At 43.1% G+C, this 60948-nt stretch overlaps 4 protein-coding genes across 4 annotated transcripts; all 4 read right to left on the reverse strand.

Annotated features, from left to right (window-relative positions):
• Positions 1-19769: 19769 nt before the first annotated feature.
• Positions 19770-20474, reverse strand: LOC4342738 (alpha-amylase/trypsin inhibitor). Its single transcript, XM_015790669.3, has one exon. The coding sequence runs from the start codon at positions 20377-20379 to the stop codon at positions 19933-19935; it is 447 nt and encodes a 148-aa protein (XP_015646155.1). The 5' UTR covers positions 20380-20474; the 3' UTR covers positions 19770-19932.
• A 2140-nt stretch (positions 20475-22614) lies between these two features.
• On the reverse strand, positions 22615-27970 carry LOC4342740 (uncharacterized). Its single transcript, XM_015790941.3, has 2 exons — positions 26200-27970; positions 22615-23608 (listed from the first exon to the last, which is right to left on the reverse strand). Exons 1-2 carry the CDS (start codon positions 27937-27939, stop codon positions 22925-22927), a joined length of 2424 nt encoding a protein of 807 aa, XP_015646427.1. The 5' UTR covers positions 27940-27970; the 3' UTR covers positions 22615-22924.
• A 9901-nt stretch (positions 27971-37871) lies between these two features.
• On the reverse strand, positions 37872-41510 carry LOC4342741 (eukaryotic translation initiation factor 3 subunit E). Its single transcript, XM_015791283.3, has 7 exons — positions 41084-41510; positions 40408-40635; positions 40178-40299; positions 39479-39698; positions 38881-39023; positions 38355-38492; positions 37872-38219 (listed from the first exon to the last, which is right to left on the reverse strand). Exons 1-7 carry the CDS (start codon positions 41444-41446, stop codon positions 38114-38116), a joined length of 1320 nt encoding a protein of 439 aa, XP_015646769.1. The 5' UTR covers positions 41447-41510; the 3' UTR covers positions 37872-38113.
• A 12105-nt stretch (positions 41511-53615) lies between these two features.
• On the reverse strand, positions 53616-55761 carry LOC107281580 (transcription factor MYB119). Its single transcript, XM_015790417.3, has 3 exons — positions 55412-55761; positions 55176-55302; positions 53616-54455 (listed from the first exon to the last, which is right to left on the reverse strand). Exons 1-3 carry the CDS (start codon positions 55759-55761, stop codon positions 53616-53618), a joined length of 1317 nt encoding a protein of 438 aa, XP_015645903.1.
• Positions 55762-60948: the final 5187 nt, after the last annotated feature.

Consider the following 60948-nt stretch of genomic DNA (forward strand, 5'->3'; position numbering starts at 1 on the left):
CAGTTTTTTTAGAACCACATCATTTTTTTAAAAAAAAATACCGACACCTATTTAAAGAACCTACTGGACCGAACCGACCAACCTATCTACTCGTCATCCCTATCCTCCACCTCACTCCCGCCCCTCCTTCTCTGCCTCTTACTCTAGCCCCCTCCGGGCCTCCGTCTCCTCCCTGCTCTCTCCCCCTCCACACTGCCGCCTCACTCCCACCCCCTCCTTCTCCTTCCTCCTCTCTCCTCCTCCACACCACCGTCCCATCCGCCCCCACCGCCCTCCCCCCACCTGCCTCCACAGCACACGCCTCCTCTCCCCCACTCTCACTCTCTTGCCCAGGGGATCCAGGCAACGACAACATGGGCACAACGACACGACGAAGACTATGGCTACGCGACGGCAACACTGCCCTCCACTCCGCTAGATCCGGCGGGAGGGGAGGTGGCGGCGCGCTCCACACCGCTCGAGCCGGCGGGAGGGGAGGCAGCGAGTTCCCCACCCGACGACGGCACCCTCCCCTTCATTAGATCCGGTGGAAGGGAAGGCGGCGGGCTCCCCAAGCCGTCCGCCTCATCCCCTCCATCCTCATCGTCGACAGCCGCATCATCCCCGTCACATCTTCATCATCCTCTCGCCCGCCCTCCCCGGTTCGAGCTCGGGGGGCGTTGGATCTGGTTCCCCAATGCTCAGCGCTGACCTCTCCTCAGCAACAACAGTGGCATCCTCATCGGTGAGAGCATCCGGTTGTTGATTATGCAGGTCCATGATCCGGTTGGGAATGGAATCAAAGAGGACAAGAAGGCAAGAACTGTGAATTTTTTAGTGATTGAGATTGTGATTTAGCAAATTTTTTTGGTCGATTTTGATTCCTGAATATGTTTGGATGGTGAATCTTTCTCTTAGTGATTGTGATTTAATGAACTTTTGATGGATTAGTGATGCGAATCTGCTCTGGTCAGCTTCATTCACTCCTACGTGTTGGTTTTCGCTAAAACCGGCACCTATATATTATTATAGGTATCGGTACTACAACCAGCACCGATGACCAAAATCATCAGTGCCACCTGTTGGGCGTCAGTTGGGAAATCCGGCACCTATGGTTGGTTCCCAACCGGCACCAATGTACATTTCTGGTACAGTGTTAGCCTGCCGAACCATGCAATTTTTTCACGTTGGAGTTGCAGTTCATGTCGAGAAAAATATATATAGCACTTACACTTGCAAGCCATATAACCTATCAAACATGCCAGAAAGGACTGGTACTACATTAATTCAACGTAACATGACTGCACATCTCAAATACAGAACTTCAACATCTCCAACCAACAAGCCAAGAAAATCGGAGAACATTAAGCACTGTAGAGTACGTTCTTTTTTACGGCCACCACCAGCAATGGCTTTACGGGGACATCTTGGCATGTACTCATATGCATGGCAGCTAGTCGGTCAGGAGATAGGATTCAGAGGCATCAGGAATAATATAGCTCCAACAATACAAGCTTTGATGTTCGTCTAATGAATTGGTGTATTTTTACTGGCTCCTTCCACCCGTTGAAACTGATGATGTATTGGGCAACATGGTGGGGGTAGTTCTAATGGGCGATCGATCGCCATACCGATCTGGTAGTGATCGGTAGCCCCCCCCTCCTCCCCCTCCCTCCCTTTACCTGGTTTCCTTTTTTGGCACTGTATTACTTTCGTATTTTAGTAAATTTATGCACCTAAAGTTTATATACCTCAAATTTACACATCTAAAGTTTAGAGACCAAAAGTTTATAAGTCAAAAGCGATTCAAATTTGAATTTGAATTCAAATATTTTTTTATATATAGTATTTCTATACATCTAAAATTTATACACCTAAAGTTTATATATCTAAAGTTTATAGACCTAAAGTTTGTAAGTCAAAAGTTTATATATCTGATTCAAATTTGAATTTGAATTCAAATATCCCATTCAAATTTGAATTTGAATTCAAATATTTTTCATATATAGTATTTCTATACATCTAAAGTTTATAGACCTAAAGTTTATATACCCGATTCAAATTTAAATTTGAATTATATTTGATTCAAATTTGAATTTGAATTCAAATATTTTCTATATATAGTATTTCTATACATCTAAAGTTTATAGACCTAAAGTTTATAGACCCAAAGTTTATAAGTCAAAAGTTTACATACCCGATTTAAATTTGAATTTGAATTCAAATTTTTTATATATAGTATTTCTATACATAAATTTTTCTAACTTTTTGTTTTTTTAAAAAAAATTGTGGTGTACTGTTGGAAGAGAAGAAGGGAGGAGAAAGGGGGAGAGGAGGGAGGAGTGTATCTGGGTATAAGGGAGGGGCAGGGGGGTGATCGCTGGGCGGACGGGGGAGCGATCACCCGCCCATTAGGATTTCTGACATGGTGGTACTTTTGTAAAGATGGGAATGGGAAGATTTACCAGGAGAAAGAGAGCAACTGGAGGAATTAGTTTGCACTCAAATGGTGCCGCACTGCCTTCCAATGCACTGAGACGTCTCGGCCACTTCCATCAGCTTGGGGAGCCCAAGAAAACTTACGGATAAGCTTGTTGCAGTCCATATTTTTTTATCTTTGTTACAATCTGTTGTTTCGAGTGCTTCATCCTCTGTTTTAGTACTAGGATATTGCACATGATGCGCATTGTATTTTCTTATATATTGCACATACAGAAGTTGCAATCAGTTTTTTTCAATATTGTATCTAGTTGGAACAATTTTTAATTGCCATGGTGGAACAATATTTTTTTAAAAAAATATTATTCACCGCACAATGAAACATTGGAAACATATTTTTACGTGTGGTGAAACAATAGTGACATTGGCGTCCATTTTTTTTCAACTTTATTAACACATGGTTGTTCTTAAATGAACCGTACAACATTGTGCAATGCCTATAGCAGAAAAAAACTACAAGGCTATAGAAAGTAATGAACAACACGCCGCACGTCTACGACACATTGCCTAATGCTAAGAGACAGACAAGAACATGGCATCCCACTACACTCAAAACAGTCCATGCTATTAGGAGAGTGAGTGCGCCAGAGAGAAGGATGGATCTACTCTCCACTGCGTAGTCCCGCTGTGGTAGACAGAAGCACCGCCATAGGATGACAAACTGTATAGAGAATAGATTGGTCCTTCAAACAACGCCTCCAACGAGGTTGCGATCTCGTAGGCGCCGCCACTGCCTACCCTAGGAATCAGCAAAGAGTTTTCACCCAAAGGTTTCCTCGGGAGGGAAGAGAACACCGCGGCACCACCTCCAATCAGGTATAGCGGCCCTTGAAAGTATTGATGTTGCCAACCATAAAATAGGTTAGGCTTTGGCTTGGAGAAACTCTTGCCATCCCATGCCACATCCCCATTGCTCCCACCAGCCACCACCATCCAAAACCCCTTTAGCGCCCCGACCGCCAGCCAGCCACCATGTATGAGGTCCCTAGGGAAGGGCCAAAGTCCTGCATATAATCACTCTGTACCAACACCGCAATCTCCCTCCACCGCCTGCACCATAGCCTTCGCCACGGAGATAGAGGAGAGTTGCTACCGTCAACACCACACCAGTGAGCACCGTGGCCTCTCATGCCCACAGTATCGCCGCCGTCAACAAAGATAGAGGTGGTGCGACGCGAAGGGAGGACTATCACCTTGCCGCCACACCTGGTCGGCGCACACCCCACCCCTCACCACTGCTAGCGCCCATCATCATCGAGAACCGCCTCGTAGGGGAACGCTGGATCCGGGCAGCCACCCTCCCGTAGGTCACTCATGACAGTGTCACGTCGCCGGTCATCACGCAACCCCAGTGTCATCAATCCCGCTACCTCTCCACCACATTGAGCGTCACGCAAGCTTGCCACACTAGCCTACCACCGACTATAGATGGCCAAAAGGCCCGAGGCCTGACGGCCCGGCCCAAGCACGGCACGGCCCGTCAGGGGTCGGGCCCGTGCCGGCCCGGCCCGACCACCGGGCCGTGCCTGGGCCTCTCCACCGGCACGTTGGGCCGGCCCGGCACAGCCGGGCCGGCACGGCACGATGGGCCACAAGCCAGGCCTGATACATAAACAGTAGGGAGTAAAAATAGACATATTATATACCACGGTCGAAAAAATAGGGACGTAAAATAGACTTATTTTAGCTATATATATGTCAGCCTAAAGAGGAGGAACGAAAAATAGACTTATTTTCACTATATATATGTCACAGCCTAGAGAGGAGGGACGAAAAATAGACTTATTTTCGCTATATATATATATATATATATATATATATATATATATATATATATATATATATATATATATATATATATATATATATATATATATATATATATATATATATATATATATATATATATATATATATATATATATATATATATATATATATATATATATGTCACAGCCTAAAGATGAGGGACTGAAAATAGACTTATTTTAAAAAGGCACGATGGGCCACCTGCGCCTTCGGGCCGGCCCGGCACGGCCCGACGGCTGGTGGGCCGTGCCTGGGCGGGAGGCGCAGCCCATGGGCCGGCACGGCCCGAGCCGTGCCGGCCCGATGGCTGATGGGCCGTGCCTGGGCCGGGCGGGCCTTTTGGCCATCTATACCACCGACGTCGCCACCCATGAACACGTCGTCCTCCCACTCCACCTCGTGCCCTGTCATCTGCTACCGACCGCCTTCACCATCCGCACGGGCCGCACTGTGACATCCTAGCCTAATTAAGAAGAGGCATGCATGTCCCATTTGGGCTGTGTGCGCATGTTTAGTACCACCTTGGTAGTTTAGCACGGATGGAACCAACTTATAAGGCCTCTTCCTTCCACCCATATCACTCCCGTGTTAACCCTTTTACACAAAGCGAAGACGAAAGTGCAAGTGGGATGGTATGTGTAATTGAACCTGCCCGTCGGATGGGCTGGCTACGCGGTTTTGGAGGGTGGGCTATTACACGCACGCTTCTGTCGACCCCGACACGTCAGTGGCACGACCCTAGCCGGATCCAACACGGAGGCACCTGATCTAGCTGCGAGTGCACTGCATTCCGACCCTAGGAGGGTACACGTCAGTGGCATGACCCTAGCTGGATCCAACATGAAGGCACCTAATCTAGCTACGAGTGCAGATTCCAACCCTAGGAGGGTGGGCTGTTACACGCACGCTCCTGCTGTCGACCTCGACACGTCGCACGACCCTAGCCAACCGCGAGTGCACTGGATTCCGGCCCTAGCCGGATCCGACACGGAGGCACCTGATCTGGCCTCGACCCTGACACGTCAGTGGCATGGCCCTAGCCAGATCCAACATGGAGGCACCTGATCTAGCCGCGAATGCACTGGATTCCGACCCTAGTCGGATCCAATATGAAGGCAACTGATTTGGCCTCGACCCCGACACGTCAGTGGCACGACCCTAGCTGGATCCAACATGGAGGCACCTGATCTAGTTGTGAGTGCATTGGATTCCGACCCTAGGAGGGTGGGCTGTTACACGAACACTTCTGTCGACCTCGACACGTCAGTGGCATGACCCAGTGTAATTCCCTTAGAGATAAATATTTGCAAAAGTCTGCCGCAAACACTTATGATATTTTAGAGTTTGTTGGAGATAAGAGTCATGTCCGATATGGACATATCTTGTAATTCTCGAGTATAAATAGACCCCGAGCCCTATGTAATTATTAACACACATGTTCAATACAATTTCGGCGCATCGCCACCCTTTTGCTTTAGTTTTATTTCGACGAGTGCTTGCTTTCGGGTTGAGCTGCATCGGTTTCGATCTTCAACAAGAGGTAAAACTCTAATCTTTATGATACTCTAATCTTGTCTATGTAAATCGTCGAGTTATCATATATCTTATATAATCTCTGGCAATATCATCATCTAACCTATAATCAGCTAACATCTGCTAACAGATGGCAGCCGATTGGGTTAAATAACGATGTTGGCTTAGATTATATAAGATATCTACCACTCTATGTCACATCCAGCGGCTTGATTGTCTTAATATTTTTCTTCTTTTCATACTTAATGCTGCATCAATTGAGTTTGATCTATTAAGTCGTGCTTAGAATCTCAATCTCTAGCCTACCTTCTGGTTGCCGATTAGGGTAGTATCGGAGTTTCAGCCGATCTTATCTGATTTAACTACTTCTTTTCTATACGCTTGATTAACATGTTAAATCTGCCCTTTATGTTAAGATCTTGTCGCATATAAGTATATTAGGCTTTTGTTTAGTATATTTTACTTGTTTTGATATCTTAATATAGAATTGTATCGGAGTATTAGCTGATACATGCTAGATCTATCTAATCGGCTATGCTATGAATATATATAGTCTTGTTGTTAACATATATTTCGATCTAAGTGATTTATACTGTCTCGGCATGGCGCCCGATCTATCCCAGTCACTTGATTTAATTATATATCGACATAAGGATTATATATTGTTAATGTCTACAGCCGATCTAGTAGATTTAGTTCCTTTGAAATTCATTTATAACTGCCGATCGATGTATATATGACATCGGCCTAGAGGTAAATGATATGTCATCGGCACCTAGCCGATCGGCTATCATTTATGGATTTAACCACGGTTTCTTTGTCTTTATTCTTGTTGATTGCAGGATCAAATCAACTGGCACGCTCATACATCCGAAGGCAAGTTTTGGACCTGCACTGGAGTTAAGCAGATCTCCCAGGCCTCGTGTTTTCCATCAACACGCTTTTGGCACGCCTGGTGGGACTGATTAGAAGTTAGCAAGCAATTTTCCTCATGGCCGAGAAGCTACCGCCATCGCCGTCCTCAGCTAGCCCTAGTTCCGTTAAGGAAAAGATCCAGAAGTTAGGTTTGACTGACGTCAATGAAGGAAACATCGTGCCCATCACTCCAGATAAGTTGACGCCCGATCAGAAGAAAGAGCTCGAAGCAATGATGCAACAAACACGAGATCAGTTCTTAAACTCATTCATGTAGACCCGCAAGGGAACACTCGTTCAGAAGTACAAAATAAAGGTAGTTGCTGATGATCCCGAGACCAGTTCCTCTAAGGAAGGAGAGGGGAAGCAAGCTCCGGATGACTCGGCTCAACCGAGTGACAAAGGTACTATAGATGGCTCGGCTTAGGGAAACCAGGGTGAAAACTCTCAAGGGGTGCATGGAGGTCAAGGTGATGGCACTCAGGGAGTTCAAGGTGGAGGTGTTAGTCAGGATGGCAATGCAGCACAGGAGTTTTTCAATAACTTCCAAGACTGGGTTGACTACGCCGTGCACAATGCTTTGATCAATCAATCTGGGGTATTAGTTAATACCTTGTCAAACATGATGAAGTCAATGGTTGATGGTTCAATGGCCGAGTCTAAAGCTACAGGACCGGTTTACCTACCCGGAGGAGTGTTCCCGAATTATCGGCCATTAATCACCGATAATCAGCCAGTCATCCAGTCAGCCCCTCTTAATGCACCATCGGCTCAGCCGACGGCACCAGCATTGGCTCCCGCACCTGCTGCACCGCCTTCGGCTCCAGGCCAGCTAGTCAATCCCCAGTTGTTGGTAAGGGAACAACCATCACACGCTGGACAGAATGTGAATCGGCTAACGCAAGACCAGGTGGCATCTATGTTTTTACCGCCTCAAAATACTGTTGATCCAACCCAGCAACAGCCGATTCAGCAAACGCCATCCAGGCAACAGGTTGTGCAGCCTATCCAACAAACACCCCCAGTCCAATAGGTCGCACAATCAGTTCAGCAAATGCCACCGAGACGGCAGGTTTCGCAGCCAATTCAACAGACGTCGTTAAGGCAGCAGGTCGTTCAGCCAACTCAGCAGCAAGGCTCAATGAATGCATCGGCTGGGTTTGCGACACCTGGTGGTCAACCTGTGCAGCAAGTTGTAAATCAAATTATCCCAGAGCACTTGGTTCATCATGTACAACCAGATGGCACGGTGATACCTCAAGTTGTCCCTGAGCATTTGGTGCGTAACATTCAGCCAGATCTTCAAAATTACTAGGGGGCAACTTGAATTATCAATATGAGCCATTATCACTGCAAGTTCAGTACCAACAAGCAGGATCGGCTCAGCCCCAGTTTGCTCCTCAATACAATCAGTTCGAGTCGATGCCACAACAACCTCAGGGAACACCTCAACAACGACCGTGGACCGATTTGATTGCGGATGTCATAAAGGAGTAGTTTGGGCTTAGGCCGAAAGTGGCTGGAAATTTGTACCGGCAGCCTTATCTTGAATGGTTTGAAAGAGTTCCCCTACCTAATCGGTTTAAGGTGCCAGATTTTTCAAAATTTTTAGGGCAAGATAGTACATCGACTTATGAACACATTAGCCGATTTTTAGCTCAGTGTGGTGAAGCATCGGCTGTGGATGCTTTGAGGGTTAGGTTATTCCGGTTGTCGTTGTCTAGATCGGCCTTTACTTGGTTTTCTTCTTTACCATATGGATCAACTAACAGTTGGGCTGATTTAGAAAAGCAGTTTCATAGCTATTTCTATAGTGGGATTCATGAGATGAAATTGTCCGATCTAACGTCGATCAAGCAAAAGCATGATGAGCCAGTGCACGAGTATATTCAGAGATTCAGGGAGATGAGGAATAAGTGTTACAGCTTAAGTTTGACTGATGCCCAGTTAGCCGATTTAGCTTTCCAGGGTACGATTGCTCCGATTAGGGAAAAGTTTTCATCTGAAGATTTTGAAAGCTTGTCACATCTTACACAGAAGGTAGCTTTGCATGAACAAAGGTTTGCAGAGGCTAGGAAGAATTCTAGAAAGATTAATCATGTCTGTCCTTATATATATGGATCGGATAGTGAGGATGATGATTCTGAAATAGCTGCAGCCGAATGGGTTAGGAGCAAAAAGGTTATACCGTGCCAATGGGTGAAGAGCTCAGGGAAAGAGGAAAGGTATAATTTAGATATAACCAAGGCTGGTACAATCTTTGACTTGCTACTCCGAGAGAAGCAGATTCAACTTCCTGCTGGACACACCATTCCATCAGCTGAAGAGTTGGGCAAGAAGAGGTATTGCAAGTGGCATAATTCCGGGTCTCATACGACTAATGATTGCAAGGTCTTCAGGCAGCAGATTCAAGCGGCTATTGAAGGAGGCAAGATTAAGTTTGATGATTCTAAGAGGCCAATGAAAGTTGATGGTAATCCTTTCCCTGTCAATATGGTGCATACAGCTGGCCGGGCAGCCGATAGGGGTTGTGCAAGAGGATTTCAGATAAATTCGGCTAAGATTATCAACAAATATCAGAGGAAGTATGATAAGCAGCAGGAGAAGCATTATGGAGAAGATTATGATGGCTTTGATCCTCATTGGGGTTGTGAGTTCTTCAGATTTTGTTGGAATGAAAGTATGAGGCTGCCATCTATTGAAGATTGTCTTGGTTGTAGTAATATTGCGGAGAGCTCAAGCCGATCATTTAATAGGAGTAATCGGCTAAGGCAGACAAGAGTTCCTGTTCATCAAATGTTGGGCCTGGTGAACCAAGATTATAGCCAAGAGGACAACGAGAATAGGAAGATTCAGTGGTGTCCTTCTGGTATTTTTACGAAGAATAAAAAAAGAAGGGTTCAAAGGTTGAGAAATAGAGAACACTTTCAGGAGGTCGAGCAAGAAATCAATCATCGGCTGAGAAGGACAAAGCCGAGGCAGGAATGGCGAGTTAAGAATCAAGCTCCTACAGGCGATGAGGTCACGGCCGATGAAGCAAAGAAGTTGGCGAAAGGGAAAAGTGTTGTAACAGCATCAGTTAACATGGTTTTCACCTTGCCAGCTGAGTTTGGGATCAAGCAAGCCGATATTGACGAAGTTGAGGAGGAATCGGCTAAATTGGTTCTATCACCAGAACAAGCAGTCTTCGAGAAGCCTGAAGGGACAGAGAATCGGCATCTTAAACCATTGTATATAAATGGCTATGTCAATGTGAAGCCGATGTCTAAGATGATGGTCGATGGTGGGGCTGCAGTGAATTTGATGCCTTATACTACATTCAGAAAGCTGGGCAGAAATGCTGAAGATCTCATTAAGACGAACATGGTGCTCAAGGACTTCGGCGGCAATCCATCAGAAACCAAGGGAGTTTTGAATGTGGAGCTGACAGTCGGCAACAAAACCATCCCTACAACATTTTTTTGTCATCGATGGGAAGGGTTCTTACAGTTTGTTGCTCGGAAGGGATTGGATTCATGCTAATTGTTGTATCCCTTCGACTATGCATCAATGTTTGATCCAGTGGCAAGGCGACAAGATCGAAATTGTGCCAGCCGACAGGTCAGTTAATGTTGCCAGTGCCGATTTAGCTCTTTGGGAGATGGATGGTCTTGATTGCTTATCTGGAAAAGTTTGGGATGGAGATTTTCTAAAAGTGTCCGATTCTGATATACAGCCAATTGAAGATGGAGAACCCAAGCTATTATTTTGAAGGCATCGTGGAAGGTTCAAACGTCTACATCAAGGACACAGTAGATGATCTCGATGACAAACAAGGTCAAGGTTTCATGTCGGCTGATGATTTGGAAGAAATTGATATATGTCCAGGCGATCGGCCAAGGCCGACATTTATTGTCTCCAGAATTCAGAACCAAGTTGATAGAGCTCTTAAAAGAATTCAGAGATTGCTTTGCTTGGGAATATTATGAGATGCCAGCACTCAGCCGATCGATCGTCGAGCATCGGCTACCTATTAAACCGGGAGTTAGGCCACACTAGCAGCCTCCGAGGAGATGCAAAGCCGATATGCTCTAACCTGTCAAGGCTGAGATTAAGCGTTTATATGATGCTGGTTTTATTCGTCCTTGCCGATATGCTGAGTGGGTTTCTAGCATAGTTCCTGTTATCAAGAAGAACGGCAAGGTGAGAGTGTGTATTGATTTTAGAGATTTGAATAAAGCTCCCCCAAAGGACGAGTATCCAATGCCAGTAGCCGATCAGTTGGTTGATGCTGCTTCAGGACATAAGATATTGAGTTTTATGGATGGAAATGCGAGATATAATCAGATCTTTATGGCTGAGGAAGATATTCATAAGACGGCATTTAGATGTCCTGGTGCAATTGGCTTATTTGAATGGGTGGTCATGACTTTTGGGTTAAAAAGTGTTGGAGCCACATATCAAAGGGCTATGAACTATACTTATCATGATCTGATTGGCCTGGTTGGTTGAAGTCTATATCGATGATGTGGTTGTTAAATCTAAGGAAATAGAGGATCACATAGCCGATTTAAGAAAAGTTTTCGAGAGAACAGGGAAATATGGCTTGAAGATGAATTCGACAAAGTATGCTTTTGGTGTATCGGCTGGCCAGTTCTTGGGGCTTCTTGTTCATGAGAGGGGAATTGAGATAACTCAAAGGAGTGTCAATGCAATCAAGAAAATTAAGCCTCCAGAGAACAAGACAGAATTGCAGGAGATGATCGGCAAAATTAATTTTGTTAGAAGATTTATTTCTAATTTATCCGGCAGGTTAGAGCCTTTTACGCCATTATTGAGATTGAAGGCCGATCAGCATTTTACTTGGGGGGCAGAGCAGTAGAAAGCTTTGGATAATATTAAGGAGTACTTAAGTTCTCCTCCAGTTTTGATTCCTCCACAGAAAGGGATATCTTTTCGGTTATATCTGTCAGCCGGTGAGAAGTCAATCGGGTCGGTTTTGATTCAGGAGCTCGAAGGGAAAGAGAGGGTTATGTTCTATTTAAGCCGTAGACTCTTGATGCAGAGACTAGATATTCCCCTGTGGAGAAGTTGTGCTTGTGTTTATATTTTTCATGTACAAGATTAAGGCATTATCTATTGTCCAATGAATGCACTGTCATATGCAAGGCCGATGTTGTCAAATACATGTTATCGGCTCCAATTTTAAAAGGAAGGGTTGGAAAGTGGATATTTTTCTTGACTGAGTTTGATCTTCGGTATGAGTCACCGAAGGCGATCAAAAGGCAAGCTATAGCCAATTTCATTGTTGAGAATCGTGATGATTCAATTGGCTCAGTTGAGATTGTGCCATGGACCTTATTCTTTGATGGATCAGTATGTACTCATGGTTGTGGTATCGGCTTAGTTATAATTTCCCCTCGAGGGGCATGTTTTGAGTTCGCTTATACTATTAAACCTTATGTGACTAATAATCAAGCTGAATATGAGGCAGTTCTCAAAGGGTTGCAGTTACTCAGAGAAGTTGAAGCCGATACTATCGAAATTATGGGGGATTCTTTACTAGTAATCAGTCAATTGGCAGGAGAATATGAGTGCAAGAATGATATGTTGATAGTTTATAATGAGAAGTACCAAGAACTGATGAAGGAATTTCGGCTAGTGACTTTGAAGCATGTATCTCGAGAGCAGAATATTGAAGCTAATGATTTAGCCCAAGGGGCATCGGGATACAAGCCGATGATCAAAGATGTTAAGATTGAAGTTGCTGCCATAACAGCCGATGATTGGAGATATGATGTACATCAGTATTTACAAAATCCATCTCAATCGGCTTCACGGAAGTTGAGATATAAAGCATTGAAGTATACTTTATTGGAGGATGAGCTTTATTATCGAACGATTGATGGGGTATTGCTCAAATGTTTGAGTGCCGATCAGGCTAAAGTTGCAATCGGTGAAGTTCATGAAGGGATATGTGGCCCTCATCAATCGGCTCATAAGATGAAGTGGTTGCTTCGACGTGCTGGATATTTTTGGCCGACGATGCTGGAGGATTGTTTTAGATATTATAAGGGATGTCAACATTGTTAGAAATTTGGGGCGATCCAGAGGGCACCGGCGTCGGCTATGAATCCTATCATTAAACCATGGCCATTTAGAGGTTGGGGAATTAATATGATTGGCATGATTAATCCACCATCGAGTAAAGGACATAAGTTTATATTGGTGGCAACCGATTATTTTACCAAATGGGTAGAGGCGATTCCTTTGAAGAAGGTTGATTCTGGGGATGCTATACAATTTGTTCAAGAGCATATAATTTATCGATTTGGTATTCCTCAAACTATTACGACCGATCAAGGCTCAATCTTCGTGTCTGATGAGTTTGTTCAATTTGCCGATAGCATGGGTATCAAAATGTTGAATTCTTCACCGTATTATGCACAAGCTAATGGGCAGGCCGAGGCGTCTAACAAAAGTTTGATCAAATTGATTAAGAGAAAGATTTCTGATTATCCTCGGCAATGGCATACTCGTTTAGCCGAATCATTGTGGTCTTATCGGATGGCTTGTCATGGATCGATACAAGTTCCTCCTTATAAGCTTATTTATGGACATGAGGCTGTTTTGCCATGGGAAGTTCGAATCGGCTCTAGAAGAACGGAGTTGCAAGATGGTTTGACAGCCGATGAGTATTATAACCTCATGGCTGATGAAAGGAAGGACTTGGTTCAATCGCGATTACGAGCCCTTGCAAAGGTTACCAAGGATAAGGAATGAGTTGCTCGGCACTATCACAAGAAAGTGGTACCTAAGACTTTTTCAGAAGATGAACTTGTATGGAAGTTGATTTTGCCGATTGAAACTCGGGATAACAGATTCGGCAAGTGGTCACCAAATTGGGAAGGGCCATTCCAAATCTATAAGGTTGTGTCTAAGGGGGCATATATGTTGCAAGGGCTTGATGGTGAAGTCTAAGGACGAGCGCTCAATGGCAAATACTTGAAGAAATATTACCCAAGTGTTTGGGTTAATGCATAATCGGCTAGTGTTGCCGATGCATGATGGCCGATATGGTTATATCGCCCTTAGTTGTTTTTATGTTGTGATCGGTTGAGGTTTGCCGATTTACAATGGCTGATATGGTTATATCGCCCTTAGTTGTTTTTATATTGTAATCGGTTGTGTTTTGCCGATGTACAATGGCTGATATGGTTATATCGCCCTTAGTCCAGATTATAATTTTATCAATGCCTTCGTCATTTCAAAATTAGGGGGACACATATATTCACAAGTTGCAGATATAGAAAAGTTATATTGATCGGCACAAAGGATTGTCAAGAAAAACATCAGAAGTATTTTAGCCGATTACAAAAAATTTCTAAGGTCTATTACAGAAAGTCACTGGGACAAATAGCGCTGGATAGCCGATATAGCCTTCTGCCTAATTTGTTCTACTTCTTCTATGGCTTGGGCGTCTTGAGCATCGGTTCCAGGGATGACTTTTAGAGACTTGGTCAGATCGGCAACATTTCTAATGGCCGATTTTAGTCTTGCCTTCTGCTCTTCAACAGATTTTGGGAGATCGGCTAGCTTCTTATGTTCTATGTCCAGCTTGGCATTGCATTCTTGAAGCTGTGCCAATAGCTCAATTTTCTGAGCTTCGAGCCGATCAATATTAGACTTGATCGGGCCTTCAGACAGCTGGTCATGTTTGGACTTCTCTTCATGCACGAGCTGCCGATTGGCTTGGATAGTAGCTTCGATGTCCTTCCGCTCTCGTCGATTGGCTATCCGTTGTTTGGCCTTCTCCAGCTTGAATTGGTGTTGTTCAAGGTACACAGCTGGAGTAATGATGTTTGCTAGGTCATCCGGAATTAGGGCTTGGATTTCAGTGAATCTTGCCCGGATCGAACCACAGTCAGCCACCAGATAATCCAGTGAAGAATTTAGCCGAAGGGATATGTCTCCAAGTGTCTTCTTGACAGTGTCATCCAAGGGGGCCAGAGCTTTGCTAGTGGTTTCTTCCTCTATCTCATCAAAGTAATCTTTGATATCAAATGAAAATAGATCGGCTAAAGCCTTCAAAAGAGAAATTTGAAGATGGTTAGATGTTAAACAAATGTAACCGATCTAAGATTTGATGTTTGAGAAGATACTTAATAGGATAGCAGGAACAAGTAGTTGTACTTCTCCCTTGACATGGTGACTCCCTACAGCCGATGGAGTTTGGTCACTCAATGATTGTTGTACAGGAGGAGAAGGAGGAGGAGGTGGCTGTAAGAAGAGATAAATGTTAGACAAAATCAGTTGAAATCAACTAGTGAAAGAATTCAGAATATCTTACTGGTGGAACTGGTTTAGATGTTATTGCAGCCGATTTCTTCTTCACAGCAGTTTTCTTTTTCTGCAACTATAAAATTTATGAGTACTCGGCCATAAAGTAAAATGATTACAAAAGGGATCAGAAAGAGCTGTTTACTCTTGAAAAGTGAACTGGAGCAGAAGGAGTCGGAGGGGTTTGCTTGGGTGAAGCCGATGGTGTTTTCTCTGTGTCGCTTACTTCGGCTGCAGCTTGGTCAACATCTTCTTCGATTTCCTCTTCATCCAGAGCTTGTTCAATGGATGGATCTAGGGCAGGCAGATCATCAGCTGGCTTTGCTTTCTTTGTCTTGGTCTTCTTCTTTGGAGCTGGTGATAAAATATCTACAGCCGATGATCTGGTTTTCCTCTTCTTGCCAGCGTCGGCTGGTTCTCTGATAAGCCCTTGAAGAAGAGCTGAAGTCTTGGGGGCATTATAGCCAATAACGGGTGGAGATGGCCCACCTCCATTAGGAATTAATCCTGGGGCATATTTGATATCCCTTCCACTGTTGCTTTGGCGAGGAGGAGAGGACTCTGTTGTCTGCAAATCAAAAGGAAAAATAGTTAAGGTTAATCGGCTAAGCAGCTATTCAAATGAAATTAAGTGAGTTGAGATATACCTGAGGGACAACATCTGGAAAGAGGTCTGTCATATACATGCAGTTTCCACTCGCCCCACCATCTGTCAAATGCTTTGCCCCTGAAGGTTGCCAACTCTATATTGTCAATGCTGCCTAGAGGAGGTCCTTGGAGATTAAGCAGCTGATCCATCATTAAGGTTGATGAGATTTCCCCTCGGCATTGGATCTTATCGGCAAAGAATAAGCCGATTGGAAGTTGGCCCATTCCAAACTGCCTAGCAGAGCTCATTGGATGATAAAATTCATAGGAGACTTGGAAGTTTCTTCCTTGATGAATGCCGACAGGAAGGATACATGGGCTGATTGCAGTTGAGAAAATTTCTCTGGGTTTCTGATATCTATCATGGTTGATGTCTTCGAATCTGAAGTCTAAAGGATTTTCTAGAAGTGTTGAATCTTCATAGAGGAACCAGACTCGGGCTTCTTTTTGGAATCCTTCATAAAAGCTACAAAACCAATCTTTGAGCAGCTTGGCCGATAGCTTTGCTCCTGCATCGGTTGGTGTGGAGGCATATTCTCCATAGGATGTGCATCTCCGATGGATGCGTTCTTCTCCGTCACTGTCTACAATCGGCTCCAGTCTTGGAAATTCAGCTTCTGTTACAGATGGCCGATTGACAAACTTCATGACTACCAAATTCAACCAGGATTGCAGTAGTCACCATGGTCCACCCGCTCCGACTACTGAGCCGACAACTAACTTAGCCGATGCATTATTTAGCATGTGGTACAAGTAGCCGAGGAGGATTTTGCCTAAAGGAAATTGTCTCTTTGTTTCCAAGGCTTCAGCTACAAACTGCCAATTGGTTGTAGGGCCACAGCTTGATCCACAAAAGAGGAATTTCTCTAGCCACATTAGCAAGAAAGCCACGTGTTCTCGAGGGGTAACAGGACCTTGGCCCATGTATGCTGCTACATAGACTGACCAGCCGCCTATGCTCTTGGTCTTGAAGTCGTATTGGTTCTTTGTGTTTAGGTTCATAGGGTTAGCCGATGAGGTGACATCCAGACCCGTGATCATGATGATATCTATGAGAGTTGGGGTCATCGGCCATTGGTTGAACAAAAAGGCGTTGATGGTGTTGGACCAAAAATAAGAGGCAGCTGCCATTAGGGGTTCATCCTTAGCTGAGTTGGCTATGGTAAGGTCAAGTGCTTGGCCGATTCCAATCTCGTCCCAATGAATTCTTTTACTAGCCGACATGCGCTTGAACCATGTGATCCAACTTTTTTCGGGTGGAGTTTTCTCGAGGGATGGCCAGGATTTGAAAGTGTTTTTCTAGTGACTTAGATCTGGGTTGACCAATCTAAAAGGGATCCTATTGGTTTCACCAGTAATGAACTCTGTGGGATTAGGGTTGCCGACTGGGCCAAGAAAGTAGTGGTTTTCATGCGACAGGCTGGGAATTGCAACTAGGTTGGAGAGATGCTACAAATCCAAAGCAACCGGGAAGAGGAGAGCAATGTAAGACGAGAGAAAATCGATCTGGTGCTAAGAAAGGGAATCTAGCCGATGAGAACTTACCTCAGCATACTCAGCTGATGGCGCAGCAGACGGGCTGGCGGAGGACGACATCGCCGAGGGTGGAAATCTGGCCGGAGATTAAGTTGCCTGGGGATCGCCTTGTGCGTCGGAGGAATTGCCGGAGAGAGAGAGGACAAAGTTTCACTTGAGCAGTGAAAACGGAAGTCACGGTGTGAGATTTCTCTAGGGCAACGGTTAGTATTTAAAGCACTAAGGATAACAGTCGGAAAACGGCAGAGTGCGAAACTTACTCGGAGTCGATACACGGCAAATCCGGAACATTACCAAATATCCTGGACTTGGGGGACATGTGTTAACGACCAAATTTGGTAATATCAGCATCGGAGATGGAGATTAGATCGAAGAGGAAACGAAGATGAGGATTGTCGCGGAAACAGAGTAAGAATCGGCTGGAGTCCGGATCGGCTACGACTAGGATCGGCTAAGTCCGAATCAAACTAGGTTAAGTGATACAGCCGATTCCGACAATACGGCTTGTGTACGACATCGGGTTTGAGTTGATAAGCTTCAAGATGATTGCCACGCATGGATAGAGTCCTAAGAAGGTAATTGTATCTATTAATTAGGATATTTTATGAAATTCCCTTAGAGATAAATATGGGCAAAAGTTTGCCGCAAAGACTTATGGTATTTTAGAGTTTGTTAGAGATAAGAGTCGTGTCCGATATGGACATATCTTGTAATTCTCGGGTATAAATAGACACCGAGCCCTATGTAATTATTAACACACACATTCAATACAATTTCGGCGCATCGCCACCCTTTTGCTTTAGTTTTATTTCGACGAGTTCTTGCTTTCGGGTTGAGCTGCATCGGTTTCGATCTTCAGCAAGAGGTAAAACTTGTTATGACGGCTTGTGTTCTCGGGATTAGTGCTTCCATCTTTATGATACTCTAATCTTGTCAAGGTAAATCGTCGAGTTATCATATATCTTATATAATCTCTGGCAATATCATCTAACCTATAATCAGCTAACATCTGCTAACAGATGGCAGCCAATTAGGTTAAATAACGATGTTGGCTTAGATTATATAAGATATCTACCACTCTATGTCACATCCAGTGGCTTGATTGTCTTGATATTTTTCTTCTTTTCATACTTAATGCTGCATCAATTGAGTTTGATCTATTAAGTCATGCTTAGAATCTCAATCTCTAGCTTGCCTTCTGGTTGCCGATTAGGGTAGTATCGGAGTTTCAGCCGATCTTATCTGATTTAACTACTTCTTTTCTATACGCTTGATTAACATGTTAAATCCGCCCTTTATGTTAAGATCTTGTCACATATAAGTATATTAGGCTTTTGTTTAATATATTTTTTACTTGCTTTGATATCTTAATATAGAGTTGAATCGGAGTATTAGCCGATACATGCTAGATCTATCTAATCGGCTATGCTATGAACATATATAGTTTTGTTGTTAACATATATTTCGATCTAAGTGATTTATACTGTCTCGGCATGGCGCCCGATCTATCCTAGTCACTTGATTTAAGTATATATCAACATAAGAATTATATATTGTTAATGTCTACAGCCGATCGAGTAGATTTAGTTCCATTTAAATTCATTTATAACTACCAATCGATGTATATATGACATCGGCCCAGAGGTAAATGATATGTCATCGGCACCTAGCCGATCGGCTATCATTTATAGATTTAACCACGGTTTCTTTGTCTTTATTTCTTGTTGATTGCAGGATCAAATCAACTGGCACGCTCATACATCCGAGGGCAAGTTTTGGACTTGCATTGGAGTTAAGCAGATCTCCTAGGCCTCGTGTTTTCCATCAACATGACCCTAGCCGGATCGGACACGGAGGCACCTGATCTGGCCACGAGTGCACTGGATTCGGTCACGACAGTGTCGGATCCGCCACCTCCCCCATCGGAGCATGTGTCGTCACCACCTCTAGCTCTCTAGCTTGCCGAGGCCGAGCGCCTCACCGCCTCCCCCGCACAAGAGACATAGCGCCATCATGATATGGCCCCACCACCGCCACCTCGGTTTTTTGCCTGGTTCTTCCGCGACGGTAAGAGCAGGTACAATAGCAGGCTATAAGCCAACTATAATCATATATCGAGAAGAAAAGAGAAGAGAGAAGAAAGTGGGCTACATATTTGTAGCCGGCTACAACACGTACTTCAATACGTTATGAGTGTATGAGAGGTAGGACCGCGTATTAATGTAGTGTATTTTTATAGGTAACTATTGTATAAATGAACTATTAGATTAGCTATAGTTGATTTGGAGCCAACGGTTGGCTATACTATTGAACTTGCTCTAAGGTGGAGGAGAGGGGGAAAGGGGGGCGGTGATTGGGGGAAGAGTTTTGCCCCAAGCCGCCCACGCGTGGGCAACGGTTGGGACGTAAACACAGGGTTACGCCTGCTTCTTATCTATTCTCTCTTCCCCCCTTATGAATGAAATGCACTTCTGACTTCTCATCTCCTGCCAACATTCTTTAAAAAAATGGATCTTCCAACAAATCTGTCAGAAAAGGGAAAAAAAAGCATTGTATATATGCTTGTTATTCAACACACATCACTGATGATGCACTCAAGCATGCATTCATGTGATGATCCATGGACCATAGATTGATGCGATTAGCAACACTTATTCACGGTGAACACACTACTAATTAATCCATCACTTCAATTCAATATTTGGGCATCTCCCTGTCGGTGAGCTCGAGGCAGTACGGTCCGCCATGGATGGTCTCGAGGTTGCACTCGCCGGGCGTGGTGAGCATGGCGGCGAGACCCCTCTGCGTCTCCCTCGGGCATCCGGGGAGGTCCTCCAGGAGGCGGCCCTCGGACGCGCCGTCCATGAAGTAGGCCAGCGCGGCGCACCGGCAGTAGGCCGGCACGGCGGCGAGCTCCTGGCAGCAACGCTCCTTCAGCGACCAGTCGTACAGCCGCCCGCCGGCGGCGAGGCCGCACGCGCGCCGGAGCACGTACCGGCGGCAGCCGCGGAGCGGGTCGTGCGGGATCGCCATGCCCGGCTGGCAGGACGTCGTCGCCGCGCTGGCCGTAGCCGCCGCCGCGGCGATGGCGAGCACGGACAGAAGCACGGCGGCCGAGAGGAGGAGGTTCTTGGATGCCATTCTCGATCTGCTCTAGTTTTCTGAACTTATGCAGTGCAGTATTGGAGTTCTTGCTATTGAAGATGGATGAGTTATGTATATAAAGTGATTTTAGAAATGATTTTACAGTGATTTTGTTTGCTTTCTTTGCTTGAATTGATTCTTGTGAAACTGAAATATGGCTGGTGCGTGTGATGACTGATTACTTCGAGAATTGTTGGAAGAGAATTTGGTGTGATCGTGTAGCTTGCTTTGTTTTCACGTGCTTTCTGCTTAACGTAGACTTCTGAAACTCAAGTTGGATTTATGTGCCTTAATTTTGCTTTAATGGAGTCTTGTGAAACTGAATTTTGGATTAACTGGTGACTTGTGAGAGTATATTTGAGGTATCATAAAAGTAGGGATTTGCGAGCAAAAATTAATGGACACATTAATATCACTTTTTTAATTTTTATCATGAGTAGTCTGTATTATTCGTTTAATATTAATTCAATTATTCGTTTAATATTAATTCAGTTCGCAATGCATTTGAATGAGACGATCTGAATATATCAGATCAATCCACCGATGCAACACTTTATTCGAAAACTTACATATCACAATCTCCACATTTTTTTTTTGAAAATAATATAATATCACAAGCTTCACTTCTTCTCAGTACACTGGCACATCGCCGTCGCCGACGAGCCATGGCCAGTAGCACCGCCGTCTCGCCGGAGCCACCCCGCAGGTCGCACTCCCCCGCCGCCATGAGCGCGGCGGCGGCGGCCCTCTGCGCCTCCCTCGGGCACCCGCGCAGCTCGCCCACGCCGTCCATGAACAGCCGCAGCGCCTCGCACCGGCAGCGCGGCTGGACGGCGGCGAGCTCGCGGCAGCACCGCGCCTTGGCCATCTCCGGGCGGCGCGGCCCGTGGCCCGGGCAGGCGCGGCTGATCACGTAGCCGCGGCAGCCGGAGAGCGGGTTGTGCGGGAAGGCCTCCCCCGGCTGGCACTGACTCTCCCACTCCCAGCGGCGGCCGGCGGCGAGGCCGGAGAGGAGGACGGCGGCAGCGAGGATCGAGGAGGAGGAGACGACGGTTGGAACAGCTGGATGCCATTCTTGCGTTTGTCTTTTTTTTTTTGGCTTAAATTGTGGAATTAGCGATGTAATATACTAAATACTAATTATGCACAGCTCAACAATTAATGTAGACTTGTGGGAATAAAATTAGTTTAGCTAAAAGTTTGAAGCAAAATAAAGGAGACAGATCATGAATTTTTTTTTGGGAGGATTTTGCAACGGAATTTGGGGTTATCATGCAAAAGCTGGGTTTTGAGTTGCTTGCAAGCATGGGGAAAAATAAATGCCGTGAAAAACAATGTCATGATCAGATCCAACAATTTATTCTGACTATACACGCAGCGCGTCTCTTTTGTTTTTCTTTTCTTGTATGGGTTGATATGATCATCGATCTAGCTACAGTTCATTTGATTCTAGCTAGTTCATTTTCTGTGCATTTATGCACGTGTTTTTTGAGCTCAGGGTAATGGCCATGACGATAAATTAATACTACATCTATTTTTAAATAAATATATAATGTTGTTAGTTTTAAACATTACATTATATTTAACCGTTCATCTTATTTAAAAGTATTATTTTTTTTGTTTGGTATGACTGGTTTAACATAAATAACGCTCTAAGTATAACTTATATTTATACATATTTTAATTAATTTTTAATGAGATAATTAAATGATAAAATGTCATGTTAAAATTTAACAACATATATTTAAAATTAACTAGAATATGTTGGAAGAGGGTAAAATTAAGATGATGTTGTTTGTAAATACTCATTTATTATACTGTGCTGGCTTAACCCACCTCGAAGATAGAGGCAAACAACAAATCTCTAATCTCACTGAATTTATACCAAAAGTGCACCGATATATGTGTAGTATGTATTACTCCCTCCGTTTCAGGTTATAAGTCGTTTAGACTTTGGTCAAAGTCAAACTAATTTAAGTTTAACTATGTTTATAGACGATATATTAATATTTATAATAGCAAATTAGTTTCATTAAATCAATAATTGAATATATATTTATAATAAATTTGTTTGTTGAAAATATTACTATTTTTTCTATAAACTTGGTCAAACATGAAGAATTTTACTTTGACCAAAGTCAAAACGACTTATAACCTGAAACAGATGGAGTATGACCAAAATTTAAAATAGTCATGTAACGACCACATATACTATTTCCGAGAGTCATTCCCTTGTTGGTCACACCACAAAATATAATTTATTAAATAGATGTTCATGTACACACACAATACAATCTTCTTTACATGTGTTTAAAAACAAACTGAAAATCATACAATACCATGAATCAACGAACTAAACTTGCAATATACCACACCAAACCATGCAAACACACAAGCGAAGGAAATTTCAAAAAAGAAAAAGAAATCAATCAATCAAACCAACACCATTGGTAGCGTACGTACGTCATGATCATCGACACTGCGCACATTCGATCGATCTGCAGAGATGATGAGTAGTAGGGCACAGATGCCTGCATGCCTACTACACCAGCGACTTGTCACTTGGGTTTGGGTCGCGGATGATGCCGGCGTGCGTGCAGAAGGCCCAGAGGTAGGTGATGAGGTCGCCGCCGTTGTCGGCGAGCGCCATGGCGTGGCCCTCGACGTCGCTGGACGGCGCGAGGTAGACGACCATGCGGACCCAGAAGTCGGCGAGCTCCTTCCACGCGGAGACCACCACCGCGCCGCCCTCCGTCGTCGTCGTCCGCGCATGCAGCTTCCGGAACAACGCCACGCCGGCCTGCGCCGCCGGGTCCGCCGCGGCGTCGACCACCATGTCGTCCATCAGGAAGGTTCGCCAGCACCCGCACTTCCAGAGGCGGCGGCGCAGGCAGCAGCAGCAGCGGCGGCGGCGGCGCGACGCCGCCTCGTCGAGGAAGGCCCTCATGTCGCCGTACCTGTCGGCCACCCACCTCTCGTTGTCCGGCAGCAGCTCCGGCGACCGCGCCACCAGGTACATGCAGTACCGCGACAGCGCCGTCGCGACGCCCCGGTGCAGGTCGTGGGCTCTCCGATCCTCCCTCTTCATCTTCTTCTTCTCCTTCTTCGCCTCCTTGTCCACCATGACGACATGCTTCATCTCCAAGAGCTCCGTGGCGAGGTGACACGCCAGGACGACTTGTGTAGCAGTGTCATCAACACCTTTCTTAGGTTGAAGGCCGCTTAACTGGAAGAGGATTTTTACAATGTCAAAGCACGCGCAGGGTTCAAAATTTCCGGGTTCTATCCGACCCCAGATATGATATTATTTCGGATGAAAATTTTAATTTCTTTCAATTTATTATGAATTTGGCAATATTCGTTCAATATTGAAATCTATTGCATGTATATATGAGTCTAAAAGCAAATATATATATATATATATATATATATATATATATATATATATATATATATATATATATATATATATATATATATAGGTAAGACTATTCTACACCCGGGATATAAAATAGTTATTATATAGCCCTCCCTCCTGTTCCCCCTCTCTCTCGCTCCCCCCTCCCCCTCCCTCCTCCCTATCTCTCTCTCTTTCTTTTTTCTGTTTTTTTCTCTCCCTGAAACATTTTTTCTCTTTTCTAGAAAAATAAAAAATAAATTGCCAAATTCAAGACTTGAACCCATGACCTCATAGTTCAAAGCACATTATTCTAACCAATTCATCTAACAATGCTATTTGTTTCAAGAATTTTGCGAGAAAGTAATATGATTATCAATTCTAATATCTTTCACTACTGAAACTTATAACATGTTACTATGCTCCAGTAGTAATATTATTGTACGTTACTGTAGAACACATAGGACGTTGCTGCACTTTTGACAGTAACATCATAGTAAAATTGTAGTAGACCAAGAATCGAAACAAAAATATATGGGTTAAAGCCTCACATGCTAACCATATACTTGTTACTGCACAAAAGTAGAAGTGTTACTACATAATAGGTGCATGTTACCACTTCCAAGTAGTTATGTTACTGCACGATAATCATAGTTTTACTATGTCAGTTTTACGAGATGAAGATCGAATAGGTGGGCTATAGGTAAAGTCTGTAGATGGCTTTGAGTGAGGTCTGATTAATGTATAAGTGTTTTGAACAATTTTATACATTTGGTAAAACCATGTTACTGCATGTATATACCCATGTTACTGCAAATTACATATTCTATTACTGTATATGGAGTGCTAAAGTTCAAATGCCAATATTTGAAAAGCAATATCTCACAAGATATGTATTGTTTTTAAAACCGTTTTCACAATGATGCTATAGTATTACTGCATGTGGAGGATATATGGGTTAATGTATCACATGCTAAATATATTTGTTACTACACAAAAGTGGAGTGTTATTGCAAAGGCAGGTACACGTTACCACATATTTATGCAGTAACACTATCCAAAAAATACAGTAAAACACAGTTACTGCAAAAACTTATAATTTTTGCTGCACTCTTACAGTAATGATGCGATGGGATTATAGTAACGTGCAACTGACAGTAGTAACAAGTAATGCTATAACATTACTACTTGTGGAGAGTCAAATTCTAAAAAATCCAAGATTTGAAGAACAATATCTCTCACATGATGTACTATTTTTTAAAATCGTTTGCACCATGATGCTAGGAAAAAAACGCTTATCAAAAGTAGATCCATCATGACTATATTTTAACAATATTTGAGCGTTGTTACTACACATAAGACGTAGTGTTACTGCACGTTCACCGTCGCGTTACTGCACCGTTCCGCGAGACAGAGCTGAGAAAAGGTGGGTGGTGGGAGGAGTTAGCAAGTGGTTTGACCGCGGTTTGACTAACGTGGGATGCTTTTGACCGACCTTTGACTGAGGTGGGAGGTAGATTTGGCCCTTGGGAGAGAGGGGGGCTATTCTATACCCCGGGTGTAGAATAGTTTCTCTCTCTCTCTCTCTCTCTCTATATATATATATATATATATATATATATATATATATATATATATATATATATATATATATATATATATATATATATATATATATATATATATATATATATATATATATATATATATATATATATATATATATATATATATATATATATATATATAAATAAATAATAACGACAAGTGCTATATATAGGGAGTGGATTTTAATTAATTCCTCGAGGGGATATTACATCGTTGTTTGCATGCCACTCAAATGGTTATGAAAAAAAATTAAGAAGATATATTAACATGTGATATATTACTCCACAAACAAGTAAGTTCAAATTCATCTTCTACATCTCACAACGAAAAAAACAAATTTAACTATGAATATACGTTAACTAGCTATAGTTTAATTTGTTTTTCTTATTGCGAGATGTAGAAGTTGAATTTGAACTAATCACATGTTTGTGGAATGATGTCACATGTTAATACATCTTCACAAATATTTTTCATAATTATATATTTGAGTGACATGCAAACAACGAGTTAGGGGATATCCTCGAGAGTATATATATATACTCCCTCCATCCCAAAATGTTTGACGTCGTTGACTTTTTTAAATATGTTTGACCGTTCGTCTTATTCAAATAATTTAAGTAATTATTAATTCTTTTTCTATCATTTGATTTATTGTTAAATATACTTTTATGTATACATATAGTTTTACATATTTCATAAAAGTTTTTTGAATAAAACGAACGATCAAATATGTTTTAAAAAGTCAACGGCGTCAAACAATTATCATGCATTGTAAATCAAATGGACTCCCTCGATGGGCTTAGTTACCTTACCTTGGGCATGCTGACAATGGCCACGTTGCCATCGTCTTTGAGACTGTCACGGACAACGTCCTCCAAGAAGTTGACGATGGCCGTCTGGCCTTCCGTGGCCAGCTTCACCTGAGGCGACCACGTCAAGACCTTGTGGACCGGCTCGCAAACCCGCAGGATGGACACCTGCTTGAGCTTGATCTTGTCGACATTGACGCCCCTGCAACTCAGCCGCAGCATGCACTGGAACGAGTAGAAGAGCAGGAAGCGGCCGGCGATGAACATCCAGATCGCCGGCTTGCAGACCCACCTCCAGACCCGGCCGCCGCCGTCGCCGGCTTGCAGGCAGAAGAGGTGCACCATGAACCAGTTGGAGAGGATGTAGTTGGTGAGGAGATCCGTGAACTCGACGGCGACGAGGGTGACGACGAGCAGGATGGAGACGGCGATGTAGAGCCCTGGGCTTGGGAGATGACTTTTGAACGTGCCCATGTTATACTCGACGTCGACGAGGACGACGATGATGGCGGCGAGGTAGGTGGAGACGAAGACGAGGGAGAAGAAGTAGTTGACGATGAACAGCCATGGCGACGACATGGCGACGGGTGAGCCGGCGTCGTAGTAGCTGTCGAGGAAGTCGAGCTCCTGGCGCATCACCCGGAACGTCTTCTTGGCCCCGCCGACGAGGAGCTCCTCCAGCAGCAGCTGCCTCGACGTCTGTGACCCGGCCTCCACCATCGGGTAGTGCTCGAAGCGGCGGCGGAGCAGCTTGAAGAGGGCGAAGGAGAAGCACAGCTGGTATATGTAGTCGGTGAACCGGCTGCCGGTGACGGTGAAGCAGCAGCAGCACCACCACCGTGGCAGCTTTATCTTTCTCTTGATCTTCTGCACGGTGACGACCTCGTCGCACTTGGCCATGTCGACGAGGAGGTTCACGTGCTTCTGCTCGCTCTGGTGTTGGGGATACGTCCCCACGCCGTAGCCGCAGTGAGGGGTGGTGATGGTGGTGGTGACCACATCGTGCTTCTTCTTCTTTACAGCGTGCACGACGAGCTTCTCCTCACCCATCACCACGTACTTGCAGCGTGCCAAGGCGGTGCCGGCGGCGGCGGCGGCGGCGGCGGCGGCGGTCGCCTCCTTGTCGACGACGAGCTGCATGTAGCCGGCGATGAGGTGAGTGTTGCCGGCGGCGGTGAGCGACTCCTGGGCCTTCCACTCGTTGAACACCCTCTGCAGAAGCTTGGCGACGACGAGGGACCAGAGCACGGCGAACATGGCGAGCACCTTGTGGTCGCCGCACTTGGAGTCGGAGTAGTAGGTGTTCTGGAAGATGAGCCAGCCGATCCAGGCGAGCTTGGTGGCCTCGTCGCAGTGGCCCATGAGCCTGAACCGGCCGCCGGTGGCCCTGGAGAAGGCGCCGCCGTCGGCGCCCGACGAGCGCGCCATGGACGACACCTTCTTGCGCATGAGCTCGACGAGGAGCATCCAGAGGAGGACGAAGAGGACGCTGGGGCGGTGCACGGTGTCCCGCGACATGGAGGAGAGGAGCGGGAGGATGAGGACGAAGGTGGAGCGGAGGAGGAAGCGCACCATGGAGAAGAGCGTGAACCGGCCGCGGATCAGCCGCTCCACGCCCACCACCGACATGGCGCCGGAGACGGTGGCCATCACCACCACCACCACCACCAGCGCCGGCTTCGTATAATCGTGCGAGCTCGGCGTGCACGACGTCGGCGCGCCAGTCCCATGTGTATCACTCATACTTCTGTAGCTGTATGCTGTTGCGATGGAGTTAATTGAAGAGCTCACTTGCAATGCCTGCATATATATACATGCACGGCAGCAAGGCCAGGCTGGAGATGCTGATCGATCGATAACTAAAAGAAATGGTAAACATAGATTAATATGTGATATGTTATTTCATAATTATGCAAATTTGAGGCATATTTACCCTCATGTACTCCCTCCATCCAAAAATTCTAAGCCATATTTCTAGTCCTCGTATTGCATCTTAAACTAAAATTGTAGTGTTATCTTTTTGTTTTTACGAAGCTAAATTGAATTGTTGACCAAAAACCCGAGCAGCTATCTTAATACTCATTGGTGACATGTATGCATATACTCCCTTTTTATTTTTTTACATGTGGGATGGGTTGTTTTCTCCTTAGTCTTGGTGAAAAAGAAAATATGCCTTACACTTTTGGACAGACAAAGTACAATTTAATTGCTATATATAGCCCTAGTTAATCCACCGTTAGTTGTTTGAGAAGACAGATGCTAAATGCATGTCTTAGCCGACGATTTAAAACACTGGTAAGCACACATACACATATACTGGTTAAAGTTAAATTAGTTATATTTATTACAACATGTGAATATCAAATTTAAATTTACATGTTTGTGGACTAATATATCTCATATTAATCTATTTTATTTATTTTAACTATCGATATAACATGCAAAAGCGAGGTGATATCCTCTCGAGAAAATAGAATATGTTCTCATCGATGAATGAGGCAATCCATGAGTAAGCTTACCTAGTACAGAAATAACATTCTTAGCTTAAATAGAAAACAATGCTACAGTTCTGTTCTCTTTGTTTTAGGGGCCAATGGCCATGCATGCTTTTAAGCCTTTAATTACAACGCCTGCTGCCTTGCGCATGTATCAGAAATTAAAGAAGTAAAGCGCATCAGCTCTGCTGCATGCTTTCATCCACCTTTGAGCTGGCCTTGATTTATCATCGGACCAAGGCAATGCAAATGCGGGAACACGATGCTAGCCGTGCATTGCAAGGAGTATTTATACTTGTTGTTTTCTCTTAACCAGAGCAAACCCTATACGTACCCTAGCTAGTAATATGCATATTACTATTATTCATCACCTATTATTTATTATTTATGTTGGATTTAGTCCTACATCGGTAATTAGTAATGGGAGAGAGGCGCTAGTGTTTTGGATTGTATAGAGGGTGGAACGGTTTTCACCAATCTATTAACCTATACTATTAAAAAAAATAAAAAAATAATGGCACCTACACTGCCACCGGCTTCTACACCGCCGCCACCACCACTTCGCCCGGCCTCCACGCCACCACCTAGCCATGCCTGCCTCCGCGCCGGCGGCCGCCACCCAACGCTGCGCTAGAGGAGGGGGGGGAGGTCCCCCAGGAGAGAGGGTGTCGATGAGATCCAACGACCGCACTACTACCTCGCCACGTCGGTCGCCATGCCACGCCATGCTAGAGGAGGAGAAGGGAAGGGGGCGAGGTCCCCCGGGAGAGAGGAGGCCAGCGAGATCCAGGCCTCCTCCACCACCGCCGCCGTCGCAGCCACCTCGCCGCGCCAGCCTCGGCGCCGGCCTCCGCCTCCCCCGCACTGCCTCCTCGCCCACGTCGGCCAGCATTCTCCACCGCTGAGCCTCCCTGGAGGACTGCCGCGCCATCCTTCTCCATCGGCCGCCGCCGCTACTCTGTTACCGTCGCGGCGCAATGGGAGAGGAGCGGGGAGAGAGAGAGGAAGAGAGAGATGGCACTGTGTGGCAGTGTGGGATGGATGGATAAGATACATATGTCGCGTGGATGGCGCTGTGGGTGGTCAAAAAAGTCGGCTCGGTTTTCTTTAAAGGTGTTGGTTCTATTAAAAAAACTAACACCTAGTCGGTTCTATTAAAAAAAACTGACACCTATACCTATACTTATATTATAGGTGTCGGCTCTAAATAAAAACCAACACCAAAAGTATATGTGTCGGTTTTTTAACATAACCGACACCAATAGTATTTAAAGGTGCCGGTTCTATCTTTTTTCATCGTGCGGAGGTGGGAAAATGCTCACAGGTATCGGTTTTAAATGAACCGACACCTATAAGACCGGTCCTTATGATAGTTTTTTGTAGCGCCCGTTCCGTCGTGGCGCCTAGCGGGAAAATTATCTCTTAAAAACCCTAATTGCGAAATTTGTTTCTTTGCTTGTTGTCTAGTGTCCGTGCCATCTCAGATCTCAAATCCCCGATCTATCGTCGAGTTCAATTCCGAATCCAAATCCTTCCAAATCAAATCCCTCCGCAAAAGTCTATTTTGCCTCCCCAGGGTCGATGGGCTGAATTTCTCTCGGCCCATCTCCCCCTCCCTCCCGGCGCTCTCTCTCTCTCTCTCTCTCTTCCTCCCCCTCCGCTCCTCCCGCGCGCTGCGCGCGCGTGCGCGAGCGTCGCGCCGAGCGTCCCTCCCCCTCCGCTCTGCCCGCGCGCGTGCGCATGAGCCGCCCGCGCCGAGCCGAGTCCTCCCTCTCCGCTCCCTCTCCGCTCCCTCGCTGCCGCTCCCCGCGCGTTGTTCGCGCGCGCGCCCGCGTGGTCGTCGCCCGCGTCGCGTCTACGCCGTCCGCGTCGCCCGGCCCCGCTGCCCTGCCGCGCCTGCAGCCGCTCGGCCCCGCAGCCAGCGCGCGTGCCCGAGCCGCGCAGCTCAAATCCGCCGCGCCTCCCGTTGCAACCCGCGCGCGCGTGCCGTGGTGGCCGACCGCCTGGTCGCCGCCGCCGTCACCCTCTGCCGCGCCAGCCCGCGCCTGTTGCCCGTGTCGCCGCTCCGCTCCAAACCGTCTCGCCGTCGTCATCGCCTCGGCCCCGCCCCTCCGCGCGCAAGCCGCCAAGGGACGGAGGCAGAGCCCCTCCTCCTTCTGCCGCGACGCCCCGCTCCCCTCCTCCTTTTCCTAAAGAGGCAAGGGGCGAGCTCCCCTTTTCTCTCCCTCTTTTCCCCTTTTTCCCTCTCGCCGGCATCACCTCTGTCGCCGTTTTGGCCGCTAGCCGGAGCGCCAGCTCACGCCTTGACCGCCCTAAGTCGGTTCCCAAACCGACATTGCCATCCTATAAACCCAAGCCTCCCCCTTTCCCTTCCTCTCCCATTCGCCTCCACGCCATTGCCGCCGCCCCCGTGCTCTGTTCGCCGTCGCCGTTCGTCGTTGCGCGTGTCGGAGGAGCCGGCATGAGCAAGGACGCGGAAGAGGACTCCGGGCGCGCCCTCTTCTTCCTCTTCCCCGGCCCGAGGCCGGAGAGATTACTCCCGCGCTGTCGGCCTCTCGTCACAGCGCCCCTCCTCATCGCGGTAGTGCTCCCTCCGTTCTTCCTCCTCGCTCCACCTCTCCCCCCTTAGTTTTCGGTAGTAGCACGAGTAGCCTCCCCGTAGCTAGCCGGCGCCGCCTCGGCCGTTGCCGCCGCTCGCCGGGTGCTCGCCGCCGTCGCCGCCCAAGCTCGGAAGCGCCGCTCGTCGCCGGCCTCGCTCAGCGTAGCCCCGCCAAATCCGATGCTAGCATCGGATTCTCGTGGCCGCGTAGATGCTCTCGCCGCCGGGAATCGGCCCCTCGTGACCTCGTCGCCGTTTCCCCCTTCTTCCGCCGCCGGATGCCGCCGCCGCAATTCACCGCGCGTGGGCCCGCCGCATCCGCGTCCACCGCAAACCGCGCGCGTGCACCGCGTCCCTCCCCCACCCTAGCGCCGCGCCGCGTGCTCCCTCCGCACGGTGAGCCGAGCCGCTGACCAGCGGGTCCCACCCGGGACCGCGCGTGGTGAGCCCAGTTCACCGGCCCTCTCTCTCCTCCCCTCCCGCGCGCGCGCGCTTGGGCCGTCTTGGGCCGGCCGGCCCATTTAGCTCGGTCGGACCGCCCCATCTATCTCGGGCCGCGCCCTAGCCGCCCGAGGAAAAGTCTAATTCCCATCCCTCTTTTCTTTTCTTTTCTTTTCTTTTCTCTTCTTTTTTCTTTTTCAAAAAGGATTTAATTAAATCCTTTTCCTTTAGACCAAAAATCCAATAATCTTAGAAATTCAATATCTTCCCAACCGTAAATCCGTTTGACTCCGTTCAACTTCCAAAATTCCTCAAATCTCGAGATCTATCTAATGGCACGCTTAGAGGTCCTTAATAGGGCTTTATTTTCGCCGTTTGTTGAGTTGTCCCGTTTCGCGTGTAGTTTCAGAGCCCGAAGATCCGCAGCGCGAGGATTTCGAGAAGCAAGCTCCAGATCTCGAGCAAGGCAAGCCACCTTTGAACAACTTGAGCCTATATTTGAAATTTAATTATATTGCTTGCAAAATATTATGCATTGATAGGATCGCACTTAATCTGTTGTCCCGTCTGCAAGGCAGATTGGCAGACCTACCTAACTTGTTGCATTTGATCCTTCCATTGTTAATTGCTATACCATGTCCCCTTGTAACCATCTAGTTGCGTCTCGATATTCGTGCACCCTGCGCGAGTATCAACGGACGCCTTCAAACTTAAAATTTTGAGTAACAACTTGGGTAAAACTGGAGTTTCACAAAAGACTTGGAAAACCCGACACCTGGGTCGGTGCTTGCGAACTAAATGAATTTCCAAAACCGCGGATCGGGGAACGTACCGGGTGTACGGTTTTCCCGCTCTTGCACTTAAGGACCGTTTCCTTGGAATTTCATCCGAACATAAGACAAGTACGACCACATGGGTGGAATGGGACACCCCTGGCTGAGTAACTAGCTTATCAGGGGAGCCTTGATGCCGAGAGACATGTGGATTCGCCAGGGTGGTGTCGGAGAGGACCCCCTGGGCTTCCTGGCACAGTATGGTCTGGGACCTAACCTGTTGTTGGTCTGGGACCCCTCTCGTCGGCATATGGTAAACCTGTGTCGGCTTTGGAAATGCCTTGTCATGAAAGCTTGGAGGTCTCCCGACGTGGCTGATCCCCACGGGCTGGGTGATCCGGGTTAGTAATGTCGTGTGGGTAAAGTGTACCCCCTCTGCAGAGGTTAACAAACTGTTCGAACAGCCGTGCCCACGGTCATGGGCGGATGTGAAGTGATTCCTAGCGTAGTTTTGTTTGACTACTGCTTGTGAAATTGCTGTTGTGGAAAGGGGTTCGCTGTTTGAAAAATTTGCAGCTGATTGGATCAGCTAGGCCCGGGTGGCCGTTTGAAAGCTGTTGGCCCGGGTGGCCATTTGAAAAGCAGTTGGCCGGGTGCCAACCTTGTTTTCAATCCTAAAGACTGATACATTGCACATACTCCGACCGGACGAGACGCACTGTCTCAACCGTGTCGTTTGAGAAGCACTCACTTAGTTGTTTTTAGAAAAGAGTTCAAATAAAATCAACTGCAAAAACAACAGCCTTTCCTTGAAGCCTGCATTAAACACCTATTTTTTTCCTTGGCTTGCTGAGTACTCTCGTACTCACCCTTGCTCTATATAAATAATCCCCCCCAGTTGCTGAAGAAGATGAAGCGGATCCTGCTGATGAGGAGTTCTTCCAGGAGCAAGCCGGCTACGATGAGTTTTAGGGTTTCGGCCTAGTTCCCAAGTCACGCCTGTGATGTTTGGTCCTAGTCCTGGCTTCCGCTTTCCTTTTGTAATGCAGTTGTGAGCTTGGGGTCTGTCCGCAGCCCAACATGACTGTACCTCTACTCTATAATAAAGAGACCTCTGTTGCTGTGATAATCTGTCTCCCTGTGATACCAGCACTGTTTCCTGGGACTGGTATCGATTAACAGGTTAATTTGGAGCGTCACGGGCTAGTTCCGGTCGGTACTAGTTCGGGGCGTGACATTTTTGTAGTAGTGCCAATGGGTCGTTAGGAGAGATAAATGAGAGCTCGTCTTTTTATTGTGTGAGGGTGGATCGTAAAGCTACGGGTGACCTCAAGCCTGTGATCTCCTAGTACCGGAGCGTAGCCTATAGATTTGAAGGGGACAATGTGAAAAACCTCACTAAAGCAAGGGTTAGTCTTGTTATTTGGTTAATACTAAAGTGGTGATATATATGAATATACACCACCGCCGGCTCCATCAGCTTGCTCTCCATCGCGCATTTGCTCGGCGCAGGTATGTTCAAGTAACTCATACTCATACTACTAGAGCTAGCTACTTAGCTAGTGTAATATACACACACATATATATATATATATATATACACACACACACACATATATATATATATACATACATATACATATATATACATATATATGGATGTTAATTACTTCCTCCTTCCATAAATGTTTGACGCCGTTAACTTTTTTAAACATGTTTGACCGTTTGTCTTATTCAAAAACTTTTGTGAAATGTGTAAAACTATATGTATACATAAAAGTATATTTAACATTAAATCAAATGATAGGAAAAGAATTAATAATTACTTAAATTTTTTGAATAGACAAACGGTCAAACATTTTTAAAAAAGTCAATGGCGTTAAACATTTTGGGATGGAGGGAGTATATGCTAGTATATATATATATATATATATATATATATATATATATATATATATATATATATATATATATATATATATATATATATATATATATATATATATATATATATATTGTGATGGAGTTGGATAGAGCTCTATTGCAATGGCTGCGTGTATGCCCAGATTAATTCCTAGTACTAGCTAAAGGTTAACTAATTTTGAAAGAAAGAGGGGCCGGCCGGAGTGCACATAAATAAGTAATATTCTTTGCTTACATAACAAATGATACAGTATTATTCTCTTTGTTTTAGGGGACAGTGGATATGCAGTCTTTTAAACTTTTAATTACAACGCCTGCTTGCTGCCAGCCCTTGTAGAAGAAATTAGACGCTGCGTGCTTTTATCCACCTTTGAGCTGGCCTTGATTTATCATCGGACCAAGGCAATGCAAACGCTGGAACACGATGCTTGCCATGCATTGCAAGGAATATTTATACCCGATGGCCTAGCCCAGGCACGGCACGGCCCGACTGGTGTCAGGCCCGTGCTAGCCCGCCCCGACCATTCGGCCATGCCTGGGCCTCCGCCTCAGCATAGTGGACCGGCCCGACCTGGCACGGCACAGCCCAATGATAAGGGAGACAAAATAGACTTATTTCAGCCATAAGAAACGGCTGAAAGAGATGAGGGATGGAAAATAGACTTATTCAGCCATGTAAGACATGACCCAAAGAGATGAGGGAGGCAAAATAGACTTATTCCAAGGAGGAGCACAATGGGCTTTCGTGCCTTCGGACCGGGCCAGTATGGCATGAGTCTTATTGGGTCGTGTATAGGCCGTTGGTGCAGCACGTGGGCGTGTAGGTCGGGTCGTGCCGGCCCGACAACCAAGTACCTAAAAAGCCTATAACGGGGTGTGAATGGATCTCAACGAGCAAATTGTTTTAAGTTATTTAAACCATAAGTTAATTATGTAATGAGTTTAGATATAGGGCCAAGATGAGATATATAGACAAAGGAACATCCAAGTATAAAAACCTCATAACATCATCAATGAAAGTATAATCACATTCTTTCAAATTATACAGAAGCAGACGCTCCTTAATGACAACTTCAATCATTTCTATAGCAATCTATAATATATACATATGCAATGCAATGATATGTATTCTTGACTTCACACCCAACAAGGTGTGAAGCTGTATCGTATTATGACAAAATATGATGCTGACAGCTACGGTCGCAACTATAGGTTCACGACATAACTCCAAATACAATGCAAAGGTGATGCAATACAGGATAAATTCCAAAGTAATAAGATTACAACGTCAAACCTTCATATGAGCCCAGTATGAAGTTACCCTTGCCAAGAGCATAAAACAAGTATATAAATTGTGGCACTCTATACCACAGATACCAGGTATTAGTAACATGGGGTTGTTCGGCTGCCATTTACTGTGTTGTTTCGCAAGATCTAGCTACTTTAATTGCTACAACAAGTAGCAGTGGGTTGTGTGACTATGCTGTAAAATGCAGCCGAATAACCCATGATCATTAGCAGTAACTAGATGATGCCCCGAACTTTGTTACGGGATATATGTTAGATAATGGAGAAATGAATAAATGATTTGGATTGAAATATTATGAAAATGGTTTGAGAATGATAATTTAGCATGTGTATTATGTTTAGTTTTAAAATGAAATAAATTGTAGATATAATTACTATATGCTTGCATGTTGAGTTTTGTGTACTTAATGGGTTGATGTGGCATGCTTCCATGTAGGTTTTAGTAGTGCTAATCAATATTATGCTTGCATGTTGAGCTTTAGGTATTTACTGTACATCAGCTTTATAGAAAGAATAGATATGTTTATCCTCCATGGCTATAACTCTATAGCTAAATTCCAAGGTTAATTTTAGAGAAATGGCTAGGAACTAAAAGGCCCAATTTTACAATATTTAACAAAATTGAACCAATCTCGAACGAAATTAGATGCTCGTACAAACCAAGCTGTTCAAGGGAGCTCCAAAATCTGAGGATATTCGATGAAATTCGAGCGGAAATGTGAACTTTGTTCACGTCTCGGGGCTGGTCGTGCGCATGCCAGGCTGAGCCGGACAGCCCATTTGACCATCTATATCTCAATCAGACAAACTCTATACGTACCCTAGCTAATAATATGCATATTCCCAATATTGATCATCACCTATTATTATCGTTAGGTTTAATCCCATATTGGTAAATTAATAATAGGGAAAAGTTAATTAGAGGATGGAACGGTTATCACCAATCATGACCTTAAATTGTGGCTCCAACCAGGCCTAGCACCCTATTGGAGGTTGTTAAACCCTAAAGAATTGTCAACATTTTAATAAAAGGATATAAAAAACATATTACCACGCATTGATTTTGATTATTCTAACGAGTTCCACAAGTTTTGTTGTGTTTTATTATTTTGCAAGAACTATGGAACTATGGATTTTGTGGAGTTGTACATATATCTTGAATGAGTGTTGTTAAATTGTTTCAGAATTTATCATAACCGTTTAGATGGTTTTTAAGCGAATGAGGGGACATCCCTCAAGGGATCAGAATAGTTTCCCCTTTTAATGCTGGTTGTAGTCCCAAGTTGACCAAAGATATTATTTGTTTATGTTTCGGAACTATTCTTTCCAGTACATGTCTCAAAATATAGCTATCTTTTGAGTTTTAGAAGGATTAGGGATTGATGTGAAAGATCTAAAATACCCTCATCGAAGTGCTAGTTTTCGTTGGCGTGCTGAGGAATGACAAGGGAAGGATGGGAAGATTAGTGACAAAATTCACTTTTTACATATACGAGTTGTATTTGGGACAAATTCGAATCCTAAAGGTAGTTATATTATGTAACGCAAGGAGCATTTAATTTCATTCATCATATGCATGCTAAGCTATGTCGGCAGGTTGCTCATCCAATTTAAATAACCTATATCCAGAAGTAAATTACACAAACTTTATGACCTGTAGCAAAATTTGTATTTTGTTTCCTATTCATACGTTGTTTCAGAAATTATACAGCGGCTCACTTTTTCAAAGCTTGGTTGTAGTCTCAAGTTAACTACAAATTTTTGTATCAGACAACTACATTTTAGTTTATACTCATACGTTGTTCCAGAAATTAGCAGCGTGATGTACACTCGTCAGCCTGACTGCCCATGCTGATATCTCAATGCAACTTCACTTCCATGTGTAATTACACACTGACTGTTTTTATCCATCCCTCGTTATGTGTTTACTTTGACCGGTGTGAAACTGTGAAGTCATCGTATTTACCGGTGGTTACGTACAGCAGCACAAATCTCAGCGTCAATCGTGTGGTCAAATAATTGACTGAAATCAAGGTAAAATGTGGCGCCACAAATTTAGCAGAACCAAGAAAAACATTGAACCTACAATTATAAAAATGACCACACTTCCGCACTTCACTTCAACACGAAACACCATAACAATCAGGTAATACTTGATTGTAGTACCAACGAAAGGATTAACTTCAGCCACAGGATTCCAAGTACAAAATAGAAAGAAAACGTCGGCATATGCTGTAGCGAACGAGAAACCACCTCCTAGATGATCTTAGGTACTGATAACGGAGTCAATGCTAAACAACAAAACTCCAAAAGTTTAGAGGATTGTCTCTACTTAAATAATTCCGGGCGCCTCAAAACTGTGGTCTTCTCTGTCAATCTCACCGAGCTGCCTGTTGTGCTGCTTGAGCCGGCTCCACAATGTTCTTTGCTAGCAGGAAAGTCCGCATGTTAAGATTCTTTAAGCTTTCGATAACCTGCTCATGGCTGCAACATGAATAAATGATTAATTAGATTCAATCGCATTGTCGAAAGCTTAGGTCAACCATAGCTTTAATGAGTTAAAAAGCACATAGCATGAACTGGCATATACTCGCAGCATGTATGGCCTGAGCAACTTACATGTTAACATGATTGGTCGTCATGATAAGAGTTCCAGACACTGAATCAATCTTGGCGTCGAGCTTTGAATTCCTAACTAAGTTCATAATCCACAATTCTGCCTCATCGTAGCTCATGTTCAGCTTCTGAGAAAGCATGCTGTTCATTGCAAAACATTGGAAGAACATCTTAGATATGAAAGAAACTGTATTCCTGCATGGTCCATATAATATGAAGAATAAACCTATATAAAACGTGTGCAAATTTAGTAAAACTATTTCTAACTGAGAAGACAGAACAGAGATGCAACGGCAACTAAAATAAAGTAATGATACAGTTTTTTGCTGATAAACATTGAGTATTCCCTATAACATGGAAAGCAGTTGATTGGAAAACAATGCAAGCCCAAGCAAGGTACAGAACCAACTTATATCCGACACATGATTATTGAAATGATAATGTATAACTACAATTTCTACCATTCGTCTTAGTGAACTTTTTTTCATGTCAGCAAAAAAAAAATTAGTATATTGACAGAAACACCTACCCAATATCAATGCACCGATGAATACGGCAGTAAGTTTCAAAGATAAACAGACGAGCATTTTCAAGGAATTCATCTCTCAAAGGAACAGTGACAAAATTCCCTTCCTCAATGCGCTTTCCAAGGAAAGGATCATTCAATATGACCTACAAAGGTAGCCATTAGAACAGATAAATGCAAGATTGTTATGTAACAGTATGATCACCATTGAGAAGACAATAATACAGAAATAGCCCAAAATTTGGTAATGCAAAATCATAGCTATGCCCAGAGAAACAGTTATCATTTGAGGAAAAACATAAAATAAAGTAACAACAATAAGCTAATGTTCAACTCCAGAAATATATACATGCCAGGAACCCCCCACATAGGCCTCAGAGATATAAGGATGTCAGAGGTGAACTTTGCCTTGCCAAACATAAAATATTTTAGTCGGAGGACAGAACTAGCAAGTGAAAATTCATATAGGAAAAGGATGTTTTGCCAAAAAAAAAAGTGAGGAGAAATTGTCTTTCAATGTTTTCATATCATATTTAGTAATGCACCAAGTTAAAAAAAATAGTGATGGGATGGACAAAAGGTTCAAAACATGCTAACATACCTGCTCACACTCTATGAGTTTCTGTTGTGCACCATCAAAATCATAGTTAACATACAAGCATTCCAAGAATTCAGTGATGGGATCCTTGTAGCTGTGCTGCTCCTGCTGAATGACTTTAATCAACTCTTTAAGCATGTTCCTTCTCCTTTTGTTCACGACAACTGCTGTAGCAAGGTATCTCAGAAGATGGGGTGCATTTGTCTGGATTGCGTTCAAGTACCTGGTTAGACGAAAGGTGCAAATTGAAAATTAGCTGAGATAATCTTGATATACAGAATAAAATATAGTTCCATCATTGCAACTAGATAGCACAGTAAAAATAATACTTCCTCCGTCCCAAAATGTAGCTATTTAGTATGGGATGTGACACCACCTAGTTCTACGAATCTGGACAAGAGGCTGTCCAGATTCGTAGTACTAGGTAGTGCCACATCTAGTTCTACGAATCTGGACAAGAGGCTATCCAGATTCGTAGTCCTAGGTAGTGTCACGTCTCGTACTAGGTAGCTACATTTTGAGACGGAGGTAGTAAAGCAAGTGTTGTATGGACAACAGAAGCCCCTTGGCTCTGTAATCAACTTTTTAACTCTGTTCTTTTTATTTTCTTCCAATTCGGCTTGGCCAGAAAAACTTACTTCAAAAATTTGTAACAGCACAAGACAAGTGGTCACAATAATGTTGAGATTTTAGTAAACAAACCTATCCTGGAAGAACAGATCGATGATCCCATTTCTGCCGTTTTCATGGTTAAAGAAGATAAAAATACTCCAATGCATCAGCCATATCCTATTCTGGAGCTGATTTAGTGGTGATGAGAAGTTCTGGGAGAATAAAAAAAGGAACAAAATTAGTTATGTGATTCCCCTAAAAAAATAGTTAGGTAAAGCACCTAACCAACCACAACAAGTGATATAGTCATTCAGCCAAACCTTTGAATCAATAATCTCCTTCAAACGGTTGAGCTCATCCAGTGCAACATCCCAGTTCTGCATCAAAATCTCGGCTGCCAGCTTTCCCCACAGGGCACTCAAGCTCCTCTCGCTGTTCGTGCACAAAGCACGGTATTGATACAAGTAGACAGCAGCATCTGAGTAATTACCGCAGTCAAACTGAAACTTGGCAAACTGATACAGAGTCTCAATCTGCTCAGGACCAATCTGCATCATTAACAGGAGTTTGATTATTTAGTTGGGTCGCACAAAAACATGCAATAAGTATACAGCATGCTAACCGACTTAACAAAATCATGGTAACAACAAAATTCAACAACTGAAGCAATGAGGAACATACAGAGTTGATGCTTCCATAAACAAGCCCAATACCTACAATTACAAGCAAACCCTCCTATACTTGACGGCGATTTAAAATTATTCTAACCATATTAAGATCAAGCACAATCTCAAGCTAAGAATCACCAACTGTGCCAATTTTACCCAAACCAACAAGTGAATAAAACTAAACCAATCTCACAACATCGCATCGCCACCTGCAAATCACAAAAACATTTCTGCACAGAGAAAACAAACCTAACATAACACAGAGGCTAGCGGCGACGAAGAACAGATCTAACGAGCGGGGCAAAGGTGGGGGGAGAAGTAGATCGACCTGGAAGCGGTCCTGGAGCATGTGGAGGTTGTACTGCTTGTCTGGCCTGAGCTCCTGGACGAGCTGCTGGTTCTGGAGGAAGGAGACGATGGGGGCGGTGGCCTCGTCGAGCGCCCTGAGCCTGGAGACGACGTCGGTGCGGCGCCTGACCATGTCGTCGGGGACCTCGTCGGTGTCGTGGAGGGACTTGTGGATGTCCATGGCGTAGTCCACCATGTTGGTCCCGCTGAGGAGGCGGAGCTTCGCCTCCAGGATCTCCTTGTTCGCGTACAGCGCACGCTCCTGCAGGAACTCCAGCAGCGGGAACACCAGGTGGCAGTCCATCTGCCCCGCCATCCGCGCCGTCAGGTCGTGCTCCGCCATGGCCGCCCGCTCCCCGGTGCTCGCCGCTGCTAGGGTTTTCTAGGGTTCCGCGTGCGGCGGCGGCGGGAGGAGGAGGAGGAGGAGGGAGAGGGAGAAGGTAGAGAGGAATGGAATGGAATGAGGTGGGCTTGGGCTGTTGGGTTCGTGGGCCTTTTTGTGAATTGGGGATTGAGTCGTCGTCGTCGTCGTCGTCTATCACTATGGTGAGAGCACTCTTCACCATGCCTGTTCATTTTTCATCTATGCCACACGCACTAATACAAACACACAAAAAAAAAACTAAAATGTTTCTACTTTATTCATTTTCAATACAATTATCCTTAGCTTATCAACTCACAATACAATTATTTCTTATCTTCATAAACTTCGATGCAATGATTATTCAGAAATGAACTTATTTGGGACATTTGGGAGGAGTTAAAAATAAGCTTACTATGGAACGGAGGAAATAGTCGTCATGAGGTGACAGTTTGCTCATGTTTGTTTGGTATTGTTTCCGTTATAGTTCTATCTTGTTTTATGGTTGGACTCTAACCAAACAGTTTTAAACTTTTAGTTTTACTTGCAAAAGGAATGGAACAAACTAGAGTGGTTTCACCAAATGAATGAGTTAGAGTGAGGCTCAGGATGATCCATAACTTCACTCCGAATCTAATTCTTGAGGTTAAATTTAGGAGTTTGAGTTTTGCTGAGTATAACCTAAGTTATACTATTTTAGATAACGAACTCGCTTATTTTTCTCAAACCATATACCATTAGTCTCAAATTTAGATTTTTTAAGGTTTGCGGGTGATAGTGACGCGAGGAGGAGGGCGGAGAGGGAGAAAGGAAAAGGAGAATGAAAAACACGGCAAGAGGTGGGCTTGGGTTTTTTGGGCTTGTGGGCTTTTGTGTATTGGGATCGTGTGGGGTGAGAATGCTACGTACAAGTGTAAACTATGGATTACCCAATAATTAGTTCCTCTCAATTGCTCAGTTGCAGTGCTTAAATAATACTCATTCCGTTCTACGTTATAAATATTATGAGACATTTTTTCTCATCATCTCTCATCTAAATTCACTAACATTCATATAAATTTAAACATATATATAAAGCGCACACATGGATCCATATATAAATCTGTTCAAAAACTCAAAACAAACATACACTCGTTTCAGCTTATCTTCCTCGAACCTTATACTTACGTATTTAACAACCATGCAGAGGCATTACCTAAATTATTATCTCAACCTTGTTATATCGTTCAGACTGAGTAATAGCAAGTCATCATTTATATGGCCATGACTAGCTAAATACCATGCTTCGCTACAGATCGATTAAGATTAATTATTCATGTGCTAATATTGTAATTTGGAACATGTTAATTGTAAGGTATTTGGAACAATTTCATCTCCCTGTAGATGTATTTGCACGGTAAACTAATATTTTAGACACGTATTTCATCCCTGTAGATGTCAATTGTTCACGTATGTTTTCATTTCCAGGATGTTTTCATCATCTAATCATGTCTCCTGTAATCCTAACCAGAAAGAAGTTCGGAGAATTTAACAATTTACCGCTCTTACAAATACCAATTTTGCATTCCCCCTTATAAATTTGCTCACAGAGAGGAGTTTCTTACCTACTTATACCACTTTTACCTATGTGGCACGACATGCCACTATTGCCTACGGATCCCGCACATGCGCCACTGCTGACCACGCACCGCTTTATCTCCTTTCTCACTTCACCTCACCTTACCTCACCTCGCACACGTGACGACATGTGGTTCAGGGAAGAAGCCATTGATCTTGAGGACATTCTTCACCAGTGCCAGAGTTAGCCTGATCCACCCCTCCACCCCCACTGAATCCGCACGCAACAGAGCTAGGGAAGAAAGATCTGGTGATGGCCCAATGGTAGTTCTCTGGCAAGAAGTCGAGCGGCCTCTTACTCACCTTCGGCTGGAAGGGCCGTCAGAACACAGCCATCAACTTGGGGTCATGGTACGCAATGCCCATCATGATCATGTTAGGACGAGATCGTTAGTGTCCTAGATATGGGATACCTTACACTTATGTATTAAGGCTCGACGAGCCTACCATAAACCAAGTCTTATACAGAATTAAGTCTCACACATGAAAGTTGTTCCAAATAAGGAAAGGAAACATAGTCCTACTTGAGCACTAAAAGGTCTACTCAGATCGTATCCATACTAGCTTGCATCCCTAGTTTTACTTGGACAAAAGAGCACCCAAGAATATAAATATAAGACCCTCCAAGAGTAGAGGGGACAGGTCAACACAAGCCAACACACTCTAAGATAACCCTAGACAAACCCAATATAGAGCTGCAAAAGCCGACAAAAGAGACCTAAAGCTACATCCAATCTCTCTGAGTCACATTCGATGAAGTCGACAACTGTTAACCGTCGACCACATGTGAGAACTTTATGCCGCTATATTCAAGAGACTAGAATAGATTATCCTCTATATTGTACTCATAAGATATCGATATATAATGGCAATACAGGCTTCAGCCAACAGGAATATGGGTAATGGCTATTACCTGTAAGTAGGGTGCCCGAACCTATATAAAAATCATTGTCTCTCATCTCTTTTGCCTCAACCTCATGTATACCGGGTACTGTCGATCCCCATACTATTACTATGCAAATACCGTAGGTGGGTACAATCCGTCAATAGAGGTGAAATCCTCCGAGCCGAGCGGCACCCACGGCTGAGTTTGATTGTTAGTTTTGAGTCCGCATTCTCTTGTAGCCTCCAAGTCCCACACAAGAAGTTCCAGGTAGGGTCGTCTATGGAGCTAAGTGTTACAATCCATGAGTTTCGGATTGTTCAAATCTTCGCATAACAACTAATTTTCAGGGTTCAAGTATATAAAGTACCCCATCCCTCTATTGAGAAAGGCTTGTGCCAAAAGTTGAGACAAGCTTCCTAGACCCTATTGGTTATAGATAATTGATTTATGTTGAGAGATTGGGAGAGAAGTGCTAGTGAGCATAAATAAGCATTCAAGTCCTACCCAAGTTGGATCTAAAATAAGCTGTTAGTCTTGGAGCTTCTGACCCTAGATGAATAGACATTGTCGCTGTTAACGGAAAAATTTCGTATAGCTGTTAGTCAAAACAGGTCAAAGGAATAATTGATGCCATGATTTGGGTTGGGTTCGGTTGGAAAGTGCATCGGATCGCTTGGATAGTCTTAGATTTGTTTTTTTTGGAATTAGCTATCGTGATTAGGCATGCTTTTAGTTTTCCTTTTCTTTGTAGGTGATAAATCTCCGAGCTGATCGAGTCATACTTGGGTCAGACTCAGATAGGTTAAGAGTATAAATATTAGTACAAACAAGCTTTGTAAACAACAACAGTTCAATATACAACTTTCGGTGCATCGCCACCCTTTACTCTCGACGAGTTCTTAGTTTCGAGTGGGACTGCATCAGTTCGATCTTCGGTGTGAAAGTAAGTTCCATTAACTTCTCTTGTATCGGCGTAATTAGGATTTTCTTGGTTAGGTTCAATATTCTAATTAATTTGCCATAAGTGTTGCTTATATGATATATCAGCTTTTTCTTGATTGCTTTGTTGTCTTAGATAGATTCAATGTTTCCATCACTTTGTATAAAGTTTATCAGCTCATTGAAATCTATTAATTATCATCAATCTTGTATTGTCTCAGTTAGGTCTGATCTACTAGGTTATGATATATTTGCTGAATAGATTTCTTCAAGTTTGATAGATTATATTCAATGTTTTATTGGAGTATTAGCTGATAAGTTATGTTATTATAATTTAGAAAATGTTGCATCGGCTCACTTCAAATCTAGCCTAATGCAATTGCTTTTCCATCTTGTCAGTTGCAGGATTAAACTAACTGGCACACTCTAAAACCGATTTTTAGAACATGCACTAGGGTTAAGCAAATCTCTCATGTCTTCGTGTGTTGGATAAATTTTGTGGCAACAACCCCAAGCCCACGGAAGCACGGTGTGCCTAATATCTACATGCTAGATCTGCATGGTCGCTTGGTGAGGAAAGGGTTAAAATAAAGTAGGCTCTTTGGAGCCCCTCAACGGGTACATATGAATATTTGGATCTGACCTTCGAAAAACAATTTGCTTGTCTTTGTGCTTGCTTGTTCTTTATTGTTCTTACTTTGCATTCTTTATGCTCGATCAACTTGTTCCACTTGGTTATCATATATATTACCTTTTTTAGGTGATTATATATACTACAGGTACATCAATTTTTGCCTCTAGATTCAAATAGAAATTAATGTTTTGCTTGCAAATAGCTTGTTTGAGTTTTATACCCCTGTCATCAGAAAATCCGGTTCAGATTGGAAGTTCTATGTTGAACCAAAATATTTGGATTATTTAATCCGGTGCAAGTGTTTTAAGGGATCTTGGTCCATTATTTGTCCATAAACTTTTCTTCAAAGTCATTTTCCATCCAAAACTACAAAGCCAGATATTTTTCACCCCAAACTTTTAGAACCGGGGAAATACCATAGCTCATATTAGTTTTCCTCGATATAGTAGTCACTTGTCGCTAAGATGAACTTCAAGTAGGTAAGTTGAATTGTTGTGGATCTAATTAACATGCATCTACATGAGCAAAGTATGTATAATAGGAAGATGACCTATAAAAAACACCTCTATTCCATTCAAAAAAAGAACACCACGATTTCTTAAAGAAATACTAAAAACTATGTTCTTGCGTGTTATTTATCTGGTATTGAAAGTTGGGTATTAAAAAGAAACAGTTTTGGAGTTATGGGTAAAAAATGGACTTCGAGAAAAGTCAAACCTTATCATTTTATAAATAGTGCTTCTTAAATAGTATTTAATGCTTTAAATTACTCCTGTATATCACTACTTAATCAGCAGTTTAATGTATATTTTTTTATATATAATAAATTCGAATGCTAAAATTTCAAATGTGACATAAATAAGTTAGACCTAGTCCGCAAGCAAAACAAGCGAAGCTTACACTCGGCTCGCCAAGCTAGACTATTAAGTTTTAAATCATTTAGGTTAACGAGCTGAGCTACCTTGTTATATATCTACCCTTATAGCCTAAAGGAGAACTCTTGTATTACCTCCAAAGTCTATTTTTACACCTTTGAGCTTCATTGAACGCTAAAAATGGACTTGTAACGTACAAACTGGTTCATAACAAGCTAGATCCTCCATTTTTTTATTGTTTTACGTACCCGATACTACGGCATTCCCACTCAAAAATACAAAACTGAAAGAAAAAATTGGAGAAAGAAAAGTAAAATTGTAGAACAGACAATGAAACTCATACATTGATCGACGCCTTAAACATAAGCATGACAAAACAAAGATCCATACATCAAACAACATCTTCAACAATAAGCACAAGAAATTAGAGGTTCCCACATCACAGGAATGACCCAAGACAAGGATGTTCCTAACAAATTAAAGTACAAGCATATAGCTGTACATATACTCACACAGGTGAGAGTTCAACTTGGAGAAAATACAATAACAACAGTGAAACTAAGAGATGATATTGATAACTATTATTAGACGACTAACATGGAAGTATTACAAGCAAACTCAGTTGATCCACCTAGCAAGGTCAAGAATGCCCTCATCCTCGGATGCACATCATTGCTAAGGACATCACTCCTTTGGATACACACAAGGGAGGATTGAAAAGCACTTGGAGAAAGGATAGAAAATGGAGGCCCAATTCATATCAAGTTCGAGCCCACCTCGGAATCCAGGAGCAGGCCACACAAAAATCACCGCCCAGACCTCACCCGGACTCCATTTTTTACATTGTACATATGTATGGAAAGCTAACAAGATCACCTTTCCAATGGTCCTGGTCTCACATCAAAATTACTTGTGAATCAATAGTAATCATCGATACAAGAAAGCATCCAAAATCTGTCTAGGTGTTGCGTCACTGTCTTTAGACCCGTTGGGTCATGCATCGTGTTGGAGTGCAATAGGGACGCCCCGAGGGGTCTTGGGTGGACCCTAGAACCTATTTATTTAGTATCCGTCATCGAATTAGGGTTGAGGTTTTGTTTAGAATATTATGTCGTTCCAGTTTCGCCGCTTAGTTCGGTTTGTGGAACCCCAACTTGTGAGCTTCATCCTATATTTACAATATATTCAAATTGCTTCCTCAGCTCCTTTGCTTGTGTTCTTGATTTGCATGTAGGAGATAGCCTTATCGGCGTGGTCAACCGTGTTTTGGCTTGGGTGATAACCAACGGAGGGTGTTGTAGTGATTACAAGGGGTTTGATCGTTTTGGTTGGAACCTTTAGATCATTAATGTCGAGTCTCCATAATCGATTTATCAATACCTATCGGAAGATCGGGACCCTAGTTCCTCATCAATCATGAACTGGTTGGATGCTATCTAGACGACGTCAATGTCACCCATGTCATCTATGCTGCTTGGGCCTACTGTTGACGGTTGTTAAGTACAAACATTAACCATCAAATCCTGCATAAAAGAAATAAAATATAATATCAGAACTTAGTGGTAGAGGTTTACTACTAACCATTTCCACTTGCTTTGGTAAATATATGTATCCAGGTCATTTAAGGAGAAAATACACCCGCCATGCGACAAAAATGAACCTCTGACCAATCACGAGTGAGTACAAGGATTGGAGGGCTCACATGATAGTCGCCCGACCTAAAGTGGGGCCAAACCATCCTCACCCCCACTTGTCAAAGACTAAAGAAAGTCGGTTGCCAATGGCAGTGGAGGTGGTTTGGCCGAACAAACCTCGACGCCCCTAACCGCCAACTTCCACGTGGCACTTCCCTATTGGTCTCCAATGACGGTTACAAGGGTTTATCGACTTAACTACTGACCTACAACCGTCATAGAGCTGCTATAAAAGCAGGAGGCATTCACACTTTGAAAATGCACAACAAAGTATAGTACAACTCACTTTTAGAAATGAGACTTTACTTTAGTATATTAACTTGAATAGAGAGTGAGGGGAAGCTCTAGAAGGAGTGCCTCGAATATCAGAGTTTTCTCTGAGACTTTTACGGAGGAGTGCCGGGAGTGTCGGCATTATTTAAACGGAGTTCCGGAGAAGCATCGGGACTATCGGCCTTCTTCTCGCTTGTACCTCGGCGGATGCTTCCTTTTATAAAGTAAGCATTCAAGTCTGCTTATGTTATTTAATTAGTTTACTTAAGTTAGATATATTCTCATCGGTGCGGGTTCGTCGATTAGTGTACAATTAAGTGCTCTAGTACTAAGACTCTGGATAAAGAAGGATGTTCCCGCGCAAGTCTAGAGTAGTAATCAATAACTTAGGCGTGCTGTCTACGTTAGTGGTTACCTTCGTTTGTTGTGTGCTCCACAAAAAGTGAGGTAGGCGGCAGGTGGTCACAACTCTGTCCATCCTTTGCATCCGTCCATGTTCGGGTACATCATAGAGCTTAAGGCCAGACTCAACCTGACAGACCAGGGGAGGGTCGTTGCTCGATGTATTCGATAGAGTTTTACCTTTAACTTAAGCTAACTAGTTAAGTCCATAGGAGTCATCTCTAGCCAAACCTAGCTACCATCGGTTATTGTCCTTGGGTAGAAAATCCTGTTCGTAGATAGTACACACATGTTCCTTATGTTCGATACCCTTGGAATACTCTAAGGGGAAGTGTTACAGCGGTATCCGTGCACTTACGGATTTATCTGCATGCAAATACCAACACCTGCCTCCTCGTCATAGTCGTCTCTAGCTTGGTAAGATGACTAGTGATCAAAATCTATGTGGGCGTCCGCGTGGCTCCCAACGAGTGATGATGGCGGGTAGTATAGGCCCAGGTGCGGAGCAGCCTACAACTCTTGAGCGCTGATCCCGTGTGGCTGCACTAGCGCCGTCGCTAGCAGCCTGCCATATTGTAGGTTGCCCTCCCGAATCAAGCCGTAGGCAGTATACGCTGGTGTTGAGGTGCGGCAACAATGCCATGTTGAACAAGCTAATGGTTTGCGGCTGCGGTGGGTGTGGTATAGCCTGGTTGAGCAGGTTGAGGAATATCACCATCCCCGGTAGGCCAAGTGGACGAGTTGCATGGCGTTTATATGGCAGGTGGGGTTGGAATTACACCGATCAGCCTACAAGTTCCATACCTAACAATGTCAAATGGTGCAGGCGGAGCCAGCAGTGGTGGTGCGGTCTCATCAAGTAGTGGGTTCTGGAAGCTACAGATGCACTCTTCAAGGTGGGAAGGCTGCCCCGGCGCTGCTTTCTCGCTGTTTTTCTTCCTTAGTCGCTGCTTTGAGTTTAGGCTTCGCTTGGTTGGGTTCCAGTGGTTCTTGACGGTGTTCTCCGACCAGCCGAGGAGCCACCTAACAATCGCTGACCAACGGTTACCATAAGTTCGGTGCACTTCGATCAGCTTCATGTGCTCTTCCTCTATCTAGATGTCTTTCTGTTGTGTAAATTATATTGCTACTTAATATTGGATGCATCCAAGGCAATTAAAGCTTGATGTATCCATTAAAGAGTTAGTGAATTTCAGATTGTATCCAATAAAGAAAAAGGGACTCCATAGATTCCTCTTTGATTATTTTTAATTTGAGCACATTTATTGAGATATAAAAGCATATATACATGATAATGAACAGTGGCCATTTTTGTGTAAGGTGATGGCAAATAATGTTACTCCTATTGATTACTCTGGTAACAAATAAAGAAGATATTGAATCTTGTTTGCCTGCCTATAGTCCTAAAGCAGCAAAAAAAAACATAGGCTTTGAATTAATAAGTGTCTAAAACATTTTGGACTAATAAGTGTCTAGAACATTGGTCTTTATTAGCATATATTCAAAAATGATCTAAAACACAAATAAACTACTCGGGCCATTCCCTTTGTGGAGTACTGTCCAGAGGATTCCCCCCTAAACTTCTTCCCTAGGATTAAAAATAAAATTACTTAGGGATCCACTACAAGTCCCAATGAAGAAATTCCCACACTTATTAACTAGAATACTACTGAAAGAGACATGCAGCATGACTAACTATTTACTCAAGGGTTAATGACCGGCCACACCTTCCAATGGTGGGATGAAATTTCCTGGAGTTTTACATAACCGGAAGAAATTCCAGCTGTAAAATTGCATTGATAATGAACTAGGATCCCTTAGAACTACACATATAACCAAAGGAACCTTGATTTCCGAGTAGAGATGGTTGGTCCATCTCTCACGGCATTGCTTCCCGGTCTGACTTGGGAGGCTCTTTGCAATCTCTGTCCACTTGCAATCTCCATGGTGTCTCACCATTTGCCTAAGAACTCTACAATCAAGAGAACACAACATTAAGACATTATATTGTCACAAGAATGAAGAGATGCTGATAAGCAAGATTACAAATCTGAATAGAAGTTGATTGATCTGTCACTTACTCATCCTCTTCCCTTGTCCACCCTCCTTTGATCAATCCCAAGTTGCCGTTGCTACCTGCAGCTTGCATCTGCTATTGTTGAGGCACCATGGCAGCACATACGATATTATAACGAGCAGTTACCCCTCCCCCCCCCCTCGGTGTCCGAAAGCTTGACGGAGCCATGCCTATGCTAGCAACAAGACACCCTAAGTTGGGGACCCGTACGGTGATTGGAGCACCACGAGTGTTCTAGTAGCTGGCACCACCATGGCTTCTCATGATGTGCCTATCAGTCATGTTGTTAACCACCATCAACAACTCCTGGTTGAGGAAGGAGTTACCTGCAGCCATCATCAACTCACCTTCGAAGGAATGAAGCAAGGGCAAGAATCACTGATTGGGGAGGATTTTAGGGAAGGCAAAGCGACCTCACTAGGGAGCAAATTGAGAAGGGGATTGGTTAGTGTGGATATAGGGACTTGAGTCCCCTCATAATATAGGGGAGGCGGGGATACATCGGCCATTCATCTCTAGGGCTATTCAATGGCCACAAACAAAGCTAGAGTATAATGTTCCATATACGCTAGATGCATCCAACATCCCAAGAAAGTTAGAAGTATCAAGGCAAAAAAAGAATAGTACAAAAATGATGAACATTAAATATACCTAGGATAATATACCCTATTGAACTAAATTAACATATTTATGTAACACCTGACCCAAAAATGGTTTAGGCCCAACTCAATTTGTTCGACTACACCTACACTGTAACACTCTGTGCTTCCGTCATTTCTTTGTGAAAAAATATTAAAACAAATGTTACTAATAATCAGGCTATCTAGTTCTAGGGATGAAAACCATATGAAAATTCCTAATCATACCAGCCATTTTATTTCGGTTCCATATTGTTCAGAAATGAAACAGAAATGGTATAGGGTTATTTTCTGAATATTTTAGTGGCATACTGTTTTCATGCAAAATTGCAAAAGAAATTATTGCATAATACAGACTACCCATCAGAATATTAAAAACATAACCATAGCCCTTACATGTTGTCATTGTTTTGATGCTATAATATTGTTATGAAGTATTTAAATTAGTTACTTAGTGCTGTGAATCTTCACTAATATATGTCTATGACATTAATTCATCATGTAAACATGACTATGACTTGCTTGCCCTTCTGACAAGTTGTTTCCGAGGCATTATTTTTATGATTTTGTTTATGATATTTTCCGGTGTTAGGTAAATCTGATATCATTACCATTTCTGACTATACCATTTTGATTCCTTTTTCAAAAAAAAGGGTAAAAAAATGGTTTAAGCATTTTTCCAACCGCTTCCAACCATTTTCATCCCTAATCAACCTTATAAACCACTTCTCAGCTAGATAACGATGTGGAACTATACAATTTAGCACTATATATGCGCTGCTGCTGCTCGCCATGGGCTAAGGCCAATTGATCTGATAGTGCTGCACACACTGCACTTAGCTAGCTTGGCTCAAGAACCACCAAAGCAGCCCCCTAGTCATTTTCTTTATCTCTTTCTTTTGTTTTTCTTGAATTATTCCATGGCGTCACAATTTATCGGTTAGGGATTTGGCATTTTGATCTTGGTACAAGATCAATATTATTTGTCATCTGCGTGAGTGTTTTCTAATTTTAGAAAGGCATCTTGGTCCAATTTTTGTCATTTTCAAAGTCCATTTCCATCCAAAACTACAAAGCCGGTTATTTTTCACACTAAAATTTCAAAACCGGGCAAAATGACCATATTTCATAGTGGTTTTAGCTAACATGAGCTTCAAGTAGGTAAGTTCCATTGTTGTGGATCGAATAATTAACACCTACATTAGCAAAGTATGTATAATAAGAATACAAACTAGAAAAAACACCTCGATTTCAAACAACAACACTGAAAATATATACAGTATGTTCTAGCATGTTATTCGTTCAGATTTGAATGATGGGTATAAAAAACAGCCGGTTTTGGATTCAGGGTAAAAATTAGATTTTGAGCATAGTTGGCAAAAAAAAATGGACGTTATCATTTTATACTTAGTGCTTCTTAATTAGTACTCAATGCTTTAAATTACTTCCAGGATAACGATATCAGTGCTAAATCAGTACTTTATTATTTAATAATCAAAAGCTAAAATTTTAAACGTGATATAAATAAGTTAGACCTTTTCAGCAAGCTTAACAATCCAGCTTATACTCAAGCTTACCAAGCTAGACTTTTAAGTTTTAACCCATTTAGGTTAAGGAGCCAAGCTACCTTGTTATCCACCCCTACAGCCAAACTTCGTCTAACGCTAAAAATGTACTTATAACTTAGAAAGTGGTTCATAACTTCCCAGATCCTCCTTTTTTTGTTTTGTTTTGTTTTGTACCACAAACTACCACTCTCCCACTCAACAATATAAACTAAAAAAACTACTTTTCTGGAGAATGAAAAGTAAATTTCTGGAACAGACAATGAAACTTATACATTGATTGACGCCTTAAAAGTAAGCACAACAAAATAAAGGTTCATATCTTAAACGACATCTTAAAACAAAGCACAAGAAATTAATGAAATGTTCCCACACCACAGGGACCACTTAAGACTGAGATGTTTCAAACAAATTAAAGTACAGACATATAGCCACACACGCTGCACACGCAGGTGAGAGTTCAACTTCATTGGAGAAAGAAAAACTAAGAGATGATAATCATAATTGTTATTATTAAATGGGTGATGGTTTGGAAGTACTGTGAACAAGCCTCAGTTGATCCACCTGGCCAGGTCAAGAATACCCTCATCCTCAGATGGCATCATAAACTGGTTGGACGCCATTTGGACGACGTCATTGTCATCCATGCCATTGGCGCTGCCACCAGTGGCGACGCTACTTGGGCCTGCCTCCTCGCCATAGTGGCCGCCGTTCGGGTTGGACAACTGGTGATTGAACTCCACAGTGCCATCCGTGTGGCTCCCGGCAAATGACGACAGCGGGTAGTACAGGCTTAGTTGCGGAGTATCCTGCAGCTCCTGGGTACTGATCCCATGTGGCTGCACCGGTGCTGGTGCTGGTAGCCGGCCATAATACAGGTTGCCCCCTGCATCGAGCTGTAGACAGTATCCACTAGTGTTGAGGTGTGATACCTCCGGTGTCATGTTGAACAAGTCCATGGTCTCTGGCTGCGGTGGGTGCGGTATGGCCTGGTTGAGTAGATCAAGGAACATTACCAATCCTGGTGGTGTGGAGGTGCCTGGCTCCTGCACAACGGGTAGAGTTGGACTTGCACCTATCACCCCACTATTGCCATACCTGCTGATGTCAAATGGTGCGGGCGGTGGCGGTACAGTTTCACTGGGAAGCATGTGCTGGCAGCTACGGATGTAACTTTCAAGGAGGGAAGGCTGCCCTGGCACAGTTTGCTCGCTGTTTTTCTTTCTCAGTCGCCGCTTTGAGTTCAGGCTTCGCTTGGTCGCATTCCAATGGTTTTTTATGGTGTTCTCCGACCGTCCAGGAAGCTGCTTGGCAATCGCCGACCAGCTGTTCCCATAAGTTTGGTGTGCTTCGATCAGCATCCTGTCCTCTTCTTCTGTCCAGATGTCTTTCTGCAGTGTAAATCGCATTGCAATTTATTAAATTTGGAAGCATCCATATGATCAACAGCATAAGGCTATTAAAGGTCAATGTACCATTAAAGAAAATCAGTGAATTTTAGATTGTATCCATTAAGAAAAAGGAACTCCACGGATTCCACTTTAATGGTTTTTAATTTGAGCACATTTATTGAGAAATAAAAGCATATATACATAGATATGATAATTAACATATACCATTTTTGTACAGGGTGCCACCAAATAATGTTAGTGATTACTCTAGTGACAAATAAAGAAGATATTGTACCTAGTAAAATGTAAAGCAATATATAAAAACATAGGATTGGGACTGATAAGTGTCATACACATTTTGGACTAATAAGTGTCTAAAACATTGAGCTTAATTTGCATATACAACAATGATTAAAAACACAAATAAACTTGGTGGACTACTGTCCAGAGTAGTTCTTTCCTAGGACTACAAATAATGTGTGGGATCCATTAATGGCCCTAGCGAAGAAATTCCTACATTTATTAACTAGAATAAAAGACATGCAACATGACTAACTAATTACTCAAATAATCGGCTCCCGTTTAATGTTGAATATTATGAAATCTGTACCATTTTCACGTAAATCTGAAAATAAACTCCACCTCTAAAATTGCACAGAGAAAGAACTAGGATCCCTTAGATCTACACATATAACCGAAGGAATATAGCAAGATACAGACCTTGATGTCCGGGTGCAGATGGTTGGTCCATCTCTCGCGGCACTGCTTCCCAACCCGACCTGGGAGGCTCTTTGCAATCTCTGCCCACTTGCGATCTCCATGGTGTCTCACCATTTGCCTAAGAACTCTATAATCAAAAGAACACAACAATAGTTCAAGATCTCATCACAAGATTGAAGAGATGCCAAGAAACAAGAATTAAAATCTGATTAGAAGTAGACAGATCTGTCACTTACTCATCCTCTTCCCTTGTCCACCCTCCTTTGACCAACCCTGGGTTGTCGTTGCTACCTGCAGCTTGCGTCTGCTGTTGTTGAGGCACCATCGTAGCACCTACTGGAAAGGCAACAACCGAGTTGTAACTAGCGGTTGTCAGGCCCTCCTTTGGCATTAGAGAGCTTGACGTAGCCATGCCTATGCTAGAAACAGGGCACCCTAAGTCGGGGACCCCCACGGTGATTGGAGCACCACGAGTGTTCGTGTGGCAAGTACCACCATGGCTAGAGCTCGGAAGGTGCCAATCCGACACCCCGTCGGCCACCTTCACTAACTCCTGGTTGAGGAAGGAGTTACCTGCAGCCGCCATGATTCACCTTCCAAGGAAAGAAGCAACGGAAAGAATTGCCGAGGATTGGGGAGGCAAATCGACCTCAATATGGAGGAAATTGAGAAGGGGATTGTCTAGTGTGGAGATGGGGACTCAAGTTCCCTCATAATATAGGGGAGGCGGGGATACACCAACCGTTCATCTCTGGGAGTATCCAACGGCCACAAAGAAAGCTAGAGTATGGCATTCCATATACGCCGAGTGCATCCAACATCTCAAGAAGATTAGCTGGCGCACTAAAAGGCTAGTTATCAATACAAAAGACAAATCAGTAGTGATGATGGGCTGCCAGTAGGATAAACATTGATCAAAGTGATAAGGTATGCTATAATGGCTAGAGATGCAAGCCTAAAATGATCAATTTGCCATGGGTATATGGTCGTATCTATAAGGCATATGCGCATCATGTACCAAGTACGATTTAGAATGTTGCATGCAGCACAAATGTGTGCATCTCATCATCTGCTTGCTGGCTTATTAGCTAGAGCAATCAAAATTTGAATTTTGAAAATTATGTCTTGGGTTGATTTTAGGTCTTTTTTTAACAAGGTCTATTTTCCAATGTTGGCTTCTAAACCGCTAATAATACATATGTAAAAGTTGTATGCATAAATTATTTTGGTTGCTTCGTTCATTTTTCTATGGCTTACTAGTTCTGGCTCAATCGATCCTGAATAAGATGTTACAATTGATTGTTTGTTACTGATCAAGATAAAAATCATAAGTAGTGTTGCCATCGCTTCACTTGGATGCATGACTAGTTGTTCAAGAGTTACTTCTTTTTATTAAGAACAAGAAGGTTGATCTCATTCTCATGGCTTATATATTTGGAAATTCGTTATCTTTAGAAGTATCAAGGAAAAAAGAGTAGAAAATGATGAACATTAATTATACCTACAGGATAATATAACGTATGAAAAAATTAACATATTTATGTAACGCGCAAACCAAAATTTGAATTAGGCCCAAGGTTCGAGAATGTGTTACTTGTCATCGGGCTATCCTACAAATAAACCAGTCATGTTCTCAACCGAATGGCAATGTTGGACTAAAGTCCAACACTATATGCGTCATGGCTGCTGCACGCACTGCACTCTAGCTAGCTTGCCCAAGAACCACCAAAGCAGCCCACTAGCTTTTCTCTTTATCTCTTTCTTTTTCTTCAATTACTCCAGGGTGTCACAATTTATCAGTTAGAGATTTGGCGTTTTGATTTGGCACAAGATATAGATTATTTATCAAATTAATGAAAACATGTACTAATGTGTCCATGTTGTTACATATCTAGGAGTAGTGAAGGTTGCCCCCGAGCCCACATAGTATTTGAAACTGGTGGCATGTTCAGGTTCATCGTCCCAAGCTACTAGTGTGGTTTGGTCATGTTGACTAGATCAAGGTACATCCTCATTCCTAGTGGGTTGGAGCTGCTCGGACCTTGCACGATGTTTCTTGGACTTACAGTTACTAGCCCAATGTTATACTCAATGATGTCCCCCAACGACACAGACACTGTTAGTGGCGGCCCAAGTCAAGTCTTCATGACCGAGAGGGTATTCTGAATTTACCCTTGAGCAGGTAAAGTTGTGTGGCATTGTCTGCTCACTCTTCTTTTTCATCATCATCATCTAGAGCTTTGACTTCAGGTTCCACTTGGTCGCATTTTGATGGTTGTTCATGGATTTCTCCAGCTGGTTAGGGAGACACCTAAAGATCACTGATAAACAAGTCCCATAAGTTTTGTGCACTTTGATCACCACCTTGTCAACTACTCATCCTCCACACCTCCTCGGTTCAAAAAATTCGGGTATATGACATTTTCAAAAGTGGGTTTTGCTGGAATGCCATCCCTCACATGGGATTCAATAAATGCCACTAGCAACTGATTTGTGTAGACTAAAACACAATTTTCTCTATTTTCCCCAAATTAACATGGTTTTGCCTTTTTTTTTCCAATTTGTGTTGACTAAAATGTAGCTGGTTGTACTACTTCAATCAGGTAAGGTCAAGTATGTGCATCAAATTACATCTATATCTCTCTCTTTCTCTTCTTTAGTCTTTGCCCAAACCATGCTACGTAAGGAGGAAGAGGGATGTTGTCGGGCACTGGGAGGCATGGGCTCGCCGTGCCACGCGTCAAGGGCTCCATCCTCATACTTCGAGAACTGAATCTCTATAGCCCTCAATTTCCACACTTTATGTTCGTCAGTTGGTGAGAAAAAATGTTCAAGAAAAATTGAATCTGAAGAATGTAAGTGTGATAACAAAGCTCCATGTTAGATTGTGGATGCTACTTCCGGATCCTCTTGGGTTGCCGAGGCCCAACACTGCTGCAAGGGGCGGGGGGAGCTTGGTGCGTGCCTCGTACACTGTGCACAAAGCATCCAATTCAAGCAGTTTGATTTCTTGTTTAGATGATTTTGAATTGATCCCAATCTATGTTAAATCAATTGTCTTTGCCATTTTTCCCATAGGTGCTGAAACATTTTAATTTGGGAGAAATTGTGGTAGTGACATTTTAGTGTGCACGCCCCTATTGAAAATGGTATTTTATTGAATCCAATTTTGGAGGACGACATTATGGAAAACCCATTTTTGACGATGGTGTATATCCAAATTTCTCCTCTGGTCCTTTTGTCCTACAATGTGAACTATCCAACTTGTTAATATTTGTTTGCATCATTATGATTGGCAACACAAGGCACTTAAATGTACTATACACTTGGAAAAACATGGAAAACTCTTGTAATAAAACTGACATGGAAATAGACTTCAATCTTCATACGTGGAAAGTACCTACAAGGTGAACCATCCAACTTGTAAATATTGGTTTGCATCATTATGATTCGCAACACAATGCAATTAAATGTACTAAACACTTGGAAAACTCTTGTTATAAAAGTGGCATGGAAATCAACTTCGATCTCCATACGTGGAAAATGCTTACAGCGTGAACTATCCAACCTATTAATATTGGTGTGCATCATTGTGATTGGTGACATAAGGCAATTAAATGCACTATGCACTTGGAGAACTCTTGTTATAGAACTGGCATGAAAATTGACTTCGATCTCCATACATGGAAAACGTCATAAGAGAACCGGACAAGATATTTAACATGCACAGAAGGCAAGATCTTTATTTACTAGGTTCAGTCAAAACCTATATTCCCTAGGTATTTCCATTTCTACCATCCTATCAACTCTATTATGTGCTTGTGTAACACAGGTCTATTCCCAACATTGTATGCACCTTCTAGGACTAAACAGTTATTTTTCCACCATAGAACATCCTATATGTGGCACACACGCTCATGGAAAAAATGATGCATGGCTAAAAAAAATTGACTTGAATAATTATTGTTGTTTAATTTTTTTCACACTTCCTTCAAAATGTACATTAACTTCTCTAGCTATCTACGCATATCACAAATAATTAACACAAACCACTTAAAAAGAGACGTCAATACATAGGGGATAAGTACTATCACAGGGATTGTAAAAGAAAAACATCCCTCGACTTTGAAACTGAAAGTTCAAATGTCGTTAATTTGGTTTTGATGATTAATGAAAAATCCAATCATTTAAGACCGATATTTTTATGAGCATTTCTTTGTCTAGTCTCATGTGGATATGAAAGTGGAAATTGTGATAGGTATGTAATAAACTCCACATGTTTTAAGCCTATCTCTCTTGTGGATCCAAATATAGAATGAACTCCCCTAATTATTCATTATCATACATATATAGGACCATTTTCCTATGTGTCTGTGTGTGTGAACATCTTTAGGGGATCTCGTTCTATATTTTTAACTCAACTCTATATATTTAATATCGAGTTGACATCCAGCACCAAAAAGAAACAGATTGAAGGATCTATAATAAACAATTTGTAATTGTTGTTTTGATGATTTATGGCAAACTGATTTTGTGGGACTAACCTATTTTCACGGGTTGGTAAATAAATTGGCCCTGAGTTCATATGAGTTGAGATAGAAATATATATTGATGGTGGACCTAAAACACAACAAGTATGAAATGCATGGAGATCAAGCTATGTATATCACTCTCATTCTTCATCTACATACTGATATGTTCATATATATTATTTCCATTTGATTGACATATGCATGTGAGACTAATGTTTTGTTCGAGCCATATCTTGTTTAGTCTCTTTACATTGAGAACATGGAGATGATGAAGGTATGCTTCTATTAATGTCTATATTTGACAAATTTCTTGTATTCTTGTATAGGATAAGTTCCCAATGTTTCCTCTCTATTTATGCATACTCTTGCTTCACACAAATATTTTGTATGCATACATTTAGGAGAAGCAAATCATATACATTGTTATTTGATCCAAGTTATTCACTTACACTTGACTAAGATCTTTACATTTGAGTATATAACACTTGTGGTGCTGATTAATACTCATCGATTTATTTGTACCCTTTTATATATGAGATCAACTTGATAGAAGCCCATGACTCTCTATCTAAAAGTGGTCTTGGCCGTAAGCCAATTGGTGTAGTTGTAGCGAAGCGGCGTATATCTTTGGATAGCAAGCTACCTGATGTGATAATGCTACTAGTGCCCTCCACTCATGCCTGGTTTCACTAACCTATACCTATTCATGCAAGCTAAATCTTCTATTTGGCGTTGTTATGTGCTCGAAACAGCCAATTTGCTCGTATAGCTAACACAACCTATAGAGTTAATTTGGAGAGTGCTGCTATTCTTTCCAAATGGTTTCTAAATGCGGTATATTAATTCTTGTTGTAGACATCTGAGGAGAGGGGGAAGAAGAGTAGACTTACTACTATTGCAAATCAAAGGCAGAATCTAAATAGACATCAAACATCTAATCTGAACTCAAATCAAAGGCAGAATCTAAATAGACATCAAACATCTAATCTGAACTCTTTGACAATTAATAGATACCTATCATAGAGAAACCTTTCTCTAAGCTAGGAAGCTTGCTTCTTGTTCCAGATTTAATCTTATTCTAAAATAGGTTACTTTGCTTTCCGCTCTATCAGAAAACGTTCTAACGTATTGATTCCGTAATTCTATTTCAAAAAAGAGTGAGACTCAATCTCCTTATGCCATCCCACGCTACCGAAGAAGACTCTCTCCGTCTATGCGTCCTGAACCTGAAGATAGAGATC

This window comes from Oryza sativa, chromosome 7 (assembly GCF_034140825.1).
Source record: "Oryza sativa Japonica Group chromosome 7, ASM3414082v1".
In the NCBI taxonomy this organism is placed as follows: Eukaryota; Viridiplantae; Streptophyta; class Magnoliopsida; order Poales; family Poaceae; genus Oryza; species Oryza sativa.

Coding starts and splice junctions, on each gene's coding strand:
- LOC4342741 (XM_015791283.3), bottom strand. CDS start 41,446: ATGGCGGAGCACGACCTGACGGCGCGGATGGCGGGGCAGATGGACTGC. Junction 40,636..41,083: donor TGCTCCAGGACCGCTTCCAG/GTCGATCTACTT, acceptor TTAATGATGCAG/ATTGGTCCTGAGCAGATTGA. Junction 38,493..38,880: donor CATCGGTGCATTGATATTGG/GTAGGTGTTTCT, acceptor TGCAATGAACAG/CATGCTTTCTCAGAAGCTGA.
- LOC4342738 (XM_015790669.3), bottom strand. CDS start 20,379: ATGGCATCCAAGAACCTCCTCCTCTCGGCCGCCGTGCTTCTGTCCGTG.
- LOC4342740 (XM_015790941.3), bottom strand. CDS start 27,939: ATGAGTGATACACATGGGACTGGCGCGCCGACGTCGTGCACGCCGAGC. Junction 23,609..26,199: donor CCATTGTCAGCATGCCCAAG/GTAAGGTAACTA, acceptor ATCCTCTTCCAG/TTAAGCGGCCTTCAACCTAA.
- LOC107281580 (XM_015790417.3), bottom strand. CDS start 55,761: ATGGCGGCTGCAGGTAACTCCTTCCTCAACCAGGAGTTAGTGAAGGTG. Junction 55,303..55,411: donor TGGACAAGGGAAGAGGATGA/GTAAGTGACAGA, acceptor TTTTGATTATAG/AGTTCTTAGGCAAATGGTGA. Junction 54,456..55,175: donor ATCTGCACCCGGACATCAAG/GTCTGTATCTTG, acceptor TTTACACTGCAG/AAAGACATCTGGACAGAAGA.